The sequence below is a fragment of the Quercus robur genome, chromosome 8 (genome assembly GCF_932294415.1).
Source record: "Quercus robur chromosome 8, dhQueRobu3.1, whole genome shotgun sequence".
Classification (NCBI taxonomy): domain Eukaryota; kingdom Viridiplantae; phylum Streptophyta; class Magnoliopsida; order Fagales; family Fagaceae; genus Quercus; species Quercus robur.
Genome location: NC_065541.1, coordinates 17331785 through 17389556, shown reverse-complemented (window position 1 = coordinate 17389556; position 57772 = coordinate 17331785). Strand labels below are relative to the sequence as shown.

At 35.9% G+C, this 57772-nt stretch overlaps 2 protein-coding genes and 1 long non-coding RNA gene across 18 annotated transcripts; 1 reads left to right on the top strand and 2 right to left on the bottom strand.

Annotated features, from left to right (window-relative positions):
* Positions 1-8385: 8385 nt before the first annotated feature.
* Positions 8386-39112, bottom strand: LOC126694824 (F-box protein At3g07870-like). Of its 15 annotated transcripts, none has more exons than XM_050391334.1 (5): positions 37717-38010; positions 29272-29654; positions 15431-15730; positions 11916-12330; positions 8386-8627 (listed from the first exon to the last, which is right to left on the bottom strand). In XM_050391334.1, the coding sequence occupies exons 1-4, from the start codon at positions 37921-37923 to the stop codon at positions 11931-11933; spliced, it is 1290 nt and encodes a 429-aa protein (XP_050247291.1). In that variant the 5' UTR covers positions 37924-38010; the 3' UTR covers positions 8386-8627; positions 11916-11930. The 15 variants fall into 15 exon arrangements, with proteins under 15 accessions (XP_050247291.1, XP_050247292.1, XP_050247290.1 ...); XM_050391335.1 differs by having other exon boundaries at positions 29272-29623; positions 37689-38008; XM_050391333.1 differs by having other exon boundaries at positions 15431-15678; positions 29220-29654; positions 37717-38008.
* LOC126694831 (uncharacterized) lies at positions 21733-28713 on the bottom strand. The gene is made up of 2 exons (XR_007645894.1): positions 28566-28713; positions 21733-22011 (listed from the first exon to the last, which is right to left on the bottom strand). It is a non-coding gene; the product is annotated as an uncharacterized LOC126694831 (long non-coding RNA).
* Positions 39113-45795: 6683 nt separating the features above from the next.
* On the top strand, positions 45796-49619 carry LOC126694822 (G-type lectin S-receptor-like serine/threonine-protein kinase At4g27290). Of its 2 annotated transcripts, none has more exons than XM_050391329.1 (7): positions 45796-47094; positions 47424-47546; positions 47782-47903; positions 48010-48220; positions 48335-48572; positions 48646-48796; positions 48903-49619. In XM_050391329.1, the coding sequence occupies exons 1-7, from the start codon at positions 45837-45839 to the stop codon at positions 49209-49211; spliced, it is 2412 nt and encodes an 803-aa protein (XP_050247286.1). In that variant the 5' UTR covers positions 45796-45836; the 3' UTR covers positions 49212-49619. The 2 variants fall into 2 exon arrangements, with proteins under 2 accessions (XP_050247286.1, XP_050247287.1); XM_050391330.1 differs by having other exon boundaries at positions 48646-48800; positions 48903-49071.
* Positions 49620-57772: the final 8153 nt, after the last annotated feature.

Below are 57772 nucleotides of genomic sequence, written 5' to 3'. Positions count from 1 at the left end.
CCAACAACGTTCAAGAAGACGAGCCGCCAAGATCTACTGCATTAGAGAGACAGGTCCAGACTCTCATGGCAGCAATAGAACGACTCACAAAGCAGAACCATGATCTGGAGGAGCAGCTACGCCAAAGGGATGCAGGACCTAACGTTCAGGAGGAAAACCAAGAAGGAAACAGTGCCGAATGAAGGGACCAGGAGAGGCCAGAGGGCAGCAACGCCCTAAGCCGACCAGAGCGGCAAAACATAAGCCTTCCATCTCTCATGGATTCTGCCCCTCCGTCTATTATCGTAGAGATGCAGGCGATGAAGGAGCAAATGGAGGTCATGATGAATGCCCTCAAGGGACGAGTATCCACTAACCTCGACGACCTAGTGAATAGAACCGACTCACCATTCACCACGTCCGTCAACTCATTCCCCCTGCCACCAAAGTTCCGGATGCCCCAGATCGAAAGCTACGTCGGGGTCAAGGACCCCCTCGATCATCTAGAGACTTTCAAGACCCTGATGCACCTTCAAGGGGTACCAGACGAGATCATGTGTAGGGCATTCCCGACCACGTTGAAGGGCCCTGCGAGGGTTTGGTTCAGTAGATTGACACCAAGCTCCATCAATACTTTCAAGAAGTTGAGCTCCCAGTTCACCTCGCACTTTATAGGCGGACATAGGTACAAAAGGTCCACCGCATGCTTAATGAGCATCAAGCAGCGAGAAGACGAGACGCTGCGGGCCTACATAACTCGTTTCAACAAAGAAGCCCTTTCAATTGACGAAGCTGACGATAAGATACTCGTAGCTGCATTTACTAGCGGGCTACAGAAGGGTAAGTTCTTGTTTTCTTTATACAAGAACGACCCAAAGACCACGACGGACATACTCTACAGAGCTACCAAATACATGAATGCAGAAGATGCATTGTTAGCCCGCGAGGAAAAGCCTAAGAAGAGGGAGAGGCAGGAGGACACGCGACAAGATAGGAGGCGAAAGGTTGCTAGAACCGGGGATTAACGAGATGAGAAGCGCCCTAGACCCCCCACTGGAAGGTTCACCAATTTCACCCCATTAACAGCCCCGATCGATCAAGTATTGATGTAAATCAAAGATAAGGGAGCGTCGACGTTCCCTGGTAAATTAAAGGGAGATCCCAACAAAAGGCCAAGGGACAAGTATTGTCGCTTTCACCGAGACCACGGGCACGACACAGCCAACTGCTATGACCTGAAACAGCAAATTGAGGCCCTTATCATGCAAGGGAAGCTACAGAGGTTCGTCAGCAGGGAAAGAACCGATACGCCGGAGAAACAGGCCCCACGACGGGAGAACGAGTGCCCTAGACCACCTATAGGGGACATAAGAATGATCGTAGGGGGCACAGCCGCAGCCGGATCTTCCAAGAAAGCCCACAAAACCTACCCCAGGATGGTCCATAGCGTCCAACTCACAGGATTCGTACCAAAGATGCCACGAATCGATAACCCTGTCATAGGATTTTCAGAGGATGACGCTCGGAGACTTCACCATCCTCATGACGACGCACTTGTGGTCAGCTTGCAAATAGGGGATTATAACATGCATCGGGTCCTCGTCGACAACGGCAGCTCAGCAGACATCCTGTACTATCCAGCATTCTAGCAAATGAAAATTGACAGGGAACGGTTGACTCCAACGAATGCCCCACTCATGGGATATGGGGGTGTGAGAGTGCTTTTTTCTTTAGCACACAGGCCCAAGGATCCTGGGCCAAATAGTTGTGTTTTGGTGGACTGGGCTTGGTTCACCGCAGCTAAATGGGGGCTGATTACGAACCAAGTTATGCGCAAGTCACATAAATCTCCTCAAGGCAAAAATGCGATTCCTCCCCGGGCATACTGTCGTGGGATCCCGGGACGTACTGTCGTGGGATCCCGGGGGCGTATTAGGCCTGTAAGAACCCAGAATCTCTGGTTTTCTGCACTATACAATCTTTCTCCATGCTTGTTATGCAATGAAGTTTTGTCCTTTCCTTTTACCTCTATAGGTCCTACACAAGAACAACTATACAATGCACATATCTTCAAATAATTGTTAGTTTCTTAGATTAGGATATATATAATTCATTTACATATATGTATACGTATTAATACATATATATATATATATATATATATATGTGTGTGTGTGTATTAATACGTATACATATATGTAAATGAATTTCATAAGGATGATTCAGCCACGAGGATCCTGGCCCCAATTCTCACAGACTTATGCTTTTGCACAAGACTTGTGGGATTTGGAACTCAAGTCTGAGTGGCTTTGCTTGGGCAAGGACTCAGCTTTACAAGCAAGAATATATATGTATTGAGCAGCAAGAAGCAGTAAAGAAATATGCAAAGTAATTGTTAGAAATTCTCAAATCAATATGAGATATTTCATTATTTTTCTTGATTGTGGATTACAAATGTGCTCACTAAGACGTGATACAAGGTTCAAATAAGCTCAAAAATTACAGACTTTGATGGCTATTCAAGCCTCTAAGACTTGCAAAGTTTGAATCCTTTTGAATCCAAGTATGTGCTATAGTGGCTGTTTCTGGGATACCGGGAGACATTCCTCTGTTTTTCTTAAATTTTACAGAGTTCTAATGACTCTGTTTTGATATTCTTCCTACTGAAAATCCTCTCCCTTCAACATGGGTTTTCTCTTCCTTTTATAGCGTGTTTTCTAGGGCTCTGAGGTACTAGTGATTTCTCTCTTTTGCCCCTCAGAGCTCGTGCTGTGACATTTTCTTAGGGGCTCGTCTCTTCCTTTTTTTCTCATGGTTTTCATCTTTTAATACTGTTTCTCTAAAAGTCACTTGCTGACTTTCCATTCCGGGGCGTCCTTGGAGAGCTAACCTTCACCCTTTCTTCTTTCAAGGCTTTTTACCTTTTAGACTAAGCTTTTTGGCTGTCCTTCTTGCTGTCATTTTTCCCAAGTGAGCAGAATCCATTCCTGCTGGGTTGAAAGTTTTCCCAGCCACTTCCCTTTATAGTTCTTCATTCTGGGTTTCTCGATGTACCAGCTTTTTATTCATGAATTGTCACTCTCCAAGTTTCTGGTTCTTTGCTGTACCACTGGGTGCTTGAGAAGGACATATCTGTTCTTCATTTATTGTATTTCGTGGTAACCCTTTTGAGCTGTCTCAATCCCACGTTAGCTGTGCTGCACGTCCCGAGGATCCCGAGCCTCTGGCAGCCTCTGGGTATCCCGGCCCAGTTCTTTCACTGGATTTTGCTGGATTTTTTAATGGCCTTTTTGCTGGAAATCTGAACATAAATTGGGCCTTAATATTGATTCTTCTTGCTGCTTGAATTGGGCCTTCTTTACTTTTCATGGAATGGGCTTTCTTGTGAAATTTTAGCCTTCAACAGGGGGAACAAAGGTGTTCCCCTTGGGCGCAATAACACTAGCTGTGACGGCGGGTGACTATCCTCAGCAGATCACAAAGGAAGTAACGTTTCTCGTAGTCGACTGCTCGTCCGCCTACAATGCCATCCTCGGGCGACCCACTCTCAATTCCTAGAATGCGGTAACTTCAACATACCACCTGATGATCAAATTCCCGACTGAATATGGGGTGGGAGAACTACGGGGAAATCAAATAGCAGCACGGGAATGCTATATTGCCATGTTAGAAATGGAGGATCAGTAGTAAACGATGTGTATCGGAAAGCAGCGAGCATTAGCAGAGCCAGTTGAAGAGTTAGAAGAAGTAAGACTTGACGACACGCGGCCTAAACGAACGACTAAAATTGGCACGCTAGCCAGTTGGCCAATGCGCCAAACGATCACGACTTTCCTCAGAAATAACCAAGACGTCTTCGCCTGGAGTCATGAAGACATGCCAGGAATCGACCCCTCAGTCGTGGTCCACAAGTTAAATGTATCGCTCTCATTCCCTCCAATCCGGCAAAAGAAACGAGTCTTCGCCCAGGAGTGGGACAAGGCCATAGCTGAGGAGGTTCGAAAGTTACTGGAAGCAGGTTTCATCCGGGAAGTATACTACCTCGACTGGTTGGCAAACGTCGTTATGGTTAAAAAGGCCAATGGAAACTGGAGGATGTGCATGGATTTCACAGACCTTAACAAGGCTTGCTCCAAAGACAGCTACCCTCTCCCACGGATAGATACCCTGGTGGATTCGACTGCAAGACACCAGCTCCTAAGCTTTATGGACGCTTTCTCCGGCTACAACCGGATCAGGATGGACGAATCTGATCAAGAGAAGACCTCCTTCGTCACAAGCCAAGGATTATTCTACTACAAGGTGATGCCTTTCGGACTCAAAAATGCTGGGGCAACATACCAAAGGCTAATGAACAAGATGTTTGCACATCAGATCAGCAGGAACGTACAGGTTTATGTTGACGACATGTTGGTAAAAAGCCTGCACGAAGTTGATCACCTAGACGACCTCAGGGAAACATTCGATACGCTCCGATCGTTCAACATGAAGTTGAATCCAAGCAAGTGCGCATTCGGAGTGACGGCTGGAAAATTCTTGGGTTTCATGGTGTCCCAAAGAGGAATAGAGGTCAATCCGGAGAAGGTGCAGGCCATAATGAAGTTGGAACCACCAAGGACGGTTAAGGAGGTCCAAAGTCTAAATGGAAAGATCGCAGCTCTAAACAGGTTCGTCTCAAGGGTGACGGATAGGTGTTTACCATTCTTTCGCACTCTAAGGAAATCATTTGAGTGGATGGATGAATGCTAGACGGCATTTAACGACTTGAAGGCGTATCTCTCGTCTCCACCGCTGCTCAGTCCGTCCACGCTAGGCGAAGAACTCTACCTATATTTGGCCGTTTCACAAGCCACAGTAAGCGCAGCTCTGGTGAGAGAGGAGGACGGATCCCAGAAACCCGTCTACTTTACCAGTCGAGCACTCCGAGGAGCAGAAAAGAGGTACCCTCAGATGGAGAAGTTGGCTTTCGCGTTGGTAATCGCCGCGTGAAGACTTAAGCCATACTTCCAAGCACATACAATTGTTGTCTTAACAGACAAGCCATTAAGAAAAGCCATGAGTAGCCCAGAAGCAACAAGAAGAATGGCTTTGTGGGCAATAGAGCTGAGCAAATTTGACATTCAATACCGCACATGGAGGGCCATAAAAGGGCAAGCAGTAGTTGACTTCATCGCCGAGTTCACTCTCGGGGAAGGCCAGGTGGAGGAAGAGAAAAAACAATGGAGTATCTATACAGACAGATCCTCAAATAGATGAGTCGGAGGAGCCGGGGTAGTGATCCAAACTCCGCAAGGGGACAAGATACAATGTATGATCCGACTGGATTTCCCCATAACCAACAACGAGGCAAAGTATGAAGCCTTGGTGGCAGGGCTAGACCTTGCAAAGGCCGCGGGAGCAGAAAACATAGTTGTCCACTGCGATTCACAAGTGGTGACGAGTCAGATCAATGGCAACTACGAGTGCAAGAACGATAGAATGAAGAGGTATTTAGAAGAAGTGAAATACCGAATCAGTGACCTCGAAGTCGAATTCATTCAAATCCCAAGGGAAGAGAACGAATGGGATGACCACCTAGCAAAAGCTGCGTCAGCCGAATTCATGCTGGTTCCCGAATAGGTATTATCATTCGTTCAAATCTCCTCACTTATCGATGACGGAACAAATATGCAGGTGGTAAACTCTGAATACAACTGGACCACGCCATTGATCTCCTACCTAAAGACTGGGGTGTTACCAGAAGAGAAGGGCGCCGCAAGAAAGCTAAAGGTCTAGGCATCACGGTTCGTGCTGATAAAGGACGTCTTATATAAAAGAGGTTTCTCTCGACCGTACCTGAGGTGTTTGTGCCAAGAGGAAGCACGTTACGTGATGAGAGAGGTACACGAGGGTATCTGCGGAAACCACTCGGGCGCACGATCACTTGTACACAAATTGATTCGAGCAGGATACTACTAGCCTACAATGATGAAAGATGCGCAAGCCTATGTCCAGTCCTGCGACAAATGCTAGAGGTTCAGCAACTTCATCAGGCAGTCGTCCGAAGAACCGACACCTATGACGGCACCCTGGCCGTTCGCACAATGGGGACTTGATATCATGGGCCCATTCCCGACAGCGATCCGATAGCTGAAATTCTTGGTCGTAGGCATAGACTACTTCACTAAGTGGGTCGAGGCGGAAGCCTTAGCCACCATCACGGAGAAAAACATCCGAAGTTTTGTCTGGAGAAATATCATATGCAGGTACGGGATACCCAGAGTACTGGTCTCTGACAATGGTAAGGAATTCGACAACAGCGCGTTCAGAGACTTCTGCTCGGAGCTAGGGATCAAGAATCACTACTCGTCACCCACACACCCACAGGCGAACGGGCAAGCCGAAGTCACGAATCGGTCCTTGCTCAAGATAATCAAGACCCGTCTCGAGGGGGCAAAGAGTATCTGGCCGGACGAACTACCAAGCATCCTATGGGCATACCGGTCCATAGCGAGAACACCCACTGAAGAAACACCATTTCGACTTGCATATGGAACTGAAGCTGTCATTCCTGCAGAAGTGGGGCTCACGAGCTACCGGGTGGAGAGCTACGACGAAGATAAGAACAAAGAGGCTATACGCCTCCAACTCGACCTAGTGGACGAAGTCAGAGCGGCAGCAGAGCAAAGGTTGGCGCGTTATCAGAATCTCATGGCAAAACACTACAACAACAAAGTGAGGCATAGAGACTTCCAGGTCGGGGATTTTGTACTACGGAAAGTAATGGGTGCCGCTAGAGATCCTTCACAAGGAAAAGTCAGCCCCAACTGGGAAGGACCCTACAGGATCGCATCATGGCAAAGGAATGGCACCTACCACCTCGAGACAATGGACGGACAAAAGTTGCAGCACCCTTGGAACACGGAGCATCTACGGAAATACTACCAGTAGAGAGAATATGAAAAACCAGTGATTTCTCAGTTTATTTTATTTTTAGCTACAATTTACTAGTCTTTCTTTGACTTTGCTACAATCTTTTTGTGCCTTTTTAAACCCAAGGGGGCAGGTACGTTTTCTACCAACGCATTTTCTTTAAAGAAGAATATTCAGACACAGCTTTGATTTTCCACATGGATTTTTATTATGAATAGATAGGCTACACAAAGTAGACGAACATGTAACAAAGTCCACAAAGTGGACGGATCACCCAAATGGTGAAATAATTTATAGTCCATAAAGCAGACGAATCACCCAAAGGTGAAATAACAAAGTCCACAAAGTGGACGGATTACCCAAAGGGTGAAATAATTTACAGTCCACAAAGTGGACGGATCACACAAAAGGTGAAATAACTTACAAAGTCTACAAAGTGGACGGATCACCCAAAAGGTGAAATAATTTACAGTCCACAAAGTGGGGTTTATCGTTAAGGAGGGTGCACATTGCAATGAAATAAGGAGGTGAGAAACAAAAGAGGTAGTAGCGTAACTTACAAATTTGAATTCGGGCTGCAAATGTTAGAAAAATATAAGTGTTGTTAGAAATATAAAGTCATTTGATGAATATCGTCCGCATTACTCTAACATCATCACCATACACAACCACATAAGACTTGAATTTCCAACCATGCATTTAAGTCCTCCAATAACAAGTCTTTGTTTCTAAAATTGTTATGAAAGAGCGAAATAGACTACGTAAATTTAAAGTCCTTATTCACGCAATTCTATTACTTTGCAGTTGCTAAGTGCTAATATTTTTTATCTCTGCTGGAAGCAGCAGTTAGCTACTTTTATAATTGGGACTAAATAAGGTTCTTTCATTCAACCAAAAAGGAAACCAAAAAAAAATGAGGTGGATTGTTAATGGAGATATTTGCTCTTCCCACTCTCTTTTATTGTCTCATTGCTTTCTCAACTTTCTCGAAATTCTGCATTGCAGTTGACACTTACACCAAACCCCCGGGCAATCGATTAGGGGTGTCCAAACTTTGCTTTCCTCAGGCCAAGTTTTTGAGCTAGGCTTCTTCTCTTCAGGCAACAAGAGCAGTTATTTGGGCAGATGGTACAAGAAGACCCCAGGGACACGTGTGTATAGCCAACTAGAACAACCTACTCACATATCCATCTGAACTGAAGTATTCACCATCAGCAACAATCAAACACTTAATTCTTCTCAACAAAAGAAACCTCACTATCTGGTATTTGGATTCACCCAGGGCAGCTCAGACAGCAGTTGCTCAGCTTCTGGGTGTAACATGTAATCAATCCTGCCTATCATCTTAAATGTACATATCCTAAAATTAAAAGACAGATTTATATAATTTTTCCATAGATACCTTTACAACCATTGGATAGATGTAACTACTATCTAATTCACTGAAAAAGGAGAAATTTAACACACATAATGAAAGCATGGCAGACAATATAGTAAACACATTGAAACCAAACTTCACATCACCAGAAAAACTAACATAATAGTGGTGTAGCCCAAATTAGTTTAACAAAATAAACTCCTCTAAAGTTATAACTACAATCCATTTTGATATAATAAACTAATGCCTATACTAAGAAATTACACAACACCAAGAAACTTTGTTGACTCTTTTCTTTCATTGAGTTAAAGTTTGTTACTTATGTACAGCTTATCAGCATCCATGATTCCACAATGTCCTGCAAGAATTTAAAATTAGTTTAGTAACAATGTAGAAAAAACCTACGCCGAGATATGTGGGTTTTCAGAATGAAATTAAGAAATACTCGTAGCCTTTAACAAATGATCATGTCCACAAAGGTGAATGGGGTTCTAAGCAGGTTACCAAGCCAGAAATTATATAATAAGAAGATATTTTTCTACTTAACACAAGACAATTGTAAACAGAAGACACAGTGCTCCCAAATAAAATCAGAGAATAGAAATATCGCACAACCAAAACAAAAATTTCAAAGTACAGCCAAAGCCCACTAGACCACCAAAAAACACAAGTTTTGAGTACAGGTTTGTATCATCCCTAGACATGCTTTCAAAAATACATCCCTGGTTGTTAGTTAAGGGTTTTTTTTTTTTTTTTTTTTTTTTTTTTAAAAAAAACAATACATCTCTACAACAATTATTGATCACCCATATACTCTTTTCATTGATAACACCCTCATTCTTAAATTATTTAAGAGAAATATTTAAACCTCCTCAAAAATGTCTTATGTGTAGGCTGCTGTTCCTCGCTCAACAATAATTGATCACCCATATACTCTTTTCATTGATAACACCCTCATTCTTAAATTATTTAAGAGAAATATTTAAACCTCCTCAAAAATGTAAATTTGACCTAAAGAACAAACTAAGAACATTAACTTGTTTATAATAGAGAGGGGGGGAAAAAAAGAACATTAACTTGTTTTAAGATGAAAATAAATTTCAGCAATACATATCACAGAGAAAAAGGTGCTAGCTTAGCTTTTTGGTAAATTTTTTTCAGGATTGAATTTGACCATCACCAGGTTAATTGGTATGGATGAGAGGGAAGTCTAATTAAAAAAGGCTTCGCAAGACTACAGCCTATTACTGTCTCCAAACCAGGAAAAGTTACAAAGTAGAGGCACAACCACCTAAATGGGGGAACAATGAAAGAAACTAGATGCAAATGTTAGCATACTCCATGATAAGTAAAATATATCCAAAAACCACAAACAGAACCACCATCTCTTGCCAAGAAACAATCACAATTATCACAGATCTCATTGCTTTCTTTTGATATGAACCAAGGATTGATTTGTCCATCAACACATTTTCAAAAGGAGGTTTAAAAACAAGTCTTTTTTTTTTTTTTTTTTTTGAGGAACTGTTCTTAACCACACAAAGGAAGCAAGCAATGGTCATTTTCAATTCTTTTTGCATCTGATTAGAAGTAATAAGAAATCTTGCAAAATAACAAAGGGCGCTCATAAATAGAAGACACATGTTCCAAAAGAAACTAAATGTGCATTTGGGAAGTGCATTTTGCGCTTCCCACGTCCACGTTTTGCGTTTTTTTTTTTTTTTTTTCAAGCTGTGATTGTTGACTTTTCTCCCATGAACAGTGCACGTGTGCACTGTTCACGGGACCCACAAACTTCACTTTTTAACAGCTTTTTCATTAAAAATAAGTCCCACGGTACTATTCACACATTTAAAAATTATTTTGCTACAGTGTTTTCAATTTTCAGTTTTCAGCTATATCCAAATGGACCCTAAGAGAATAGAAATATAAAAAAATTCTTTGTAAAAAAAAAAAAAAAAAAACACAAATACAATATCAACTCTATAAGATGAAATAATTTTCAGTATTATAAATCATTGAGAAAAGTTTCCAACTTAGCTTCTTAGCAGATTTTTCTTTTTCTTTTTATTTATTTATTTTTTTGGGAGTTGTGTTTGGATTATGGATTGAGTTTCACCTTCACAAGGTTGGTGTGGGGTTAGAGGAATGACAAAAAGGAAAGGCTTCTAATGCCTACAGCCTGTTGCTGCCACCAAATCAGGAAAAGTTACATCGCACAGAAACAACAACCAAAACAGGTGAAACATGAAACATAATGCAGTAGGGGAACGACCACCTAAATTGGGGGTTGGGGGGGTGTTTGGGTATGGATGTGGGGCAAAAACCAAAATCTGTCCGACAATTTCTGGCCAAGCAACAGTCACAAATTATCATAAATCTCATTGCTTTCTTTTTTATTATTGACACTAATCTCATTGCTACATTAAGAAATTGCTCTTATGAACCAAGGATTGATTTGTCCACCAACACATTTTCAATTACAGAAAAATAAAAGGCTAAAAAGATACTATCTATAAACTTCTAGAATTTTCCTTTCCAAATAAGGTAATATATTCATTAGTGAACTACAACAGGGGCAAAGCCAATTACCAAACAGACGAGTGCTTATGCACATTTATAATAACAGTAGTAACCAAATCTTGTAAGTTTAAGATAAGATTCTCCCAAAGTGAACACATCCCATTAAAACTATCATACTTGCAAAGCAATTGAACTGCATCCCAATAAAGCCTAAGTGAAACCCAAATTCTTGTACAAGGGTCTATTCTGTTTGGCTTTAACTTACAATTGTGTAATAAAAAAATACAAACTCATTCACAAAAGATTAAAAGAGGGAAAAAGAAGAACAATGGAATAAAATGGAGTCAACAAAACAATACATCTAAGCATAACTATTTTATTCGGACAAAAATATTCAATTTGTGCTATGGAACAAAAGATAACAAAAATAGTTCAAAACAAGGTCTATAAGCAAGTCATTTTCATTTCTTAACCACCCAAACCAAGCAATAATTATTGATGAACTGCTTTGTCCATGAACATGGCTCTATGGGAATCTTTCAGTAAGAAGAAAGGCATATGAGGCAATTAAAAATTTCAAAATGTACAAGCAACATCGTTAGCATACTAAGATCACAATTGACAGAGTAAGAAAAAAAAAAATTTAATAATCCAAGGAGAGCACGAAGAACATTTAACGCAAGTGTGAAAACATGAAGTTAAGAGAGGTCACCATAACATTATCAAGAAAGAAAAAGTTGAGTAAATCTATCTATATAATGTAAATTATAAGTGACAGGAAACATGATATTCAGTGTCCATTTATTTTCAACCACTTAGTAAATAAACGTCCTAAAAGTTGATAATCAACACAAACAACTTTTTTTTTTTCATAGTTTTTTTTTTGATAAGTGACTTTTTTTCTTTTTTCTTTTTCTTTTTCATAGTTGAGTATACATGCTATTGACAGCAAGCACGACCTTGATAAGCAATCTATCCTAAATAAAAATCCACTCAATTAAGGTAATCAATCAGCAATAATACTTTATAGCATTTAAATTCATATCTAACTCATGATGAATGCCAAGTATATATGAAGAACAAAACGGAAAACTATAAAAATAAGCATGAAAATAAAATGCACCTTGCTTGTTGTTGTTCATCTTACTTTCCCATAGTTAGTAACTGCAAGGTCAGGTTTGTCTAGCAAAACTAGACTCTCAACATAAGGATCAACAAAACTAAACTTAGATCCAGTAATCCCAAGGTCTTTAACCTCTTGGGTCTCAAGGTTGCGCGAGACAAGCCTTTTTTTATATGTTTCCAATATAACCTCGCCACTCTTCCTAAAAGCTTTTGCACAAGGTATTTTCTTTCTGTAAAAACCATGAAATGGCCTTGGTATGTCTTGTGGGGGCGCTTGAGCATCCAAACTTACAATTTTGGTCCATGATGACGCATCTGCATAGTTTTTCAACACCCATATATCGAGAGTGTGAAGAACATACCCAGGTTCAAGCAGCGCAATGGAATTCCCAAATGCCATAATAGATACCCACCTCCAATATAACATAACGGAATGCTTAGGCAGCGGTATCTCTACTTAACAGAATGTTCTAAGCAGGTTACCATGCCAGAAATTATATAATAAGAAGATATTTTTCTACTTAACACAAGACAATTGTAAACAGAAGACACCATGCTCCCAAAGAAAATCAGAGAATAGAAATATCACACAACTAAAACAACCATTTCAAAGTAAAGCCAAAGCCAACTAGACCACCACAAAACACAAGTTTGAGTCCAAGTTTGTATCATCCCTTGACACAAATTCATAATTACATCCCTGATTGTTAGTTAAGGGTTTTTTTCGATTAAAAAAAAAACATCTCTAAGTGTTGAATGTGTCTTATTTGTAGGCTGCTGTCCCTCGCTCAACAATAATTGATCACCCATATATTCTTTTCATTCATAACACCCTCATTCTTAAATTGTTTAAGAGAAATATTTAACCCTTCTCTATAACATAAATTTGACCTAAAGAAAAAACTAAGAACATTAAATTGTTTATAGAAAAAAAAAAAAAAAAAAAAAAAAAAAAAAAACATTAACTTGTTTTAAGATGAAAATAAATTTCAGCAATACATATCACAGAGAAAAAGGTGCTAGCTTAGCTTTTTGGTAAAAAATTTTCGGGATTGAATTCCACCATCACCAAGTTAATTGGTATGGATGAGAGGGATGTCTAAATAAAAAAGGTTTCGCAAGACTACAGCCTATTATTGCCTCCAAACCAGGAAAAGTTACAAAGTAGAGGCACAACCACCTAAATGGGGGAACAATGAAAAAAACTAGATGCAAATGTTAGCATACTCCTTAATAAGAAAAATATATCCAAAAAACACAAACAGTACCACCATCTCTTGCCAAGAAACAATCACAATTATCACAGATCTCATTGCATTCTTTTGATATGAATCAAGGATTGATTTGTCCATCAGCATGTTTTCAAAAAGAGGTTTACAAACAAGTCTTTTTTTTTTTTTTTTTTGAGGAACTGACATTTTCAATTCTTAACCACACAAAGCAAGCAAGCAATAGTCATTTTCAATTTTTTTTGTGTCTTTTTAGAAGTAATAAGAAATTTTGCAAAATAACAAAGGTCAATCATAAATAGAAGACGTGTGTTCCAAAAGAAACTAAGAGAGTAGAAATATACAAAATTCTTTGTTATAGAAACAACACAAAAACAAAATATGTCATCAACTATATAAGATGAAATAATTTTCAGTATTATATATCATTGAGAAAAGTTTCCAACTTAGCTTCTTGGCAGTTTTTTTTTTGGGGGGCGGGAGTTGTGTTACGATTATGGATTGAGATTAACCTTCACCAGGTTGGTATGGGGTGAGAGGAATGACTATAGGGAAAGGCTTCTAAAGCCTACAGCCAGTTGCCACATCCAATCAGCAAAAGTTACATAGCAGAGAAACAACCACCCAAACAGGCAAAACACCTAAATTTTGAGGGGTTGTAACTTTTGATTTTTGACACCAACCTCACTGCTACATTAATAAATCACTCTTATGAATCAAGGATTGATTTGTCCACCAACACGTTTTCAATTACATAAAATTAAAAGGCTAAAAAGATGCTAACTATCTATGGACTTCTAGGATTTTCCATTCCAAAAAAGTGAATATATTCATTAGTGAGCTACAATAGGGGCAAAACCAATTCCAAACACGAGTGCTTATACATTTATAGAAACAGCAGTAACCAAATCTTGTAAGTTTGAGACGACATTCTGACAAAGAAAAAATATCCCATTAAAACTACCATACTTGCAAAGACATTGAACTACATCCCATTAAAGCCAATGCGAGACCCCAATTCTTGCATAAGGGTCTATACTAGTTGGTTTTTACTTCTACTTTAAACAATTGTGTAAAAAAATATACTAACTCATTCACAAAATATTAAAAGAGGGAAAAAGATGAACAATGGAATAAAGTGGAGTCAACAAAAAAATACATCTAAGCATAACCACTTTATTGGGATAAAAATATTCAAACGATGCTAAGGAAAAAGTGATAACAAAATAAGCTCAAAAAGAGGTTTGTAAACAAGTTATTTTCAATTCTTAACCACCCAAAGCAAGAAATAATTATTGATGAGCTACTTTTCCCATGAATATGGTGGTATGGCAATCCTTTCAGTAAGAAGAATGTCATATGAGGCAATTAAAGATTTAAAATGTACAAGCAATATCTTTAGCATACTATGATCACAATTGACAGATTAAGAAAAATGTATTAATAATACATTTTTAATAATCCAAGGAGATCATGAAGAACATTTAATGCAATTGTGAAAACATGAAGTTAAAAGAGGTCACCAGAACATTATCAAGAAAGAAAAAGTTGAGTAGATCTATCTATTATATAATATAAATTATAAGTGGCAAGAAACATGAAATTCACAGTCCCATTTATTTTCAACCACTTAGTAAATAAACGTGCTAAAAGTTGATAATCAACACAAACAAGTTGGTTTTTTCATAGTTGAGTATACATGCTATTGACAGCAAGCACGACCTTGATAGGCTACCTATCATAAATATAAATCAACTCAATTAAGGTAATCAATCAGCAATATATTCATCTCTAACTCATAATGAATGCCAAGTATATATGAAGAACAAAACGGAAAACTATAAAAATAAGCATGGAAATAAAATGCACCTTGCCTGTTGTTGTTCCTCTTACTTTCCCTTAGTAAGTAACTGCAAGGTCGGGTTTGTCTAGCAAAACTAGACTCTCAACATAAGGATCAACAAAACTAAACTTAGATCCAGTAATCCCAAGGTCTTTAACCTCTTGGGTCTCAAGGTTTCGCGAGACAAGCCTTTTTTTATATGTTTCCAATATAACCTCGGTACTCTTCCTAAAAGCTTTTGCACAAGGTATTTTCTTTCTGTAAAAACCATGAAATGGCCTTGGTATGTCCTGTGGGGGCGCTTGAGCATCCAAACTTATAATTTTGGTCCATGATGACGCATCTGCATAGTTTTTCAACACCCATATATCGAGAGTGTGAAGAACATACCCAGGTTCAAGCAGCGCAATGGAATTCCCATATGCCAAAATAGATACCCACTTCCAATAGAACATATCGGAATGCTTAGGCAGTGGTATCTCGCGGAAGACCTCATCCTCCAAATCAAACACCAAAACAAAGTGGAGAAATCTGATTTCTGGAGTTGTCTTGTAACAAACCAAATGCAAAGCCCCATTGACAAAAGCCTGTAGGCGTAGGTAGACCAACATTGTATCACGAACAGCACATTTGGGACATTGAGCAGTAACCACTCTCCATTTCCCAGTGGCAAGTGAGTAGACCTCAACCTTGGGTGTAGATTTACCCTCATCGAAGTCATCATCCTCAGGAGTGACAAACCTCACGACCTTATAGTCATTGGTTTTGGAATCAAACCCAAACCCAACAGCCGCGGTGTAGGGACCGGTAGTCCTGAAGGAGAAATTGGGGGTAGGAAGTTGCACATATTTTTTAACACAAGGGTTCCAGAGAATGAAATTATAAGCATAAGTGTTTAAATCATCAGCTAGGCAAATCAAGCCATTACAAGTACCAACCACGCGGAATACTCCAGTACCGCTTTGGCCATGGAAAGGGAAGTCGTCAAAGGTGGTGTATTGATGGAAATTAGTATTGTCGTCCCAATGTAAAGCGTAGACTTCTTTTTCGTCTCCGATTCGTTTCAGTTGTCTGACTGCTTTGACGAGAGGCTTAGGGCAGAGTCTGAAGAGGAGGAGGTTGGTGTTGTTGGAGGAGTGGAGAAGATGAGTGGAAATGAAAGAGGGGTTTTGGATGAGGGATTTCCATGTTTTGGAGACAGAGGTGAACTTGATGATGGATTTGACAGGTAGGCGTATGAGAATATGGGGTAGGAGTTCAGGAGGAAGAGAGTCCCACATTGCTTCTTCGGTGATGGATTTCGAAACTGCAGATAATTTGTCTGACATCGCTGCTACCTTCAAAAGAGAAAGAACGAAAAGGGGCTTACAGAAGTAGTAACTGTAAAAGGAAAGAGAGAGTGAGAGTGAGTAGACCACCAGGCGGGTTGGATCGGAGCTAAATCCCTAGCTAACTCATCAGAGGAGCTGTTAAAGTGATGAGACTCAGAGAGAGGGAGAAACCTAGAAAAGAATCAACGCATAGTAAACTTGTGTACTAAAACGTATCCTTCTTTTCTTTCTTTTTTTTTTCTATTAATTTTTTTTTTACATGATAGAATTCTACTCTAATCTAATCTAAGTGTATATGTGTGTGAATCTCCCTCCTGAAAACTTAAACTCCGACCCTTACCCCCCACACCCCATAAACACTTGTACTTGTGGAGTAACCATTACACTAAGGGTGTGCGATGATCGTATCTATATTAATATGTATGGATGTTTTTTTTTTTTTTTTTTTTTTTTTTTTTTTTTTTTTTTTAATTTTTAGAATCAAATACGGATGCAATTTTGTTGTTGCGGAGTTGTGGGCTTGTCACTTGTGGCATTGCGATTTGTGCCATGCCGTGGTCTTTCTGTAATTTTATTTTGTTTCTCATTCGGTCATTCCTCACTAGTCACTAGACTCACTACCACACCGTTCCTGATCACCAGTAACTAAGGAGTAATTCGCTGCATTCCTTTTCGTTTATGGCTTGTTTGGAAGTTTATGGAGGGAGGAGAGTAGAAGGGAGTAAAGTAGATGAGAGTAGTGGGGAGGAGAGTAGAGTAAAATGGTTATCCTCTACCTTGTTTGGATATTTTTAAAATTAGTAAAGGGGAAGGGAGTAATTAACTTTTCCTCTTGTTTAGATGTTTTAAAAATTAGGAGGGAGAGGAGAGGAAATGATTTAAATAGACAAATTTACCCTTATTTGTAAATAAAGTTGCAACATTGGTCTATAATTAATTTGTTAGATTAAATAATTATGACTATAGCATGCAATATTTTTTTTTGATAATTTTTTTTATAATGTGAATTAAATAATCAACATTGATCTATGATTAAATATTTTTTCTGCATTTTTATTATACTAAAAAAAATCATCCTTAATTGATAATAAAAAAAAAAAAAAAAAAAAAAAAAAGAAAGAAAGAAGAAGAAGGGTATGGGAAAGTGAAAGGTTTTCTCTCTCAGACACGTGTGGAAACAGAGAGATCATGTTGCTGTTGGTTACGCCTCCGCCGACGACGCCGTCCTTGGCTCACGCACCACCGTGAACGTGAACGTAAACAAGCCCATGGCAGCTGTAGCTCCACCAGCAGTAGTATTACCGATCGTTGTTGTTGTAGCTGATTCAAACCCATCATCCCACAACAAATAATCCAGAGCATTTGGACTGTTGAACCCATTGTAAATCCCAATGAAAACCCACCCATGCTCCTCCGAAACAATGACGTGTGCTCAATCCTCCCCTGCTTTCCCTTGAGCCCATTGTAGATTCTGAATCTCCAATGACTCATCGTCTTCCAAACTACCATCGCTGCTCAAGAAATTCACGCTATTCACCGTTAAATTCTCATTGTGCTGTTGCTTTTCATTATAATTCCAATCTGGGTCTTTCAGTACATTGCCTTGATCGGAGCTACAATCGAGTTCTGTTGCCCACCACCGATTCGTGAAATCAGGGTCTTCGATATCGCTCTCCGTAAAACCTGTATGAGTTTCCCTTTCCTCAATCTGGGCCTGAATGGCCCAGACCCGAACCCGAGTCCAAACCCACCACCGTGAGAGAAGCTTTTCTGGAAGTGGTTATCGGATCCTAATCCTCCACCACCGCTGTTATAAGACTTGTTATCAGATTTCCATCTCCGACCTCCGCCACATCTCTGATTCTGCTGGTTTGCTTCTTTCTCTCTCTCTGAAATGATTACCTGAAGGACACAGAATGGATGAAGGTTGAGATCATAGATATAATGACTGGAACTTGCACAACAAGAACCTAAACTGCGCTTACGTGTGGTGATGATTATTCTACTACCAGTATTATTAGAAGGAAGTACATTTTTAATCCAATTCCACTCATTTTCATTCCAAACATCATCCAAAACAAGGAGGTACCTTTTATGCATTAAATAAGAGCGCCACTTATTTATTTTGTGAGGTAATTCCAGTGCCTCACAAAGTTTCTCTAACAATCCATCAGAAGAGCGTGAGAAGGAAACCCGAGCTTTGCAATTAAAATTTGAATTCAACATATGGTAAACTTCGCTAATAAGAGTTGTTTTACCTGAGCCAGCATCTCCAACAACTGAAATTACTTCGTCACTTGATTCTTCAAGGCAAAAGACTAAGAAGAGACTTTATATGCTTCTCAATGCCCACAAGATGTTCATCCCCCAAAAATAAATTGGAACTTGATCTTACCATACAAACGTGGGAGGGACAAATGCAAGGTGCATTGATGTTGTAAATTTTGCAATTGATAGCTTTCATTCGGGAGGAAAATCGCTTTGATGGACAAAACATGCTCGCATAAATAAATTTGATGGCCCGATGAAGATGATGGGGGCGTTCAGTAGCTTCATATATGAGATCTTCTATTTCATCTTGAATTTCATAGGCTAAATCCCGCACATCCGATCGAAACTTCAAACCCTCGGTATCTTCTCTTCCTTCTATGTCCTTCAGGAAAGGGTGCAACGGCAGACTAACAAACAAAATACTCTTCCTTGTCTGGTGATGGGAGGGCGACACACAGACGGAATAGTGATGGTCGGCCAGTACACCCAGACCAGACAAAGGGAATTAAGGGTTAAAACAGTAAAATCGGGTCACGGTAGGCACTATAAAAGGAGGATCTTGCCGTGAACAGGGAAAAGGAGGAACAATGGAACTTAGAGAAGGAAATAGAAAACTTAAAAGAAATAGCAAAAAAAACAATGTGAGAAGAAAGAAAAAGAAACAGTGAGAATTAGAAAGGTGGGCATGCACCGGTAGATTAATCCCTTCTCTCCCTCATGAAATCCGTCCCTCTGTAAGAAAAAACTCGAAAACACCTACGCAGAAAATCACTCAGGCTCGTTTCCCTCAGGGTTGTTAACCTCTACCGCAGAACTCTTTCCTGAGAGATTGACAGCTTTGAGGAGGGACGTTCTCCCCTTTGTGGCTCTACTCCCGTTGATTGAATTTCCGATCAATTTCCTCAAGTATTCCGATTAACCCATGATTATAAACATTTGATGTTTCTCTATTATTCTTTTTCCTTCTCTTCCGTAAAAGGAAAACAAATAGTGTTGTTATTGTAATTGATGTTAAGGGCTATTCGATCAATTCCCCATTTAAGTGGCTAGATATTTTCTGTTTTTTCTATTATTATTATGTCTACCTGCCATAATTTGTCTAAAACAGTTCCGCCTGCCGTGAACACGTTCCTGGCAGACTTGGCTTAGTTTGCGCACAAGCCGAACCACCTTAAGTTGAAGCTGGACCGGTCCCGACTCTCTTATCCAGAAAACTTGGGCTTAGTACAGCAGGAGGCAGCCCAATACCACTAGTACAGCCCACCCCCTTACAAAGACAAAATAACCTTTATTTGGTTTGGTTGTAATCACTATTACTAACAACTTTTCTACACAGCAAGTATAATTAGAACGGGGGGCTTTAGTCCTGTTTAGAAATATCAATCTCTTGCTAAGCACTTAAGAGAAGAGAAAACTTGGTAACTTATATATCTTTTGAATGTTACATATTGCTAAGCACTTAAGAGAAGAGAAAACTTGGTAACTTATATATTTTTTGAATGTTACATATTTAAGATTCGTGAAAAAAATAAATCTGAATCAGTAAATGAATCCCCTCTATTAGACAAAAAACCGATAACATTTATGTTAATTTCCAGGGGCAAACCAACTTAAAAATGTCTAGTGACTATACCTAAAAGGCTAAACTTGGTTACCAATTTTCTTGGTTCGACAACTTTGGGCTCGATAAAATATGTAGAGGTTACCTGAAATATGCAGTATTGGATCAGTCAGGCTGAGATAGGCTTTGGGCTTGTGGTATTTGTACTAGCCCAATACTTTTGGGCCTACAAATTTTCCCCCTCCAAGATCAAAGATTAACTGCGCCCATAGAACCTGATAAGAAAATCCACTTTTTTTTTTTTTATGGTCCTTTGGATATGTGTGGGATTGTAACTCTGTGCCTATGGAAAGATTAGAGCTAACAAATGAAGATGATTAATACTAGATGATGTGATTTTGGTTTGGTATATGCTATCTTAATTTTTATTTTTATCTTTTAGCTTTTAAATCCTATTCCTACTGGATTAGGAGTTCATACGATGCAACATACAATCCTATGCGCCATTGGTCTTTTTTTTTTAATAAAGATTAATTATCAACAAGCTGACACTATAAATTAATTATTCAATTGCTGATGAGGTTTATTGTTAAGAAGGGTGTACAATGCAATGAAATAAGAAGGTAGTAGCTTTATTTTTTCTCTTAGAGAAACAAATGAGGCAGTAGTGAACTTACAAATTTGAATTCGGACTGCAAATGTTAGAAAAAAAAATAGAAAGTGCTGTTAGAAATATAAAGTTATTGATGAATATCGTCCGCATTACTCTAATATCATCACCATTCACAACTACATAAGACTTGAATTTACAACCCATTTAAGTCCTCCAATAACAAATCTTTGTTTCTAAAATTGTTATGAAAGAGCTAATAGACTAGTAAATTTAAGTCCTTGTTCACGCAATTCTATTACCTTGCAGTTGCTAAGTGCTAATATTTTTGTTCTCAGCTGGAAGCAGCAGTTAACTACTTTTATAATTCGGACTGAATAAGGTTCTTTCATTCAACCAAAAAAGAAGGGGATTGTTAATGGAGATACCTGCTCTTCCTACTCTCTTTTATTGTCTCATTGCTTTCTCAACTTTCTTGAAATTCAGCATTGTAGATACACTTGACACCATAGTCCCAGGCAATCGATTAGAGGTGTCCAAACTTTGCTTCCTCAGGCCAAGTTTTTAAACTAGGCTTCTTCTCTTTAGGAAACAAGAGCAGTTATTTGGGCATATGGTACAAGAAGACCCCAGGGACAAGTGTGTGTATAGCCAACCAGAACAACCTACTCACATATCCATCTGAAGTATTCACCATCAGCAACAATCAAACACTTAATTCTTCTCAACAAAAGAAATTTAAGAAACCTCACTATTTGGTATTTGGATTCACCCAGGGCAGCTCAGACAGCAGTTGCTCAGCTTTTGGGTGTAACATGTAATCAATCCTTACTATCATCTTAAATGTACATATCCTAAAACTAAAAGACGGATTTATAGAATTTTTCCATAGATACCTTTACACCCATTGAATAGATGTAACTGCTATCTAATCACTGAAAAAGGAGAAATTTAACACACACACACACACAATGAAAGCATGGCAGACAATATAGTGCTTTACCATTTTTGTAAACACGTTGAAACAAAACTTCATATCATCCGGAAAAACTAACATAAGAGTGGTGTAGCCCAAATTAGTTTAACAAAATAAACTCCTCTAAAGTTATAACTACAATCCATTTTGACATAATAACTAATGCCAACACTAATTACACAACACCAAGAAACTTTGTTGACTCTTTTCTTTCACTGAGTTAAAGTTTGTTACTTATGTACAGCTCATCAGCTTCCATGATTCCTCAACGTCCTGCAAGAAATCAGTTTAGTAACAATGTAGAAAAATCCTACACCGAGATTTGTGGGTTTTCAGAATGAAATTAAGAAATACTCCAAGCCTTTACCAAATGAACATGTCCACCAAGGTGAATGGGGGACCGAGGTAAATGTTCTAAGCAGGTTACCAAGCCAGAAATTATATAATAAGAAGATATTTTTCCACTTAACACAAGGCAATTGTAAACAGAAGACACCGTGCTCTCAAAGAAAATCAGAGAATAGAAATATCGCACAACCAAAACAAACATTTCAAAGTAAAGCCAAAGCCAACTAGACCACCACAAAACACGAATTTGAGTCCAAGTTTGTATCATCCCTTGACACACATTCATAATTACATCCCTGGTTGTTAGTTAAGGGTTTTTTTCGATTAAAAAAAATACATCTCTAATGTGTCTTATGTTTAGGCTGCTGTCCCTTGCTCAGCAATAATTGATCACCCATATATTCTTTTCATTCATATCACCCTCATTCTTAAATTGTTTAAGAGAAAATTTTAACCCTCCTCTAAAACGTAAATTTGACCTAAAGAACAAACAAAGAACATTAAATTGTTTATAATAGAGAAAAAGAAAAAAAGAAAAAAAAAAAAGAACATTAACTTGTTTTAAGATGAAAATAAATTTCAGCAATAATATCACAGAGAAAAAGGTGCTAGCTTAGCTTTTTGGTAAAAAAATTTCGGGATTGAATTTTACCATCACCAAGTTAATTGGTATGGATGAGAGGGATGTCTAAATAAAAAAAGGCTTCACAAGACTACAGCCTATTACTGCCTCCAAACCAGGAAAAGTTACAAAGTAGAGGCACCACCACCTAAATGGGGAAACAATGAAAAAAACTAGATGCAAATGTCAGCATACTCCATAATAAGAAAAATATATCCAAAAACCACAAACAGTACCACCATCTCTTGCCAAGAAACAATCACAATTATCACAGATCTCATTGCATTCTTTTGATATGAACCAAGGATTGATTTGTCCATCAACATGTTTTCAAAAAGAGGTTTATAAACAAGTCTTTTTTTTTTTTTTTTTTTTTTTCAAGGAACTGTCATTTTCAGTTCTTAACCTGACAAAGCAAGCAAGCAATAGTCATTTTCAATTCTTTTTGAGTCTTTTTAGAAGTAACAAGAAATTTTGCAAAATAACAAAAGGCGATCATAAATAGAAGACGTGTGTTCCAAAAGAAACTAAGTGAGTAGAAATATACAAAATTCTTTGTAAAAGAAACAACACAAATACAAAATATGTCATTAACTATATAAGATGAAATAATTTTCAGTATTATAAATCATTGAGAATAGTTTCCAACTTAGCTTCTTGACAGATTTTTTTTTTTTTTTTTGGGAGTTGTGTTTGGATTATGGATTGAGTTTCACCTTCACAAGGTTGGTGTGGGGTTAGAGGAATGACTATAAGGAAAGGTGAAACATCGCACAGCCTGTTGCTGCCACCAAATCAGGAAAAGTTACATCGCACAGAAACAACCACCAAAACAGGTGAAACATGAAACATAATGCAGACCTAAATTGGCCTAGTGTTGAATGTGTCTTATGTGCAGGCTAGTGCCCCTTACTCAACAATAATTGATCACCCATATACTCTTTATGTTTATAACACCAATATCTTCATTCTTAAGAGAAATATTTATCCCTCCTCTAAGACATAACTTTGAACTAAATAACAAACTAAGAACGTTAACTTGTTCTAGTAATAAAATAAAAAACTAAGAGCCTATTTGGCCAACCATTTTTCATCACTCAATTTCTATCACTCATCACTCATCACTCAATTTTTCACACCCGTTTGGCATCATCACCCAATTTACATCACTCAATATTTTTCACACTATTTGTGGGCCCATACCTGTCAGCCGGTGTAACTTTTTCTCTTTTTTTTTTTTTTTTTTTTTTTTTTGGTTTTCAGTACCCAAACTCACTGAAGCTTAAAAAAAAAAAAAAAAAAAAAAAAAAAAAAAACCCAGAACTGAAGACCGATCAAGTGAAAAAAAAAAAAAAAAAAAGTCAAAAGGTGGTTAAAAGTTGTGGCTGTGGGTCCCTCCATGTGTGTTTATTTACGAAAATGCCATTGAGTTATGAGTTATGGAAACTGAAAACAGCCTTTGGTTATTTTCAGTTTCCATAACTCATAACTCAAAAATCAGAGAATTGAATGATGGAAACAGAGTTATGAATCAGAGTTATCGTTTGGCCAAACAACCTTTTTGCTATGGGTCCCACTATTTCTGAGTTATGAGTTATGGAAACTGAGAATTGAGTTATCAAAATATTGAATCCAAACATGCTCTAAACATTAACTTGGTATGAGATGAAAATAAATTTCAGCAAAACATATCACAAAGAAAAAGGTGCTAGCTTAGCTTTTTGGTAAATTTTTTTGGTATTGAATTCCACCATCACCAGGTTAGTGTGGATGAGAGGGATGTCTAAATAAAAAAGGCTTCGCATGACTACAGCCTATTGCTGCCTCCAAACCAGGAAAAGTTTCAAAGTAGAGGCACAAGTACCTAAATGGGGGAATCGTGAAATGAGCTAGATGCAAAGCAACAATCATATATCCAAAAACCAATCTCTTGCAAAGCAACAATCATATATTATCACATATCTCATTGCTACAGTCAGAAATCACTCTTATGAACCAAGGATTGATTTGTCGATCAACATGTTTTCAACTACCGAAATATAAAAGGCTAGAAAGATGCTAACAACCTATCAACTTCCAGAATTATAGAAACCTTAGTAACCAAATGTTTTTAAGTCAAATACAATACACACACACAAAGAGCATTGGCAAGCATCTTCATCCCAATGCAAGCATGAAGCATGGCAGACACAATTAAGCACTCCATCATTTTTGTAAGCACACTGAAACCAAACTGCAAATCATCCAGAAATGCTGAGAATGGTGTAAACAAAATGGAGTTTAACATTATAAAAACTACAACACAATTTCACAAAAGAAAATCAAGCCAATAATAAGAAAATAAACACCATCAAAAAGTTTTGTTGAATCTTTTCTTTAGCTGAGATAATGTCTATTACTTATCCATAGCTCATTACCAACCATGATTGTTTGTGATCTTATAGCAGAAGTAGATTTATTTTTTAATAAGTAATCGGACATTTATTGATTTATGCTAAAAGAAAAAGGAGATAAAATAACACAAATCAGTGGAGTATCATATGGAAAAAATCTACGCCGATACTTGAAGGTTTTCTAGGTACATATTAAGAAACACTCCAAACCTTTACCACAAAAACAAGTGTACCAAGGGGGATCAGGGACCAGGGTAAATGATCTAAGCAGGCTCCAAAGCCAGCAATTATTTAATAAAAAGAAATCTAGCAAAATAGCAAAGGGCGATCATAAAGAGAAGACATGTGTTCCAGAAGAAACTAAGAGAGTAGAAATATACAAAATTCTTACTCTCTCCAACTCTCTTGACCATCTATTTCTTCACTGTCCGGTTGCTATGGATTTATGGTCTATGTTTTTGGGTTTATTTGGAGTAAGCTGGGCTATGCCACAGTCTGTTGTGGGACTTCTAGCTTGTTGACAAGGCAGATTTGGTCGTCATAGAAATGGTCATATATGGTTAATTGCTATGTTGCACGGACACGGACACGGACACGGACACGACACGGACACGGACACAGGGATACGCCAATTTTTTAAAAATAAGGACACGACACGGCGGGGACACGGCGGTTAAATAATTAATTAAATTTTATATTTAGGCATATTTTTAAATATTTTTAGACATAAAATACGTTTATGTCTAGAATTTAAATTAGGCAACTGACTGAGCTGATTTTTCACTTTCAATATTCATTTTAGTAAAATCACCTATAATATTTAACTTTAATAAATAAATAAATAAAACTATAGCAGGACATACAAAAACAAAAATCACTAAATATATAATGGATTTTACTAATATGTATCCTAAGGGCACAAAATACTAAACCAATTTTGAAAAAAGTTTATCAGAAATTAAAAAAAGTTTGACAACTTTTTTAATTCTTAATAAAAAATTTTCAAAAATAGATTTGTTAACAGGACCCATTTATAATAAACATTATAATTTGAGGCAAAACAAAAGGCTGAAGGGCTGAGTAAAGAAACACAGTAACGGGACAGTGAGAGTGGGATTAAAAAAAAAGAACGCGTTATAAGTAACCCACTAACCCATTCAGTCATTCACCCAAACCAAATGGCCGAATATCTGAAAAAAAAGAAAAAACAGAGAGAAGCTTAAAGAGGTAGGACCTGACGCCGAGAGAGAGACAGATCGGAAGGGACAAACACGGCGTCGACGTCGATGGAGCTCGCCGATCGGCCCGATCTAGCTCCGGCGAGGAACAGAGGGCAGCGGCAGCAGCGGGCAGAGCAGAGGGTGGGTGGGTTGAGAAGTGAGAACTTGAGATGTGGGTTTCGGGACTTCTCAGGCTTGTTGTTTCACAAAATCAATGGTATTGGTAAGTCAAAATCTGTGATTTCCTTTTTTTTTTTCACCGCTGGCGTGTCGGAGCCGTGTCGGAGAAGCGAAAAAAAAAAAAAAAAAAAGAGACACTCGCCGGACACCGGAATTTGGCGAGTCGTACCCGTTCCGGTGTCCGACACGTGTCCGACACCGACACGACGCCAAAAATGGCGTGTCCGTGCAACCTAGGTTAATTGTTCCCCATTGCTTAATGTGGTGTCTTTGGAGGGAAATGAATAGTAGCTGTTTTGAAGATAATGAAAGATCCATAACAGACCTCAAGCTTTTTTTCTTTAGGACTTTATTTGATTGGTTGGCTACTTTGTGAAACCAATCATTCTCTTCCTTTCTTGATTCTTGTAATTTTTGTTGACCACTAGTACACTCCCTACATACTAGGGTGTCCCTTTTTTATATCAATAAAATTTATTACTTATCAAAAAAATATATATATACAAAATTCTTAGTAAAAGAAACAACACAAATAAAATAAATGTCATCAACTGTATAAGATGAAATTATTTTCAACATTATAAATCATTGAGAAAATGTTTCCAACTTAGCTTCTTGGGAGTTTTTTTTTTTTTTTTTTTTTTTTTTTGGGAGTGGTGTTACGATTATGGATTGAGATTCACCTTCACCAGGTTGGTATGGGGTGAGAGGAATGACTATAGGGAAATGCTTCTAAAGTCTACAGCCTGTTGCTGCATCCAAATCAGCAAAAGTTACATAGCAGAGAAACAATCACCCAAACAGGCAAAACAAGAAATCTTATGCAATAGGAAAACGACAACCTAAATTTTGGGGGGTTGTAGCTTTTGATTTTTGACACCAACCTCACTGCTACATTAATAAATCACTCTTATGAATCAAGGATTGATTTGTCCACCAACATGTTTTCAATTACATAAAATTAAAAGGCTAAAAAGATGCTAACTATCTATGGACTTCTAGGATTTTCCATTCCAAATAAGTGAATATATTTATTAGTGAGCTACAATAGGGGCAAAACCAATTACCAAACACGAGTGCTTATACATTTATAGAAACAGTAGTAACCAAATCTTGTAAGTTTGAGACGACATTCTGACAAAGAAAAAAATATCCCATTAAAACTACCATACTTGCAAAGACATTGAACTACATCCCATTAAAGCCAATGTGAGACCCCAATTCTTGCATAAGGGTCTATACTAGTTGGTTTTTACTTCTACTTTAAACAATTGTGTAAAAAATTATACTAACTCATTCACAAAATATTAAAAGAGGGAAGAAGATGAACAATGGAATAAAATGGAGTCAACAAAAAAATACATCTAAGCATAACCACTTTATTGGGATAAAAATATTCAAACGATGCTAAGGAAAAAGTGATAACAAAATAAGTTCAAAAAGAGGTTTGTAAACAAGTTATTTTCAATTCTTAATCACCCAAAGCAAGAAATAATTATTGATGAGCTACTTTGCCCATGAATATGGTGCTCCGGGAATCCTTTCAGTAAGAAGAATAGCATATGAGGCAATTAAAATGTACAAGCAATATCTTTAGCATACTATGATCACAATTGACAGATTAAGAAAAATGTATTAATAATACATTTTTAATAATCCAGGGAGATCATGAAGAACATTTAATGCAATTGTGAAAACATGAAGTTAAAAGAGGTCACCAGAACATTATCAAGAAAGAAAAAGTTGAGTAGATCTATCTATTATATAATATAAATTATAAGTGGCAAGAAACATGAAATTCACAGTCCCATTTATTTTCAACCACTTAGTAAATAAACGTGCTAAAAGTTGATAATCAACACAAACAACTTGGTTTTTTCATAGTTGAGTATACATGCTATTGACAGCAAGCACGACCTTGATAGGCTATCTATCATAAATAGAAATCCACTCAATTAAGGTAATCAATCAGCAATATATTCATCTCTAACTCATAATGAATGCCAAGTATATATGAAGAACAAAACGGAAAACTATAAAAATAAGCATGGAAATAAAATGCACCTTGCCTGTTGTTGTTCCTCTTACTTTCCCTTAGTAAGTAACTGCAAGGTCGGGTTTGTCTAGCAAAACTAGACTCTCAACATAAGGATCAACAAAACTAAACTTAGATCCAGTAATCCCAAGGTCTTTAACCTCTTGGGTCTCAAGGTTTCGCGAGACAAGCCTTTTTTTATATGTTTCCAATATAACCTCGGTACTCTTCCTAAAAGCTTTTGCACAAGGTATTTTCTTTCTGTAAAAACCTGAAGGTGGCCTTGATATGTCCTGTGGAGGCGCTTGAGCATCCAAACTTATAATTTTGGTCCATGATGACGCATCTGCATAGTTTTTCAACACCCATATATCGAGAGTGTGAAGAAGATACCCAGGTTCAAGCAGCGCAATGGAATTCCCATATGCCAAAATAGATACCCAGTTCCAATAGAACATATCGGAATGCTTAGGCAGCGGTATCTCACGGAAGACCTCATCCTCAAAATCAAACACCAAAACAAAGTAGAGAAATTGAGTTCTCTTGTAACAGACCAAATGCAAAGCCCCATTGACAAAAGCCTGTAGGCGTTGGCAGACCGACATTGCATCACGAACAGCACATTTGGGACATTGAGCAGTAACCACTCTCCATTTCCCAGTGGCAAGTGAGTAGACCTCAACCTTGGGTGAAGATTCACCCTCTTCGAAGTCGCCATCCTCAGGTGTGACAAACCTGACGACCTTATAGTCATTGGTTTTGGAATCAAACCCAAACCCAACAGCCGTGGTGTAGGGACCGGTAGTCATGAAGGAGAAATTGGGGTGAGGAAGTCGCACGTATTTTTTAACACAAGGGTTCCAGAGAATGAAATTATAAGCATAAGTGTATGATAAATCATCAGCTAGGCAAATCAAGCCATTACAAGTACCAACCACGCGGAATACTTCAGTACCGCTTTGGCCATGGAAAGGGAAGTCGTCAAAGGTGGTGTATTGATGGAAATTAGTATTGTCGTCCCAATGTAAAGCGTAGACTTCTTTTTCGTCTCCGATTCGTTTCAATTGTTTGACTGCTTTGGCGAGAGGCTCAGGGCGGAGTCTGAAGAGGAGGAGGTTGTTGGAGGAGTGGAGAAGATGAGTGGAAATGAAAGAGGGATTTCCATGTTTTGGAGACAGAGGTGCAAGTGATGATGGATTTGATGGGTAGGCGTAGGAAAACGTGGGTTAGGATTTCATGAGGAAGAGAGTCCCACATTGCTTCTTCGGTGATGGATTTCGAAACTTCAGGTAAGTTGTCTGACATTGCTGCTACCTTCAAAAGAGAGAGATTAGGGGTTTAAAGAAGTAGTAACTGTAAAAGGAAAGAGAGAGTGAGAGTGAGTAGACCACCAGGCGGGTTGGATCGGAGCTAAATCCCTAGCTAACTCATCAGAGGAGCTGTGTAAGTGATGAGACTCAGAGAGAGGGAGAAACCTAGAAAAGAATCAACGCATAGTAAACTTGTGTACTAAAACGATGTCTTATCCATATTAATTGTATGGATGCTTTTCTATTTTTTAAAGAATCAATACGGAAGCAATTTTGTTGTTGCGGACTCGTGGGCTTTCACTTGTGGCATTGCGATTTGTGCCGTGATCTTTCGAGTCTAAATTTTCTATCATACTTTTTCTGTTTCATTCTATAAAATGGTAGTATTAAAAGTCAATAATGGTAATATTTAATTAGTTAATGGTAGTATTAAAAGTCAATAATGGTAGTATTTAATTAGTTAGGTGAACATGCAGCAAATTTTTATTGGTGGAGCATAAAATGAAGCAAGAAAAGTGGGACAATAAAATTTAGATTCTGATATTTCTGTAATTTTATTTTGTTTCTCATTCGGTCATTCCTCACTAGTCAGTAGACTCACTTCCACACCGTTCCTGATCACCAATAATCAAGGAGTAATTCGTTGTATTCCTTTTTGTTTAAGGTTTAATATGGTAAAGCATTATAATTTTCTAACTTAACTTGCTTTCAATTATTTTCTTGATCCAGTGAAAAGATTAGATTTAACACTATAAAATTTAAGTACAGTGCCAAAGGACCTTATAACTAAATTGACATCTCCAATATACAAAATGCTTGAAGTCTAGAGGTGTTATTTTCTTGTACAAGATGCATGTACGAAAAGCAATAGAAGATTAAAAAGACTATCAACATACAAAACAAAATTTAGCTAAAACTTGCACTCAATATATTTATATTAGATATGAATTATGACAAATCCCCTGACTTAATATATTTATATTGGATATGAATTTTGTCAAATCCATCATTAAATTATATTTTCTTAGTATATCTTCATTGCTTGCAAAATTCAAGAAAATCAAATATTAATAGCTAAGTCATCAATCAAATGTTTAAATTTTAAGTTTTTGTATGCATAAAAATTATGTTCTTGGATCAAATAGTAAATAATATTTGATTAACATGAAAATTGACGTGTATATTAGAACATCAAAAAAATTCAATTCGACTATTAGATTTTCAAAATATGTAATCATGTTAATCTTTTAGTGGGAGTTCGTTGTCTTTGGCATCATATTGGTTATCTTTAGGGATCGGAAGTAAATCCCTAGCTAGCTCATCAAAGAAGCTGTGAAAGTAAGACTAAGAGAGAAAAAAAAAATCAAGATATAAGCAAATAGAAAGAAATTAATTTTTTTTTTTTAAATCAATGCATATTAAACTTGAGTTCAAAAATGATGTCGTATCTATATTAATATGTACGGATGCAATTTTGTTGTTGTGGCATTGTGATTTATTTACTCTTGGCACTTCCAATGCACAAAGTGCTTGGAGTCTAGAGGGACTATTTTCTTGTCCAAGATGAATGTACAAAAAGCAATGGTAGATTAAAGTAATTGTTATTTACTGATGGCATTCAAGTAATTGTCTGTGGAGGGTTTTTTTTTTTAGATTTATCATGATAGCTGCTCAAAGGATAAAATGTTAAATCACCTACATTTCCAAACACTAATGAGTAGCTGGTTCTTATTATTCTTAGTGAATTACAAGTTTCTTGTGATTTTTTTAGTATGACAATTAGCATAATTGTGACTTTGTTCTCATCAGAAATCCGCTTCAAAAAGTCTTAAAGCCATATGCACATTGCTAAGCATTATCATGTTTGTGGTAGTTGTCTATTGTGATGGCTACATTAAATGTACTACATTTGACGATGGTTGTTGTAAGCAAGGTTTTCAGACTCGGACCGTTCATTGAACCGTAAAAGAGAGAGGTTCAAAGTTTTTAAGGTCGAACCGGGGTCAAACCGTGATGACATCATAATTAATTTAATAATTAATTAAATCCTAAATATAGATATTAAATTTATAAAACTAGCAAAATTGACAATATATCTATATGTGTGAGGGAAATTTAATGATTTTTAAGTATATATTTAATAATTAAATAAGAAAGTTAATAAAAAAAATAATAATAACCATGAAAACATTAAAATTTATGATTAATTTTTGAAGTAAAGTTGAATATCTTTGAAGGATTTTGGTTAAATTTTTTTTATTCCTTGTAAGAGATGGATAATTTAATTAAGTAGAATAAAATTGTGTTAAGTTGTTTAAAAAAAAAAAAAAAAAATTGCTAAGGGGTTGGACCGCACGGTTCTCACTGGTTCGTACGGTCCAACCCTGGTTTTAAGGGTTCACGGAATTAACAAAAAATCCGGTTCTTTAGGCTTAAAAAACTAGTTTTCATCCGGGTTTTCACAGTCCAACCTCCCGGTCCGGTCCGGTTCTGAAAACCATAGTTATAAGGTGCCCGCTATCGTTTGATATAGAACTCAATGGGCTTTTGTTCTAAATTTTCTATATATATATATATATATATATATAGTGATGATAGGGAAAGTTGGATTTGAATATTGAATAATAAAAAAAAAAAAAAGTACCCACGCATACAAATTTAGATTTCAATTGGAAGCTGGTGACAGTTTATAATTTACCTCATTCGTTCATTTTGGTACCTAAGTTTTAAATAAACAATTATATTATTGAACTAGAGAAACCAAAATTTACCATTAGTCATTGCATGTTGATGCCTGTCAAGTCCTGCATTTAAAGCTTTTAGTATACCTCCTCTTTCTTCTTCTATTTTCAGCATCAAGGATATATACCTTGACTGCTTTGAAGGGGGGCCGAAGGGCCACAACAGACAGTCTACACCCAGAAAAGGCCCAAGGCTTAGGCAGATACCATTTTTATGAGTAAAAAAAAAATAAAGCCAGATACACTTGGAGATTGTACTTTAGGTTCTCAAATTAAGTTCAAGCATATAGTTATATGATCAATGCAAAATAAAAAATGTCATTTTTTTTATTTAAAAGGAGAATAAATTCAACCATGTAAGTCATTGGTCAATCAACTATGTGGTTGATTTAATTGAGAAACCTAAAGTGTAGCACCTAGGAAATAGTAGATTTAGGATCGACAGTCACAGTACTAGGGATTTGAATTATTTGGTCTGGTTCACACCTTGGAAGAGAAGAAGAGCTGCAACCATTCTCTTTGAGTGGTTTTATTACAGAAAATATATCCAAGTACTTAATTGAAACAGGCAATCAACCATAAGTAGGACTTGAAATCAAGAAAAAAGTTACAAAATTACCTTTATTTGGTTTGGCTACAATCGTTGTTGTTTAGAACTTTTTCACACACAGTATTATTGTGGTAGTATGAAGGGGGCACTGCGGGGGCTTTGGTCTTGTTTAGAAATATCAAGTTCTTACTGGGCATTAAAGAAAAAGCTAGGTCACGTAAACTTTTTAAAAATGTTACATCTTTTAGAAGCAAAGAGATACCATTGATGTTAGTTTGTGAGGGCGAAGAAAACTTTTTTGAATGAAATTCTCAGTCATAGCAATTGGTTTTCCCAACTCCTCCGGAATAGCTTAGAAGACTGTCCATAAATTTTTGGAGAGCACAAGTCAAAGCAATGAGAGTACAAAAAGAGAATCATGGAACAATGCACACACCCTACTGAACTAAATAAGAAAATCCTAGTGTCTTTATGAGCATTAAAACATTTCAAATTTTTTAAACCGATCACAGGTGATTGCTTCACGACAGCCTTGCCATGGATGTTAGTATTAAGAACCTGATTGTGTGTGCAAACGAAATAGTGAAGTGACAGATTCGAGCTAGTTGAGTACAAGTCAAGATTTGCCCAAACCACTTCCCTAACTAACAACCAGCTAGCATCTAACAGTATGCTATCACTAATAACCTCTAATTTGGCTAGTTATGAAGATGGACCAATAACTAACTGATGACATGCACTCTTGATATGCATCAGCCAAACAGTTTACATGCAATTACCTATCCTAGTATTCAAATCTCAGGATCTGCTAACACTGCTAAATAACAAATAAGATAGAATACAACAATACATAGAACCGCAGAGGCAGCAGACTGCACTACAGGCAGTTGACCAACACACAGATGAAGCAAGCATAACCGGCAACAGGCCAATTAACACAACAGCAGCAAGCAAATATAGTAGCACAGGCAACTCACTACATTGGACCCCGCAGCAGCAAAACAAACAATATCAGACACAAACACAGACTGTAGTAGGCGTCAGATGGTTTACAACTAACAAGGCAGTACGCATTATTTACTTGATTGTGTATTGACTGCACAACATACAAAACTAGACAAACTCAGTGGCAATATGCATCACTCCTTCCTATCATCATAAATGTACACATCCTAAGATTAAAAGACAGATTTATAGAATTTTTCCATAGATACCTTTACACCCATTGGATAGATGTAAAGCAAGGGGAAATTTAACACACACACATAATGCGCATGGCATACAATATAGTGCTAAATCATTTTTGTAAATGCACAGAAACCAAACTTCAAATCATCCAGAAATACTAACATAAGAGTGGTGTAGCCCAAGTTAGTTTAACAAAATAAACTCCTTTAAAGTTCTAACTACAATCTATTTTGACATAATAAACTAATGCCAACGCTAAATAACCACACACCATCAAAAGACTTTGTTGACTCTTTTCTTTCTCTGAGTTGAAGTCTGTTATGTACAGCTCATCAACATCCATGATTGCACAAAGTCCTGCAAGAATTTAAAAACTGTGAGTGCATTCGTTTTTGTGATTTAATACCATAAGAAGATAAAAATATAATAATCAATTTTGTAACATTATGGAAAAAAACCTACACCAAGATTTGTGGTTTTTCGAAATGTAAAAATAAAGAAATACTCCAACCCTTTACCAAATGAACATGAGGACCAAAGTGAATGGGGGACATAGGTAAATGTTCTAAGCAGATTCCCAGGCCATATATAGTAAGAAGATATTTTGCTACTTAAACATAGGACAATTGTAAAGAGAAGACACTGTGCTACCAAAGAAAATTAGAGAATAGAAATATTGCACTACCAAAAGAAAATTTTCAAAGTAAAACCAAAGCCGAGTAGACAACCACAAAACACATGTTTGAATTGAGGTTTGTTATCATCCTTCAACACGCTCTCATGAATAAATTCTTGGTTGTTAGTTAAGGGTTTTTTTTTTTTTTTTTTTTTTTTAAATAATTAAAATACATCCCTAAGTGTTCAATGTGTCTTATATGCAGGCTTTTATCCCTTGCTCAACAAAAATTGATCACCCTTGTACTCTTTTTATCCATACCACCAATATCCTCATTCTTCGATTGTTTAAGAGAAATATTTAACCTTCCTCTTAAACATAACCTTGGCCTAAAGAACAAAGTCAGAACATTAACTTGTCTATAAAAAGAAAAAAGAAAAAACAGAACATTAACATGTTTTAAGATGAAAGTAAATTTCAGCAATACATATCACAAAGAAAAAGGTGATAGCTTAGCCTTTTGGTAAATTTCTTCGGGATTGAATTTCAACATCACCAGGTTGGTGTGGATGAGAGGGATGTCTAAATAAAAAAAGGTTGTTTCGCATGACTACATCCTATTGCTGCTTCCAAACCAGAAAAAGTTACAAAGTAGGGGCACAACCACCTAAATGGAGGAGCAGTGAAAGAAACTAGATGCAAAAGTTAGCATGCTCACCATCACCAGGTTGGGGTGGATGAGAGGGATGTCTAAATAAAAAAGGTTTCACATGACTACAGCTTAGCATGCTCCATAAATATCCAAAAACCACAAATTGAACCACCATCTCTTGCCAAGCATCAATCACAAATTATCAAAGATCTCATTGATTTCTTTTGATATGTATCAGATCAGAGATCTCATTACTACAGTAAAAGACCACTCTTATGAACCAAGGATTGATTTGTCCATCAACATGTTTTCAAAATGAGGTTTAAAAACAAGTCCCTTTCAATTCTTAACCACCCAAAGCAAACAATAATCATTGCTGAGCTGCTTTGCTCATGAAAATTGTTATATGGGTATCTTTTTCAGAAAGAAGATAGGCATATGAGGCGATAGAAGATTTAAAATGTACAAGCAGTATCTTGTCTTTTTTTTTTTTTGATAATTCAATAGTTACAACAAGGGAGGAGAGATTTGAACATACCAGGAGGTGCCAACCAGTTGAGTTACAAGACTCTCGGCATGACAATATCTTTAGCATAATAAGATCACAATTGACATATTAAGAAATTCTTTTAATAATCCAAGGAGATCATGAAGAACATTTAGTGCCAGTTTGAAAACATGAAATTAAAAGAGGTTGCCATAACATTATCGAGAAAGAAAAAGTTGAGTAAATCTATCTATATAATGTAAATTATTAGTGGCAGGAGGCATGAAATTCAGTGTCCATTTATTTTCAACCACTTGATAAATAAACATGCTAAAAGTTGCCACTTTGTTTTTTGATAGTTAAGTATACACGCTATTGACAGCAAGCAAAACCTTGATAAGCTATCTATCCTAAACATAAATCCACTCAATTAAGGTAATCAATCAACAATAAGAATTTATAGTATTTAAAATCATATCTAACTTATAATGAATGCCAAGTATATATGAAGAACAAAACGGAAAACCATGAAAATAAAATGCACCTTGCCTCTTGTTGGCCCTCTTTCTTTCCCTTAGTAAGTAACTGCAAGGTCGGGTTTGTCTAGCAAAACTAGACTCTCAATGTAAGGATCAACAAAACTATACTTAGATCCAGTAATCCCAAGATCTTTAACCTCTTGGGTCTCAAGGTTCCGCGAGACTAGCCGTTTTTTATATGTTTCCAATATAGCCTCACCACTCTTTCTAAAAGCTTTTAGGCTAGGTATTTTCACTCTGTAAAAACCTGAAAGTGGCCTTGGTATGTCCTGTGGGGGCGCTTGAGCATCCAAACTTATAATTTTGGTCCATGATGACGCATCCACATAGTTTTTCAACACCCATATATCGAGAGTGTCAACAGAATACCCAGGTTCGATCACGGCAATGGAATTCCCATATGCCAAAATAGATACCCACTTCCAATAGAACATATCGGAATGCTTAGGCAGTGGTATCTCGCGGAAGACCTCATCCTCCAAATCAAACACCAAAACAAAGTGGAGAAATCTGATTTCTGGAGTTGTCTTGTAACAAACCAAATGCAAAGCCCCATTGACAAAAGCCTGTAGGCGTAGGTAGACCAACATTGTATCACGAACAGCACATTTGGGACATTGAGCAGTAACCACTCTCCATTTCCCAGTGGCAAGTGAGTAGACCTCAACCTTGGGTGTAGATTTACCCTCATCGAAGTCATCATCCTCAGGAGTGACAAACCTCACGACCTTATAGTCATTGGTTTTGGAATCAAACCCAAACCCAACAGCCGCGGTGTAGGGACCGGTAGTCCTGAAGGAGAAATTGGGGGTAGGAAGTTGCACATATTTTTTAACACAAGGGTTCCAGAGAATGAAATTATAAGCATAAGTGTTTAAATCATCAGCTAGGCAAATCAAGCCATTACAAGTACCAACCACGCGGAATACTCCAGTAGCACTTTGGCCATGGAAAGGGAAGTCGTCAAAGGTGGTGTATTGATGGAAATTGGTGTTGTCGTCCCAATGTAAAGCGTAGACTTCTTTTTCGTCTCCGATTCGTTCCCGTTGTTTGACTGCTTTGGCGAGAGGCTTAGGGCAGAGTCTGAAGAGGAGGAGGTCGTTGTTGGAGGAGTGGTGAAGATGAGTGGAAATGAAAGAGGGGTTTCGGATGAGGGATTTCCATGTTTTGGAGACAGAGGTGCAAGTGATGATGGATTTGATGGGTAGGCGTAGGAAAACGTGGGTTAGGATTTCATGAGGAAGAGAGTCCCACAATGCTTCTTCAGTGATGGATTTCGAAACTTCAGGTAAGTTGTCAGACATTGCCTCTACCTTCAAAGAGAGAGAAAGAAAAGGGGTTTAGGGTTTATAGAAAAAAGTAAAGAGAAAGTGACACGAGAAAATAGAATAAAATAAAAAGTTTATCGTCTTGTTTGAGAGTTTATTCGTTTGGGAGTTTATCGAAGGAAATGGAAAATTTATTCTCTTATTTGTGAGTTTAAGCAGAAGGAAATTGAATTGTTATAAGAAATCACTCATTCCCTCATTTTCTATTAAAATTTCAAATTTTTGTTCACCCAAATTGGGGGGATAGGAGGAAATTAATTTAGATTTAATTAAAATTTTATTGAAACTCCTAAGTTACTCCTTAAATTTTAGCCATTTTTATTCTCAATTAGCCATACCAATATTTTTGCTCTCTCTTTGCTGCTCCTTTCTCACGCTACTACTAATCTCAATTAGCTGTACCCAATTATGAGTTTTTCAATTATTTTGATTTCATTGATTTGATTACTATTAAAAAAAAAAAAAAAATTGTTTCAATTGTTTTGCTTTCATTGAATTTTTCTCAATGAGCCATACTCAACTATATGTATTTTGCTAGTGTACGTGTTCTTAATTCCTATCATTGATGCGTAAGTAGCGTCAGGTCAACATAGTGCAGTTTATTTCCTTTAAGTGATACATATATAGTGTTTTTGTTTTTTTTTCCTCTCATTCCCCTGTTTTCGGTATGCTGGAATAGGGTTCATACTTTTGTGTAATATGTGTGCTTTAATTTAATTTTGGTATGTTGGAATGGGCTTATATCAATAAAAGCTTTTATATCTCTTACCTAGATTGATGGAAATTGGTGTTGTCGTCCCAATGTAAAGTGTAGACTTCTTTTTCGTCTTTGATTCGTTTAGGTTGTTTGACTGCTTTGGCGAGAGGCTTAGGGCAAAGCCTGAAGAGAAGGAGGTTGTTAGAGAAGTGGTGGAGATGGTTGGAAACGAAGGTGGGGTTTTGGATGAGGGATTTCCATGTTTTGCAAACAAAGGTGAACTTGATGATGGATTTGATAGGTAGGCATATGAGAATATGGGGTAGGAGTTCAAGAGGAAGAGAAGCCCACATTGCTTCTTCAATTAAGGATTTCGAAACTTCAGGTGAGTTGTCTGACATTGCTACTTCCTTCAAACAGAGAGAGACTCACAACAGGAGAGGAGAGCGAGTCGACCAGGTGGGTTGGGTTTGATGTTAAACCCGAGGGCAGTGTAGCTAGCGAACGCGAGAGATTGTGAGAAAGAAAACCGATAAAGAGTCAAGTGATAGATAGTCATTTAAAAAAAAAAAAAATCATCGCATATTAAGTTTTGAGTTCTAAGTCTATCTAATATCCAGAGAATATAGAATATAGATTTTTTTTTTTTTTTTTTGAGAAGATAGAGAATATATAAATTGGTTATCAAAAAAATAGAATATAGAAATTAAATATGTGTTATTGAATCGTTGCCTTTATGGGTTTCAGTTAGCTTAACTAGTAGTCTTTGATGGTAGAATAAGAAATTTCGGGGTTGTTTGGTTTTTCAAAAACCATTACTCGTCACTCCTCACTCAATTTTCATCACTCATCACTTAAAATACCCCAATTTTCTAAACCCCACACGTTTGGCACATATTTTCAGCTTCTCATCACTCAAATTTTTCTACTTTTTGTGGGACCCATACCTGACTCATTGCCTGAGCACCATACCCACGTATACATCCCCTTTTCTCTTTTTATTTTTATTTTTATTTTGTTATTATTATTATTTTTTTTTTCATCACTCTCCCCCAATACCCAGATACCGGTTCTCTCTTCCTTTTCTAGTACAAATAGCGCCGATCTCCAGCAAAGGAAATCCACCCAGCGCCAATCTCCACCTTCGATAGGCAACATCAGCATTGATCTGTGGGTATATCGGTTTGGTGCTTGTAATCTTTGAATGAGTTTGGTGCTTGTAACCTGTGGGTATATGGGTTTCCTTTGTATGGGTTTGGTGCTTGTATTTTCCTCTTTGATTCATTGATTTTCCAAAACAGTGAAAAGAAAAAAGAAAAAAAGGCAACCAAACCCAGAAACCCAATGTGGAAAGGGAAAAAAAAAAAAAAAAACCCATGCCCAGAAACCCAGTGAAAAGGAATGGAAAAAAGAGAAAAAAGAAAAAAACTACAACCAAACCCAGAAACCAACGTGAAAAGGAAAGAAAAGAAGAAGAAGAAGAGAATAGAGAAATGTGATCCAGACCCACCATGAAAGACAAAAAAGAAAAAGAAGAAGACAACTATGTTGGAGAGAGCAAAAAGTCTGACCGTGGGTCCCTCAATGTGTGTGTACTTACAAAAATACTATCATAACTCTGTTTTCATAACTTGAAAACACCTAAAATATGTTTTTAGTTTTCATAACTCATCATTCAAAAATTAAAGAATTGAGTGATGGAAACAAAACTTGAAAACAAATTCAAACAAGTTTCTCTCTGTGGGTCCCACCATTTTTGAGTGATGAGTGATGGAAACACCAAAAACCAAACAGCCTCTTAAGATTCAATCATCGCCTACACAAAAAACTGATTGGTGTTCTTGGTTTGATATAGAATGGTATTTATAAATAAATAAATAAAAAGAAAAAAGAAAATATGGAATGGTAAAAAGAGAGAATATTTAATGGTAAAGCGTTATGATTTTCTAGCTTAACTTGATTTCATTTATTGAGGAACTTGACTTTAGAGAATGGCAACTTCTTATAAAGATTGGCAGTAAAAAGAGACAGGATTCAGGAAGACTAGAAGGAATGGATATGCATTTGAAGCCATTAACAAGGAAGGAAACAAGATTTTCAAGGGTTAACACCAATTTCCATGCGTGTCTTGATTAAATTCAAAGTTTAATTGAACATTTTACTTGAAATTGTTTTTCTATTTTGGTGAAGTCAGAGTTTTCTATTGTTTTCCAAAATCTTTGAAAGAGGTTATTTTAATGTCTAGGATGCCTGCACGCAAGCAATGGTGATGGTACTCATGTCATGGCAGCCACAAAAATGCCTATTCACCACACATGGGTTCATTTAGATTTTTGCAATACTTAACCCTATAACTCTATGCTTTGTATTCCATGTTGTTCTTAATGTTAATGGAAGTATGTTGTTCATAAAGTTAATGGAAGTATTGAAAAATTTGATTTCATTTGTTTTGTTTTGTTTTTTTTTTTTTAAATAATTTTTTTTTTCGATCTAGTGGGAAAATTAAATTATAAAAAATATTTAACAAGATAAAATCCAAGTACAGCTCTTTGTGTGTGTCTTGATTAAATTCAAAGTTTAATTGAATATTTTACTTGAAATTGTTTTTCTACTTTGGTGAAGTCAGAGTTTTCTATTGTTCTCCAAAATCTTTAAAAGAGGTTATTTTAATGTCTAGGATGTCTGCAGACAAGCAATGGTAGATTCAAGGGCTAACAACATAACCACTGCACATTCTTGGTGCGATGATCACTCCACAAGTATAAGTGCTTGTGGAGTATGGGGGGATAAGGGCTGGAGTTCAAGTCTTTAGGAGAGCGCTTTACACACATGTACACTTACATTAGGTTAGAGTAGAATTTCTATCTTGTAATAATAATAATAATAATAATAAAAAGTTATCAACATACATAAGTCAATGGGGAAAAGCAAAAATTATCAAACCTAATCAATCATTTCCCTTTGTTAAATAGAAATTTCAACCGAAAGCTTTCCAACCTTTCATCCAAGCATGATGGGAACACTATTAATTACTCCAAGCATGATCGTTAACTTAATCATTCATTTCATTTTGTTTTTTTCCCCCTTTAATTTTTATAGTGTAACTTTGATTCCTAACTACAAAATTGGCCAAATTAGAAAGCTCACAATATGTTTGATGAAATTTCTTATAGAAATACATTTCTTTGAATTCAATTGCAGCTTCACATTTTCCCCCTGTTACAGATTGTATTTGTAACTTTCTAATCATAATAACAAGAAGAAAAAATTGTAGGGCATTTGATTTTTGTGCAGTGGCTATATGTGCAACAGAGGGAACATTTTTTGTGAAATTTGATATCCTGGGTGTGCTTATATTAAAGGTAGTAGTGAGTGGCATGAGAAATAGAGGGTTCTCTCACCCAAATCACTATCATAACCTTCTGGGACATTAAGTGGAAAATACACTCTCTCCTTATGGGTGACTTGGCAGCATCTGGATTGTAAATTGTAATTATTCTAGGCATGGTTGCTGTGGAAGGACCAAGCCTTCGGAACTGTTGGATACATGTTTGGAGGATTCATGTTCAAGATTTCAAGTACTAAGATCTATTCAAGTTCGTTTACTATGTGTCCAAAATTTTCCTGAAGGCAGATCAACGAGCCAACGATATAATGTGTGATATCTATGTTGGTGAACGAGGGTGTAGTTCTGCCTCAACCTAAATAGCCTGGTTTCTTCATAGAGAGAATCACCAACAACGCAGATGCAACTTTAAGGGACAAAGTATCATAGAAAATTTAGTGACTGTAACTTGGGTCAATTTTGTTTCTAAACTTTTCGTATTGTGTCAAAATAATTCTTATTATTAAGCGGTACATGAAAAAGAATTGATGTATCTAACATTAATATCAAAATAATATTTTTATGCCATCTAAGCTATCCTTTGAATTATCAAGTGTCCTTAATTAGAAAATAAAATAAAATATTTGAAAATATATTATTTGCATCTCCATAAGTAAATAAGATGTCGTTTTATTAGCAGAAATTGAAAATTTCTTTTCTTTTCCTTTGCTTTCTCGGCAACCAAATGGGGTTTAAGTTTTGACTTTTTAGTTAAAGTGCTCATGAACATCATCTAGAAAACATACTATTTACCTAATTTTAAAATGAAAATTTTAAGAAAACAAAAAGCCAAATGTCAATTTTTTACATTATCATTTTTTTAAGAAGTTAAAGTTATTACCAATTATATTATAAAAATCTTGTAAATTAACATGGTAATAAATTAACATGGTAAATTAACATGGTAATCTCAAATTTGAGACCACATTATTCACAAATTGTAAAACTTATATTATTTTTTTATTCAAGTGGGGCCCAACTTTTTTTCTTCTTATTATTTCTATCTTTCTCATTTTTGTTTCTTCCCTGTCACTCATTCACTCTGAGCCAACCATTTCTTTGCTCTCTCTCCTTGACGTCGCTACCTCCCTTTCTGATGAAACCTAGGCCGAAGCATCAAGCCAAGCTGATCTCTATCGCAATGGTTTCTTTTATTTTATTTTATTTATTTATTTTTAGTTTGTGATTTGATGGTAGATTCAGCAGTGGTTGTGTGGGTTATGGATTTGGCGTTTTGGGTTATCTCACACCTTAGGTTCCGATTTGGGCATATTTTGGTGGGTTTGTGATTTGGTTTTAGGTGGTGGGTTTGTGATTTGGTTTTGGATGGGTATGGTTTTTGGTGGGCTGGTGGTGGTGGGTATTTGTTTGATAGTTTTTTGCGGTGGACCGGTGGTGGTTGATGGTGGGTAGGTATGAGTTTTATGGTTTGGTTTTGGGTTTGTGATTTGATTTTGGATTTGTTTTTGTTTGTGATTTTGGTGGTTGGGGGTTGAGGTTATGGGCGGTGGTGTTTAGCCGTGGGTGTGGTTTTGGTAATGGGTTTTTGGCCGTGGACGGTGATGGGCCATAGGTTTGGTTGGGTTAAGTTGGGTATGGGTGGTGGTGGGTTTTGTGGTGGGTGGTGGGTTTTGTGGTGGCTGTTGGTATTGGGGTGAGGTTGGGTTGCAATGGTGGCTGGCAATGGCTAGCTGTGGGTGTGGGTTGTGCCGTGGGTTGAGAAAGATGGAGAGATAGTGGGAGAGAGAGACAGAGGGAGAGTGAGAAATTAAAAAAAAAATATTAAAGAAAGAATATATAAATGAAATTGTAAAAAAAATAGAATGTTTGATGTTTGGTATATTGTAAAATGAGGTGTTAAAATTGTAAAAGTAGTGTTTTGAAATTGTAAATGCTAAAGTTTTTACAATTGTTGATGAGAATGCTGTAACAATGAGAATCATAACAATATTCTTCCCCCGTCAGTCCATGGCAGCAAATTCTATTGCACAGCGGCTCCAAAATTCCGAACCCTTCTCTTTCCCTTTCTAATTACTCCATCCCCATTCCCATAGCCACGTAATTGCTTTTTAAGAAATAGTTAACAATTAGCAATAGCATAGCAGGTCATAAATCTTGATAGATCAAAAAGAAAAATAAAATCTCCCAACTCTATTTCACAAATCAATCATTCATTGTTTTGCTTGTTTATATTTTACATTTCCAATCCATTTCTCCAAAATTTGAAACTCACAATTCACAAACCTGGAGCATAGCTGAAAATTGATAAAAGAGTTGCAAACATGAAACAATTGCACAAGCAATTGAGCGTGAAACACAGACGAGATGAAGAGACCCCTATAGCCACGGGGCCAAAGTCCGGGTTTGATGTTTTGTATGTTTTTGATCTGGGTGTATTGGGTTAACCCATTGCTTAAAATGGATTCTAATCAAAATTTATCATATGTAATTTTTTAATATATAATATTAAGCTACATCTTTGAAAAAGTGCCACCTCATTTTTCTGTTAGACACATAGGAAAAAAACTAACAGAAACTAATAGAGGGATAAAAAAAGCTTGATTTTTAAACTTTAGGGACTAATAGTGCTCATTTCAAATTTTAGGGACCAATAGCTCTTAGTAGATAAAATTTAGTGACTAGTAGTGTAGTTTCACCTAAATAAAATGCATTGTTTCACTACATATTGCCAAAATAAAATACCTGAAAGAGAGAAATAGAAATTTGAGGGGTCGCTGCTTCCGTCATATTGGCCTCCCACCACCATCAAGACGCCGAAACCCCTACAGTTTTTTTTTTCCTATTTAAATTAGGGGATTAAATATGACTTAGGTTTGGGTAATTTGGTTTGATAGTTTTTGTTTTGGGTATATAAGTAGAGAGAATATTTGGTATGCAATATAAATCTATATTCTACCATAGTTTTGAATCATCTATATGATACATGTATACACACTTGCTCATAGTATCGATGAGTAGAAGACAGTGAGAGAGTTGGACATACTTTCATTTCATAGTATGAAATATTTGAACATAACACAAATTAGTTGATTTTTATGGTCTTGTTAGTCTTTTGCATTTATTTTTGGTTGCATGATTTAAAAAAAAAAAAAAAAATCTTACCTTGAGAAGACTATAAATATGTAGTGAAACTACTAAATTAATTTTTAATATCTCAAAATGTATATGTTTCTTTACTCTAATTTAGTTTACTTTTTTCTTTATAATATATGTACAACACTATCTAAAACCGTCTTATATAAAATATTACAAAATTATCCGTACATTGCACTGGTAACTTACTAGTATTGGTAAACGAATGTAGTATAAGCTCAACCAAATCTAATATTTTACATATGAAAAGAAAAAAAGAAAAAAAAGACATTGTTTTCACTTTTCAAGAGAGATCACTTTGTTTGGCTGCCGTGAGTATTTCTCTCAATGTTTTCAGTTTAATCCAATATATTTGTTTTTTTAAAATAGTAATGTTATGATTATAATTTTTGCTACAACTTACTCATATGGCAAGTCGTGATAGAGCAAAATAGTGAGTTCACAATTTCCCCCACCCCAAAATGACTTACCATGAAAGCGAGATGTTATTTTGCTAGTTTTTTCAAAGATCAAGTCAATAAGGTTTGGGGTGAAAAAAGCTAAAGTCAACAAAGGTTGGCTAAAAACAGTACCAAAAATATCAGCTACTTGTGGACCTAGTGGTTAATAGCGTTAGCGTAATGTTATAATATTACACTATCAATGTCAAAAGCTGCCTGCAAGTTTCAAGAGTCCACTTCTTGTCAAGAGCCAATGCAGAGCTTTTCATTCATCTTCTTTCTTTCTCTAGTCTTATTAGAGTTCTCCTCTGGAGCTGATATCATAGCTTCAATGCAATTCATCATCAAGGGGGAGACCTTAGTTTCCCCCAGCCAAAGGTTCGAGTTGGGTTTCTTCTCTCTTGGTAATTCCAGGAACCTGTATCTGGGAGTATGGTATAAAAAATTTCCACGTACCATTGTATGGGTTGCCAACAGAGAAATCCCACTTCCAGATTCATATGGAGCTTTGACTTTGGCTGAAAATGGAAATCTCATCATTACAGACCAAAATAATCACACTGCTTGGTCCTCCAATTCTTCAGGAGCAGAAATGCCCATCGCCCAGCTTTTAGAGTCTGGAAACTTTGTGGTTAGAGAGAAGGCTAATTCTAATACTGAAAGCTATATATGGCAAAGTTTCGATTTCCCATCAGACACACAGTTACCTGGCATGAAGATAGGTTGGAATTTTAGGACTGGTCTTAACCGATTCTTGACGTCTTGGAAAAATGCTACTGATCCTTCTAGGGGGGAATTTACTTACACATTTGACAATCTGGGGTTGCCTCAACTTGTTTTTCGCAAGGGATCAGAGAAGAAGTTTCGCACTGGTCTGTGGAATGGACAACAATTTAGTGGTGCTGTTACGACCATAAACCCAGTTTTTAAGCCCAGTATTGTGTATAACAAGGATGAATTGTATTACATGTATGAGGCTACTGATAATTCTATTGTTACAAAAGTTACTTTGACTGAGTCGGGTTTAGTCCAACGTCTTTTGTTGAATGAAGGGAGTGGCGAATGGGGTGTAATGTATTCTATACCGAATGATCTCTGTGATGATTATGCGCAGTGTGGTGCTAATGGAATTTGTAAAATAAGCAAAAGGCCAATTTGTGAGTGTTTGAAGGGATTTGTTCCAAAACATCAGAAGGAGTGGGAAGTGCTTAATTGGACTGGTGGTTGCGTGAGAAGGCTACCACTGACTTGCCAGAAGGGAGAAGGGTTTCTGAAACTTGAAGGAGTGAAATCGCCAGACTTGGTCCAGTTTTGGTTGAACACAAGCGTGAGCCTTAAAGAATGTGAGTCAGAATGCTTGAAGAACTGCTCTTGTACGGCTTATGCTAACTCAGATATTAGAAATGGAGGCACTGGTTGTTTGATGTGGTTTGGTGATTTAATTGACATAAGAGAGTTCGATGAAAAAGGGGAACAGGCTATTTATATTAGAGCGGCAGCTTCAGAACTAGGTATGTGAAAACTCATTATCATATTACTTTTATAGTTCTTTTCAAATCTAAAGTTCATTTACACCAGCCCCCAAAAACCTTAATGTGCAGTAATTTAGATCAGAAAGATAGATCCCTTACCCTTGAATCATACATTTGAATGCTCAAAACGAAATGGCTAGAGAATTTGCTTATTTCACTTTAGGTATCCCCTGCATATGAAAAATCATCCAAACCAATAGTAAATTTACTTGTGGACTGCCACGTATGCACCTGAAATGAACTAGAGAAATTAGGTTATTTTGAATTTTTAGTTTCATTATTTAATATTTGATTGCCATCTATTCTAGACAAATTAGGTTATTCCAGTCTGAAGGAGAAGAAACTGCTGATCATATCAATAACTTGTGGGGTGCTTGTTTTTGGTCTGGCGTGCTGCTTCATAATTTGGAAGAATAGAACGAGGAAAAGAGGTACACCCTTGTGTATATATACATATTGTTGACAAAGAGGCTAGTAAATTCCTTGTCCTAACTAAAACCTTTATCAAAATTACTCTGCTGTCTTGTTCAATTTCCTTTCTGGTTATGCTTGATCAAATCTTAATCCCATACATTCTGTATTTTCATTTGGCGTTTGCTACATATACTTTGCAAATTAAACACCCACTTGCAATAGTTTTAAATCATAAGTCTTCCAATTTTATAGGAAAAAGAACCAAGGAAGATTTGGACGTGCCATTGTTTGATTTTGTTACTATTGTGAGGTCAACAAATAACTTCTCCGGCACAAATAAGATAGGAGAGGGCGGTTTTGGTCCTGTTTACAAGGTAATATAATCTTGGCGCTATTGTTCTTTTTTTTAGTGAGATACCTAGATCTAACTCTCTCTCTCTCTCTCTCTCGAAAATATTTCCATATCATCAAAACTTGAAGGGTGAGCTATTATCAGGACAAGAAATAGCAGTGAAGAGGCTCTCAAATGGTTCCAGCCAAGGTCTTGAAGAGTTTGTGAATGAAGTTATTATGATCTCCAAACTTCAACATCGGAATCTAGTTAAGCTTCTGGGTTGTTGCATTGAAGGAGAAGAAAGGATGCTAATCTATGAGTATTTGCCCAACAAAAGTTTGGACTATTTTATTTTTGGTCTGACTCTAACTCGGATTTTTCCGTTGTAACACACTAAATACAAAACAGAGGCCCCTGTTTTATTTCTATAACAAGTAACCCTAATTGTTTTGGTGGTAAAATGAATGGCAGATCAGAATGGGAGAGCATCATTGGATTGGCAGAAGCGCTTTCAAATTGTCATGGGAATTGCTAGGGGACTTCTTTATCTCCATCAAGACTCCAGATTAAGAATTATTCATAGGGATCTCAAAACTAGCAACATTTTACTTGATCATGAATTGAACCCCAAAATTTCAGACTTTGGTATAGCAAGAATTTTTGGAGGGGATCAAGTGGAAGCAAAAACAAAGCGAGTAATTGGGACATAGTAAGTTCTATAAACAATTGCCTATAAAGTGTTTCTTCATTTTCAAGTAATGAGTTTTGAGTATTTTGCACAGTGGATACATGTCTCCAGAGTATGCAATTGACGGAAAATTTTCAGTCAAATCAGACATTTTTAGTCTTGGTGTACTAATGTTAGAGATACTCAGTGGCAAAAAGAACAGGGGGTTTTCCCATCCAGATCATCACCATAATCTTTTGGGGCATGTAGGTACATCTAATTAGAAATCACACTGTTCTTTCTCTTTGCTTTGATTATGCATCTTTAGATTTTATGATTTACACTTAGCCCATGCAAATTGTAATTCTTTAGGCTTGGCTTCTGTGGAATGAAAACAAAGCTTTGGAGCTAATGGATCCATGTTTGAAGGAATCATATGTTAAATCTCAAGTGCTAGGATGCATTCAAGTGGGTCTACTATGTGTTCAGAAACTTCCAGAAGATAGACCAGCGATGTCATCAGTGGTTTCCATGATGGGGAATGAGGGGTCACCACTTCCTCAGCCTAAACAGCCTGGTTTCTTCATAGAAAGGAGTTCCAATGATGCAGATGTGTCAACAAGTGTAGAAGGATGCCATACTGAAAATGCACTCACTATAACAGTGATGGAAGCGAGATAAAGGAAAAATTTGCCGTTGCAATTGGGATAAGTTGATGTTCATCAAGAAATGAGATGTAAGATTCAGAAGTTCAAAGCTTGTGGCATCTTGAGTTGATCACGGGGGGTGAAGTTGGGGTGTGCATTAGAATTCTAGTAGATAAGAGAGAGGGAGAAACGAGAGCCTCGATTGCCGGTTCCGATAAGTAGGAATTTATGTCATTTATTTTAAAATGCCAAGGGAAAAGGCAGGTAAAGGTACTATTCTTGAGAAAAAGTTTCAATGGCTATGGTGAAGCAGAGTTCCTTCTGAGCTCGTGCTTTTTTTATTGGTAGATTAATTTCTATATCTATATATAACAGTATCCTCCTTTAACTCAAACTTTATGTTACTAGTTATCTTATTGGTAGATAATTTTTCTTTTACTCATGTTTAATTTAGAGGTGGAGCCTTGGCGCGATGACAAGTGGTTTGCCAAAAGCAATAGGTCATGGGTTTAAGATTAGACATTCAACCACTTCAAAAAAAAAAAAAAAAAAGTGTAAAAATGCCTACCAATCACCTCTCCTAGACGGCTAGATCCTATGAAGCATAAATACTCTATTGGTATTAGTAGTGACACTTTTGGGATACCTCTGCATGTGTATACTAGCTGTTTTTTTTTTTTTTTTTTTTTTTTTTTTTTTTTTTTTTAATTTATTTTAAAAATAAGTGCCCATATGTCTAGGATATGATCATTACTCAATTCCCAATAGTGAGAGATAGCCCTAATTTTTGAAGATTTTTATTTATATATTGGTTTAAATGTTAAACACTTATTGTGAGAGACCGGGAAACTTGGGTGCCCTAAAAAAGGGGGGTTTAGGCATTGACACTTTCCCTTTCTAGGATCATATGGAGTCGCCACTTATTTTATAAGTAAAATAATAAAACTATAAAAATTACAACATATCTTGAATAATACACATTCTCATTAATTGGAAATAATTACAATTTGATAGAAAGAACTTTACATGGCTTTGTTTCCTAGTTACAATCTAGTAAAAAATTACAAGACCTTGATTCCTAGTTACAATCTACAAAAAAATAAGACACTAGTTCTACCAACCTAAGATTCTAACGCTTGGGGGTTAGGTTATAAGAAGGGAAGGTGTTAGGCATCCACCCTGCCCAGACAGAGTCTGGTCTTTTAGACTTTAAATGACCTTTTAAATACCCATTAAAAAAATGACAAGAAAATTATTGTGTCAATATTCCTAGATCTAAAGTTGGTTAATGTGCAAAATACTAGATCTGTTGCATTTATGCAAGGAGAAATCACATTTGAACTTTACTTAAGGGAAAAGGATTTTTAAGAGAAGTTTCAAATTAAGTAAAATGAATTTTTTGATAAAAAATTCAGATCTGATTTTTTAAAATAACAAGGAATGAATTTTTTGTTTAAAAAAAAGGTTCCCAAATCTGATTTCTTAATTAAAGAACAGAATGAATCTCCAAAAGGAAAATCCAAATCTAATTGTTTAATTAAGAAACGGAATAGGTTTTAAAAGAAATTGTAGATCTGATTTTTCAAAATAAAAAAGAATGAATTTTTAGAATTAAATTCAGATCTAACTTGTGGTTTTGGAAAACAAAGGAGATTTGAAAAAATAATTTTAGATTTGATTTTTGGTTTAAGAAAACAATGACATTTAAAAAAATAATTAAGATCTCATACTTGGTTTAAGAAAACTATGGAGTTTTAAAAAATAATTCAGATCTGATATTTCTTTGGTTTAAGAAAACTATGGAGTTTTGAAAAAATAATTCAGATCTGATTTTGTTTTAGGAAAACAATGAGGTTCTTAAAAAGAATAATTCAGATTTGATTTTGTTTTACATAAAGCAATAGATTTAGAATTTAATCATATGCATCACATAACTACATGAACACAACACATATTCATAAACAAACATACATCATATAACCAACAGAGAATCAAGGCAAACAAAAGGAAGAACATGTTAAGAGCATGGAGAATTGAATTATTTACATGAATATGTAAATAAAGAGATAGAAACTTACCTACATGAACTTGTTCTACAAGGAGAGAATTCTTTTAGAAATTAAGGAGAATGAATTTTTTTTAAATATCTAAAATAAGAGCCACTTAACAGAAAAGAAATTCCTAAAGCAAAGCTCTCAGAATTTCTTTAATGTAAGGGAGAGAGAGTTGTGGGGGGGGGGGGGGGGTGGGGGCGGCTTGCTCACTCCCAAGTGCAAGAGATCATAGCAATATAATTCTCGAATTACCGAGGTCAAACCACAAGGAACAGGATAAATTCAAAGACAATGTAATTTAAAAAAAAAAAAAACTTTTGGTGAAGATGAAGAATAAATTTTGCCTAGTAATTTTAAATAAGAATAACAATGATAACTGATTTAAGTCAATAATGTAAATACTAGGGCATCGGGGTGTTTCCCTATATCGATACGAAATTCTTTGTGATCTAAGAAATTATATATTTCATAATTGATTGTTCTTATACAATTAAATACTTATGATTTGGTTGAATTGAGACAATTCAAGAACGCATGATAACCTAGATTAATAATGCAGTTAGAAAAGTTTTTAGAAAAATCCATTCACTTTAAAACCTGATTTCTATTTGAAACTATTAGAAATTCATCTAAACAATAAGAAAAACATGATTGAACTTATTGAAAGCATGGAAGAACTAATACATCAAAAGAAATCTAATTGAACAATCAAATATGTTGTTGATAAAATCCTAGAAAGAATCACAATGAATATTCATATTGTATAGAAGAAACATAACCCTTAGCCCTAGCAAAAATTTTAGGCTGTCATTAAAAAAAGAAAAATACAAGGTTTTCTCTACCAACATTTGTTCTACATAGCCTCCCTTCAAAACCCCAATGTCAAAAGTGTCAAAAGAAAATAATACTTTTACTATTTTAATTTTCGTCCAAGTTTATAGCAGTAACTAGTGAGTTAATTTCGGCCTTCAAAAATTGAGAATTTCGAAAACTCAAAACTAGAAAGTTGTAGATATTTAAGTCACAGTTCCAGCTCATCTAGCCTTGTGTCAATTGGATTTTCAAGGAGAGAGATACGCCCAAAATACTGATCAGTGCTCAAATCTGATTTTTCCTTTTCAGATTTTGCCTCTTTGATTTCTTTCCTTATTTGAAGCTTCCAAACATGGTAGACGACCCAAGCACTCCAGTTGCACCTCCTTGGCCATTTAAGTATGGTCCTTTAGCTCTTCTTTAATTCTAGTTTGGTCTCCATTCTCTCACAGACTCTTGTAAACTCATCTTTTTCACATGATTTCCTGCAAGTTCAAGAAATTATGTTTAGGGACTAATGCAAATCATGACGTAATTATACAAATTAAGAATAGTAATAAGGAGATAACACCCACATAAATATATAACAAGTATGCATTTTGAGGAGTTATCAGGGGGGGTCCTGATTTTTTATTTTAATTCCCTATTTATATAGATTTAGTGCTTAGAAAATAAGCTAAGTTTGATCATATATGAATTAGGTCCCTAAAAAATCGAATCGGATGTGCTTTGCCTTGATCTGATCATTTCTTGGCTGGGCCTCAGAGTTGTGCCCATTAGCACTCCAAGAGTACCAATTGGCACTCTTAAGTACGAAGCCCAATCTCCTCTTTTGGTTTGATCTAGACTCTTTTTTAGGGGTTTTCTAAGTCAGGAATTGCACTTGGATGTATTTTTCACTTGTATTTCAAAATAAATCCCTTTTATTTTGATAATCAAGTCCTTAAAATAATAATTATCTGATAGATCAATATTCTAAAAAGACCCTTGTTATTTGGTTATCCATTTTATTCCTATGCAACCAAACTTATTTTTGATAAAATCCAACAACCAATCACATAAATTATTCAATTAATTTTAATTGTTGACCGATCAAAATTAATTTTAATTAATCACACATGATCAGCTTCACCCACATACAATGCATGCAAATAGTGAAAGTTTGATCTTGTGATATCTTTCAATCCGAAGGTCTAATTTGGGAATCGGGTATATCATCGCGACCGTTAGAATCTCAAGATCATTTTTATGATATATGATGAATGATTTAATGCATGAAATGCAACTATGATTTTTTGGGTACTTGAAATGGTCATTTTAGTTATCTTCCAAGATTAAATTACGGGTGCAAAATTAAGTTTCTACACTTATCTTTTTATTTTTTGATTTACTCTTTTGGATCTTACTTTGAATTCTAAACACCCTTTTAATGGCCACATATTTACTTTATCCATTATTACTCTTAAATTGATATATGCTTAGCAATACATAAAAAATCAATATTTGACATGTAAAAATATAGCTAATAATTAATTAATACGCGTATCCTTGTCATATTGTATCATAGTTTTTGAGGAATTGTCATATTGTATCCTAGATTTTTGGAAATTTGCATATTGTCTTATCCCTAACTTATTCCTGAAAACAAACACATGCTTATTAGCCCAGACTCAATAAAAGTGGGAGTTTTCTACGTATCATCTTTAAATTCTATTGATGCAACCTAAAATTGAAGATGCATTTTCTAATGCACAAAACTGAAGTACAAATATTTAGATGTATTATAGATTCTTCAATAATTCAACCATACTAGTCACTAATCCGTGCAATGCACGAGCTAGTTGTGAAATTGGATTACTTGTAAAAATTAAATTACCTAATTTAATTAAAATTTATTTATGGAAAATCAATTCTAATTTGATCAAAATTTATTTAGTATTGGTCCTTTTGGATTAATAAATGCAATAATATTCTTGCATTTGTTTATAGTGTAATATGAGGTTAGTCATACCACATCAACCACTTTATCAAGATGTTAAAAAAGCCGAAGAAAAGAACATTATCAATCTTTTCAATTCAAACTAACAATAATACTTTAGAAAGGAACTCATAATCTCAACCAAAGAATAAATGAAACTTAGAAACTCATACGGTCTAGGCATATTTGATAAATCAAAGGATATACATCCCTAAATATGCCAAAGTCATGTTTAGTATAGGCCAAATATATAGGTTAAATTTGTTGTGTGGATTCTCCCTAGATTAACTCTTGGAGAAGTATATGCAAGTGAAAAACTCATAAACAACATTTCAAATCACATGAATATGGTCTAAGCATATTTGATAACTCAAAGGATATGCATCCCTAAATTTGCCTTGGTCATGTTTAGTTTAGGCCAAATATATGGCTTAAATTTGCTTTTGTTGTGTGGATTTCTAGATTAATTTCCTAGATAAATAAAAGAATTACATGAAAAACTCATAAACAACATTTCAAATCGCATGAATATTTTACAGATAAATAAAAGAATCACAATGCAGCATGTTATGCAACTTTCCTTTTCCCACATGCATTGATTTAATAACCATTCAAAGCACAAATTAACCTCATTGATTCAAGTGAAAACCAAAAAAAATTGGTGGCATTAAGTTAGTATCATTCTTGCATTTCATACTCACCCTAAAGCTATATTGTTTAGTTGTTTAATATTCAATGTACCTACCAATTACACAACTCTTCTACAAAAATTCAACTTTCTTATCTAAGTTTTATTTGAATAAATTTTCATTACTCCAATTAATTGTATACTTTGATATAGATTTTCTATTTACACTGAATGAAGGCCAAACACGGAAAACATTATCTTTCATGACTGAACAAATGATACTACAATTCTACCATCAAATTCCTCCCATTTCCTAAATTTTTAAAGCAAAATTTAACAATTATTCAAGTTTTGAGATAAATCAAGGAGGGAATCCTAGAAAACAGCATGAATGGACAACTAATATCTATATAAATGGTAACCACAAACCTAATTGAAGAATCAAAGTCATGGATTTCACTTCCCAAATTTATTGGCAAAAAAATTCATATTATGACCATCCATTATAAGCCCATCATATTCATAGGCAGTAAAAGTAAAGAAATAATTTTTTTTAAGAACAAAGAAACCATAAAGAATTAATAGCTTTATTGAATTATTCACCTCATACCTCAAAGAATATTCACAAATTCTTCACTTAGTTATTTCAGGCCTTGTGAAGAAGTAGAATGTTGAATGGAGGGAGAGATATAGTGCGGAAGCCAAGAGTAAGGAATAAGCTCCACCGCCATAGATGGAAACAGAGTTTCAAAGAATAATTGCATGATTTGGCAAGGTGAGCTTTTATAAGGACACTTTAGGAGGACATATAAACAAGATCATGTTCCTATAATTGAACTAAAAAATATATAAAACAATCCCTATAGTAACTAAATTTTATTTGTTTATTTTTTTTAAAAAAGCCATTAAAACAAATTGCATTGTTCAAACGTATTATGGTGTAGGGTCCTACATCATACATACACATGCATTTATTTGTGGTTGAAAATGTAACTTGATCTAAAATATAACTCAATTAAATATGATTATGCAGGATGAGAATGGTATTAGATATTATCTTAAAATAAGTAAGATTGCAAGATTAATTAATTTCTACTCGGCTCAAGACATACCAGCAATATTTCAAGATCAAAGAAGGTATTGTCATTCATCTATTTGTAAGCTTATAAGATGCAAAGATAAAGTGCATATAGGGAGGCTAAACTGTCTACAATACAAAAATAAATATGAACATAGTGGCATAACTTTCATGAATATTTTAACCTTTGTCCTAATGCCTGAGCCTATCTAATGTATATCAAAAAGAGAAAAACATTTTGTTGTGGCATAAGAATGTCAATAGAGAAATCAATGACTCATGGTAGGTAATTAGCAAAATTGGGAAAAAAAATAGTTATTTTACCAATATGAATTTCAGTCACATACTGTATAGTAGTTGTCCTCAGCCTTATTGAAAATAGATAGATACCCAAACCAATTTAGTCCAAATACCCAAAAGGAGAAAAAGAGAGTTATTATAGCAATATAAATTTAAGTCTCATTTCACTGCAATATTTGAACATGGTAGAAGAGAGTTCACTATTCTAATATGTTTTAACATCGTAATAATTTTTTTAATGGTAGTACTTAGTGGTTGATCTTTTGTCTCAATGAATCTTATGTAAAGGTCTAGAATTTTGAAATAAGGAACCATAAAATTCAACGTGATCCAAAATCTACCAACTAAAAAGGGCAATTGATGATTTAAACTATAAAATATTTTTTGAGTCTATAAAATAATAAACATATAATTTGAATTATCAAAACCTTCTACATCCAACTCATCAATCAATGAATTCAATTTCTAATTCACCCATGACCCAATTCTACGCATCACATATGAAAATAATAATATATAACAATAATAAGAAAGTAATGCAAATCATAAACCAATAACCAAAAAATAAAGAAAAATATAAAAGAATCTTCAACCTGTAGAGGAAGAAGCCCAAGTTTGAAAAAAGGGAATGAAAAGAAAAATGCAAGAGTGAGTGAGACATTTTGTCAAACACATGATGTACATGTTCTAAATGGGATTGAAAGGACAGTTTAACAACATGAATCCCTCCAAAAAAAAAAAAAAAAATACAAAACTAAAGAAAAAACCTTCAAAATGATCCATTAAAAAAACAAAATCAACATTAGAATGTTCTATTATCGAAGAGTAATCTGACTTCTCATGAGAAATTAATAATCTATTAGATATTTTTCTTAGAGTAAAAATCAAGCCGCATACACATTGTTCTAATCTTGCAGAAATTGATGGTCTCCTCCATGTGCTTGATCAAACCCAACAAAAATCACAATAGATTGCGGTGCCCAAATCGCACATATCTTGTTGTTCAATTGAAGGAACTCGCAAGAAGGTCATTGCTATAGCTTCCATTGTTCTTTCAATCGTATAGCCAACCAGTTAGCATCATTGAGTCTCCTGTAGACCTTTCCCAAGTCTCTCTGAGTAGAGATTTGTACGGCTCAGTGCTTCTTCTCTCATCGCAGAGGGAGAGCCATTGGCGGAAGAGAAGGGTATAGACATTAAAGAAGTAAGAAAGGGTGTTGTTTGATCTTTTATAACTACTGTCCAAGGGATCAAATGGGTGGTCCGAGGAAGGAGATCGATTTTGAGGAAGATGTCTGTTGGTGGGTATGGTGGGTTTTATATATATATATATATATATATATATATAGATGATTGTTAGCTAATGAGTCAGATAGTTGACTATGATTTCCCTTAATAGAATATAACTTTTTGTGTGTGTGTGTGTGTGTGTGTGTTACAATTTATATTATGTAGTCTTGTGATTGAATTTACTTGGGGAAGCAACCCTTAAGGATATATATATATATATATATATGAATTTTGCCCTTCATTAATTATGTCCTAATACACCCATATCTCGTTTGTTGTAGCATAAGGTAATGAACTCAAACTAGATGTATTCAAGTTGGTTTACTATGTGTCCATAAGTTCCCTGAGCAATACTGTCATCAGTGGTTTTCTATGTTGGTGAATGAGAGAGCAGTCCTGCCTCAACATAAACAGCCTGGTTTCTTCATGGAAAGAAGCTTCTACAACGCAGATA

What these genes read in the sequence shown, in the direction of transcription:
- LOC126694824 (XM_050391334.1), bottom strand. Translation starts at nt 37,923, where the DNA reads ATGTCTGACAACTTACCTGAAGTTTCGAAATCCATCACTGAAGAAGCA. An exon ending in AATGACTATAAGGTCGTCAG is followed by an intron (nt 15,731 to 29,271) that starts GTTTGTCACACC and finishes TAAGGTCGTGAG; the next exon opens with GTTTGTCACTCCTGAGGATG. An exon ending in TCCGATATGTTCTATTGGAA is followed by an intron (nt 12,331 to 15,430) that starts GTGGGTATCTAT and finishes GTTATATTGGAG; the next exon opens with GTGGGTATCTATTATGGCAT.
- LOC126694822 (XM_050391329.1), top strand. Translation starts at nt 45,837, where the DNA reads ATGCAGAGCTTTTCATTCATCTTCTTTCTTTCTCTAGTCTTATTAGAG. An exon ending in AGCGGCAGCTTCAGAACTAG is followed by an intron (nt 47,095 to 47,423) that starts GTATGTGAAAAC and finishes CATCTATTCTAG; the next exon opens with ACAAATTAGGTTATTCCAGT. An exon ending in TTTGGACTATTTTATTTTTG is followed by an intron (nt 48,221 to 48,334) that starts GTCTGACTCTAA and finishes AATGAATGGCAG; the next exon opens with ATCAGAATGGGAGAGCATCA.